Source organism: Ipomoea nil, unplaced genomic scaffold (assembly GCF_001879475.1).
Source record: "Ipomoea nil cultivar Tokyo-kokei standard unplaced genomic scaffold, Asagao_1.1 scaffold1622, whole genome shotgun sequence".
NCBI classification, from domain to species: domain Eukaryota; kingdom Viridiplantae; phylum Streptophyta; class Magnoliopsida; order Solanales; family Convolvulaceae; genus Ipomoea; species Ipomoea nil.
Genome location: NW_017618050.1, coordinates 328226 through 399267, shown reverse-complemented (window position 1 = coordinate 399267; position 71042 = coordinate 328226). Strand labels below are relative to the sequence as shown.

Here is a 71042-nt window from a genome sequence, read left to right as displayed (position 1 = left end):
CCCACCTCAGCCGTACGGGTATTGGCCTGGCCAACCGATGTATTATACTCCCCCGGTTGGCTACCCACCATACACGCCTGCGTACACGGCTCCAACCGCCGCCCCTCCAGTTTACCCGGCCGCACAAGTAGAGCCGCAGCATCAGCCCGCTTCCCGGGCTCGACGCTCGGCTCGTTCGCGGTTGGGGTCGGGGGGTGCTGATGCGATGGAGGCACCACGGCAGGCTCAGCAAGCAGCCGAGGTTCCCACCCAAGTGGAGGACCCCGAAGAAGTTGCCCGAGCGGTAGCTTTTGATCGTCTTCGACCGGAGATGCGGCAACGTTTGGGGCCCCTAGACCCGAACCGCCAACCGGAAGACGTACAGATGCAGGAGGCCAGCCAGGAGGCTTCATCCGGGCATAGCGGGTCGAGATCTCATCGACGACGACGCGCTCGGGACGCAGCCCAAGCTGCCCAAGCCGCCGAGCTCAACGAGACCCGAGGATTGCTCTACAACCTCCAGGCGGAATTTGCGCAATTCAAAAATGCGCACCCTGCAACACCCCCGGTCGACCAATCGACCTTACTCCGGACGCCTTTTACAGCGGCAGTGATGGCTCAGCCTTACCCGCTCGACTTAAAGGTCTCCGAAGAGAAATGTTACGATGGCCGTACGGACCCTGAGGTCCATGTCAATGACTTCTACGGCAATATGATGCTGAAGGGCGTATCAGACGCCGTAATGTGTAGGGCTTTTTATTCCACGCTTACCGGTCGAGCGGCAGAATGGTTCCGAACTTTGCAGCCGGGCTCGATCGACAATTTTGATGCCTTGGCGATCAAGTTTGTGAGAAAATTCATCACCTCCAAGGTGGTGAAAAAGTCCTATATGTACTTGGAGAAGGCCAAGCAGCTTGAAGGGGAAAGCTTGACCGACTTCCTTGTCAAATGGAAGGCGGCGGTCGGGGAGGTCGAGCCCATGGATGACGCAACCGCCACTCACATGCTACACATCTCCCTCCGGGCGGGCTATTTGTATCAAGATTTCATTCTCCACCCCCCGGCCACTTATGAGGAGGCCCTTCGAAGGGTCACAGATTATGCCAACGCCGGCGAGGCGAATGCCGTAAAGCGCTCGCAGGAGGTCGGGTCTTCGTCCCGTAAACCGGTCGGCCGGGCGGAACACCGATCGGGTGATGACCATCCCCGATCCCGCACCAGGCCTGGTGAGTTTACGGCCTTGAACCGATCCGCAGCGGAGGCCATGCAGTACGCTCAGTCCTGCAATCTCATCAAACTCCCCCATCCCGATCGAGACGGCCCTGACAAGAGTAAGCATTACGCTTACCATCGATGTGCCGGGCATGACATTGAGGAGTGTACCCACTTGCGCCAACTGTTGGAGGATTTGCTCAATCTTGGAAAATTGGACAAGTGTGTGGGGAAGAGAGAGGACACCAAGAGGAATACCGATCGGAGAGATTACCGGCGTTCCCATCACCGCTCCGATCGCTCTGATCGTGATGGATGCTCCGATCGGTCAGGTTAGGACCGAAGAGACGATCGAAGAGACAATCGTCGCGATGACCGACGGGACCCTGACCCTCCGTCTAGCAGCCGACCAGCAGGAAAGCCGACCATCCACGTCATTTTCGGTGGATTGGAAGACGCTTCCTGACCGAGGAGTAATTGCCCGGTCGCCATAGTGGATTCCCGGGAGACCGGGAAGAGGCAAAAGATGGAGCCCATAACCTTCACCCTCGAAGATCAACCCAACAGCGGTGACCATGGCATGGAGCCGCTCGTGGTCACGATTGATGTGAAAGGGACGGATGTCCAGAGGGTTATGGTGGACACTGGCAGCAGTGTGAACGTCCTTTATTTGGACGTGTTCGAAAAACTTGGACTTGACAGGAAGGAGCTGACTCCGGTCGGTGTACCACTGTCGGGTTTTACCGGGGCTCTTGTGTACCCCGAGGGAAAAATAACGCTCCCGGTTGAGATCGGCACATCCCCAAAGTCGATCAAGACGGAGCTTGAGTTCATTGTGGTCAACCTCCATTGCGTCCACAACATTATCTTAGGCCAACCCGCCATTATGAAGATCGGTGGGATAATTTCCATGCCCCACCTGTGCATGAAATTCCCCACCCCTAATGGGGTCGGCGTAGTCCGCGGCGACGTCCAATCCGCCCGGAAGTGTTACACCCGAGCGGTCAACAGACGCGACTCCGGTCAGTCTTCCCGGGTGAACACTATAGCCAAGGAAGAGGCTAAGGACCGGAAGGAGCAACCTGAGCCTTCCGAGGAAATCGAAGAAGTTCCCCTGTCCGAGGACCGACCGGACAGGAAGATCAAAATTGGCCGGGCCCTCACCCCCGAGCTACGAACAGAAATCTTGGCCATACTCCGGGAGTATGCCGATATCTTCGCGTGGGGGCCCGAAGACATGCCCGGGATCGATCGATCGGTAATTTGTCACAAGTTAGCCGTCGATCCCGCAGCAAAGCCGGTCGTACAGAAGACCCGGCACCTTTCTTCCGATCGCCACGAGTTTGTCAGGGAAGAAGTCAAGAAGATGGCGGCGATCAAGCACATCCGACCGGTGATCTATCCCGAGTGGGTGGCCAACATTGTTCTTGTTCCGAAGCCCCCAGCTTGGAGGATGTGCATAGACTTCACCGACCTCAACAAGGCTTGTCCGCTCGACCCGTATCCTCTACCGAGTATCCATCAGATGGTCGACGAGACGGCCGGGGCCGAGTTGATGAGCTTCATGGATGCATTCAAAGGATATCATCAGATAATGATGCACCATGAAGATGAGAGCAAGACAACCTTCATGACCCCGGACGGGCTGTATTGCTACCGAGTGATGCCGTTCGGCCTCCGTAACGCGGGAGCGACCTACCAAAGGATGGTCAATATGCTCTTCGCTGATCTACTGGGCCGAACGATGGAGACCTACATTGATGATATGCTGGTCAAGAGTCGGGACCGATCCGACCACACTCGGGATCTCAGGGAATGCTTCCAGATCATGAGGAAGTACCAGTTGCGGCTGAACCTGACCAAGTGTACCTTTGCGGTTCAGACCGGCAAGTTCCTCGGCTACATGATGACCAAGAGGGGAATCGAGCCCAACCCGGCCAAAGTAAAAGCGATTCTGGACATGCAACCGCCTTCTACCGTTCGGGAGGTCCAGCAATTGACCGGTCGGTTGGCAGCTCTCAGCCGGTTCCTCTCAAAGTTAGCCGAGCGCGCTTTACCTTTCTTCAAGGTATTGCGAAAAGTTAATGGATTCGTCTGGGACGAAGAATGCCGAGCGGCTTTTGATGAGCTGAAGGAGTATCTCATGTCACCAATCGTGCTCTCAAAGCCCGAGCTCGGAGAAGAGCTAGACGTGTACCTCGCCGTCTCCGATCGTGCAGTAAGCGCAGTATTATGCCGAACCGATCCGGAAGGTGTCCAGCGACCGGTGTACTATGTAAGCCACGCGCTACATGGTCCCGAGCTCCGGTACTCCCGGTTAGAGAAGGTCGTCTACGCCTTGTACATTGCCGCGAAGAAGTTGGCTCCCTATTTCCAGGGTCGAGCAATTCGCGTGTTGACCGATCAGCCGATCGGGCCAGTCCTCCGAACTGCTTCATCATCCGGTCGCCTAGTCAAGTGGGCGTTAATGCTGACCCAGTACGCGATCGAATACCGACGAGACCAGCCATCAAAGGTCAATCCCTTGCTGATTTCTTGGTCGAGTGCACCGCCCGGGATACCCGACCCCCGGAGGTTGCGGATCCCGAGGCTGAGTGGTGGTCGCTGGCTACTGATGGGTCGAGTAGCAAGAAAGGGGCAGGAGGAGGAGTGGTGGTCACGAGCCCAGAAGGATTCAAAGTTTATTTTGCTCTCATGTATCAGTTCCATCCGACTAACAATGAAGCCGAGTATGAAGCCTTCATCAATGGCTTACAGTGCGCTCGGGACCTGGGGGCTGAGTACATTCGAGCTCAAACAGATTCTGCGCTCGTGGTTGGGCAGGTTCTCGGAGATTATGAAGTCAATGGAGAGCGTCTACAACTATACCGAGACCTGGCCATGGAGAAGCTTGCTCAGTTCCGGGGGTACACCGTCCGGCATATACCCCGATTGGATAATGCCGATGCGGACATCTTGTCTAAGTTGGCTCAAGACGCCCCGGAACACATGTCAAAGATAGCCCGGATTCTGGTGATCCCGAAACATAACATCCATCGCCTGCCGGTCAATCCAATCCAACCGGTAGAGGACAATTGGATCACCGATCTGAAGGAGTTCCTCGAGCACGGTCGGCTTCCGGACGACCCTCAACGTGCTCGGAAGGCCAAGCTTAGAGCCCCGAGGTTCCAAGTCTTGGACGGTCGTCTTTACCGGCGATCATACGGAGGCCCTCTTATGCGTTGCTTGACCGCATTCGAGGCCGATTTGGTTATGAAGGAATTGCATTCAGAAATATGTTATTCACATCAAGGAGGTCGATCACTAGCCCGTCGTATCATGCTGATCGGGTACTATTGGACGTCCCTCCAGCTAGACTGTGAAAAGTTAGCTCGGGAATGTGAGACGTGCCAACTGTTTGCTCGGATGCCTGGACGACCGGCAACCTTCTATCAGCCGGTCACGACTGCAATTCCCTTTGCTAGGTGGGGGGTAGACATCTTGGGCCCCTTCCCTCAGCTCTCCGGTCGAAGAAAGTTCGTGATTGTCGCCATCGATTACTTCTCCAAGTGGATAGAAGCCGAGCCCTTAGCCACGATCACCTCTCAACAGTGTGCTCGGTTCCTTTGGCGTAATGTGATTTCCCGCTGTGGACTTATCGGACGACCCCGAGGGAAGCAACCTTGGAGACCCCTTTCGCCCTGGTTTATGGAGCAGAAGCCCGACTCCCGATCGAGGCTTGGATCCCGACCGATCGAGAGAGAACTTATAACGCGGAGGAGAACGAACATGCGATGGTCGTGGATCTCGATGGGGTCGAAGAGAAGAGAGAGCTAGCCGCTCGGCGTATGGCCGAGTATCAGAAGCGAGTCAAGAGTTCAAAGGACGTCCGGGTCAACCCTCGTTATTTTCAGGTGGGAGACTACGTTCTACGACGAAGGGAGGCCAGTCAACCTTTGGAAGGAGGGAAGCTAGCTCAAAATTGGGAAGGGCCATACATCATCAGCGCTATCATACGGCCGGGGACATATCGACTGGAGACAACAACCGGTCGGGTAATTGAGGGGACTTGGAATTCCGAGCACCTCGTTATGTTTAGGCACTAGCCTATTTTTTGTAACCTTTGGACGAATTGGGGGCTTAACCTGCGAGTTAGTCCCGGTCGTCATTTGTAATTAAGTTTATTTTTGTAAATATTTATTTAACCGCCTGCGAGCGGGAAGGTTTAATGTATATACGATCGGTGATTGCTCGACCGTTTGCATACGGCGGCCCGGTCGGTTATTTCTGTTACCTTCATTGCACGCAGGTTAATGCATCGTCAAATTACATCGACCGGACGAGTCTATCGACCGGTCAAATGCGCTCCTCTTCGGCGGACATCAGGGTCACGCCACCGATCGGGAAAGCCAGAGCTCTCAGCACAATTCCCCGATCCGTTCAACTTCTTTCCACTATTGCACCCACTCGTGCCTTGAGAGCACAATAGTGTGGGGGCTGGGATGAAGGAAGTGTCTAAAGGCTCGTCGCTCGGGAAAATCCCGACCGTGGAGGCTTACTTATTTTCAAAATTTTGACAAGGCCTGGAGATCGGGTAAACCCGATCGGGTTGGCCAGTTTGACGTCAAAATCTCAGATGCACGACCGGGCCATAAGGCCATAAGGTCGGGTGTCGAACAAGTCGAGTAGTGCAGGACCGGGCCAAAAGGCCATGAGGTCGAGCATTAAGGGTCGGCACACGCATGACTAAAAATAAAAGTGCGAAAAAGAGACGAATGACACAAGTTGGACAAAAAAACCAATTTCATTGATTAAAAGGATGGCGCCCGGTACAAATTCGGGACCGGGCTCCCGATTAAAGTCTTCTTCGCGGCTTCAGCCTCGCCCTTCTTCGACAGCCCCGCTCCGCTCGGGGTGGTTACCGCTCCGACCGCCTCTGAGGTCTGCTCTTTTGGATCAAACGGTGCAGGCCCCGGGTCGGGTATGTCGTCGGGAAGCGTAGTTAAGACCAGTTGAATATCATCCCCTTCGAGGGCTTGTTCCATGATCTTCCGCGTCTGGTCGCGCATCTTCCGTTAGCCGGCTTTGTACGCCCACCGGCCGAACGTCCATATAAGCTTCTCCCCGATCTCCGTACCCCGAACGGACCGAAGAAAACGGGTGCCTGACTCGTTGTCCCGGAAGAGATGTCGGGCGAGTTCGTCCGGGTTGTTTTGACGAGCCTTCAGCTCGGCCACTTCCCCGACCGCCTGTAGGGCGACCTGCTCCGAGATATCCCGCTCGACTTTTACCTTCTTGAGCTCGGCCTCGAGGTCTCGGATCTCCTGTAATCGCCGGTTGGCGACCTTCTTCAGGGCCTCGGCTTCATTGGCCTGTAAGGCCCGTTGTTGAAGGAACTGGGCCGCTCGGGAGATCTGCAATACATAGAACGATCGAGTTAGCCGAGTGGAGTTACTTTAAAGAAAACTTAGAAGAAGGAAACATGTTTACCTCAGCCAGGTCGTGACCGATCTTCCCGGGCACCACCTGGTAGTAGCCCAGGAATGCGGTGAGGAGGCTCGAGAAAGGGAAAGTGATCGGGGCCATGAGGGAGTCGTAGTGCATCCCGAGCCACTTTCCCCGGTGCCGCTCGATAATGTTCCCGAGCTGGCGGCTTGTATCAAACTCGACCCGACCGGCAAGGGTTGCAGCGATTCTGCTTGCTTCTCCTTTTGTCAGCAAGCTCATCTGGGTCGCGACGCTCTCGCTGTTGAGGAACTCGAACCCGTCCCCGCCTGGCGCTGCCGGCCCGGCCGGGTTTTCCTTGGCTGCCTCCCCGCCGTCTGCCCGGTTGCCCTCTTAGGGCTCGGCCTGAGGGTAATCCCCTATTACCCTCGTAGGCGTTCCCCTGGCATCTTCAGCCGGGGAGTTTCGTCAGCCGGGGAGTGTATTCAATCATGATTTTTAGAGTTTTAAAGACTTTTAAAATGATAGATTTTAATTATAAACTTTGATTGACTTTCATTCGTTCAAAATTTTTTAAGACTTTATAAGACTCAGTCTATATAACAAACATTCATAGACTTTTTCAACTTTTTATTTTAAAAAGTCTACAAAAGTCATTAAAATTCTAAATTGAATACATCCTTACAAACTTTCAATGATTTTGATTCTTATCATTTATAATTTTCTTACAAAACATTTATAATATATTATAAAATTCTTCTTATTATATAGTTCTTCACCCACATCAACATTCTCAACATTATTATTTTTATCCATAGTATGTTGTGACTTATATGCTAATTACTTATAAACATTTAAAAAAAAAAAACTATTTCATTAAAAATTCATAACAATATTGAACAATAAAATTTATAATAAAAGAATTGATCAAATAAAATATTTAAAAATACAATTACAAGTTGCATAAAATAAAAAATAAAAATATAATATTAATATATATATATATATATATATATATATATATATATATATATATATATATATATATATATATAATTATACTTGATATATTGCTAGGCATAACACAAAGAATTATTATTTGTAATAACAATTTGAGACTGCGAACAACAACAAGGTGCTACTGTTTGCAACCCCAAATTGTTGTTGCGAACAGTAGTTCACTATTCGTAGTAGCCGGTTGTTAAAAAAGAAAAAAGAAAAATATATATTACGAATACAAACATAAAAAAATTTAAAAAATATAAGTATTTATATGAATATTATGAAACATATACTAAAATTTGACGATAAAAATTTGTTTTGTTCATGTATTTAGCGAGAATTAGAGAAAGTTATGAATAAAATTCATAGAAAAAATAAAAATCAATATAAACAAGCAATAATGAAGTAAAAATAATATTATTTCGAATTTTTAGAGGAAGATTGTAAAGTTTAGGAGAGAGAAAAAAATTGTAGAGTTTAGGTATGAGGAAAATATAGGATAATGAAGGAAAAAATAATTTAATTAAATTTAGATAGGTTTATAAAGTTTAAATAGGAAGAAAAAAAAAGAGTTTAAATATGTTTAAAAAAAAAAGAGTTTAAATAGAGAGAGAAAACATTCAAAGTTGTTACAAAGAAAATTTTGAAATCATGGGGTTGATGGTTGAATTTCAACTATTTATATTTGAGAATGAAAAGTATACAAAAGTCCTAAAATTAAAAAGTCTACAAAAGTTCATAACATTTTGAATACCACATGACTTTTAAAGACTCCTTAAAAATCTTGATTGAATACCGCATGACAACGGAATGTTAGATTATTGGGAATATGTAAATAAGACAAGGGTAAATTTGGAAATTTTATATTCCAAAATAAATATAATTTTAGTTATCTTATATAATTTGAAGTAAAACTCCTTTAAAACTCCATTGAAGTGTTTGTCATTAGTGGATTGGATACGGATGTAACTTTCAATAAATTTGTGATATCTAATTCCCTTTGTTAATCCATTGCAAAAACGTTATATATATATATATATATATATATATATATATATATATATATATGTGTGTGTGTGTGTGTGTGTGTGTGTGTGTGTGTGTGTGTGTGTGTGTGTGTGTGTGTGTGTGTGTGTGTGTGTGTGTGTGTGTGTGTGTGTGTGCGTGCGCACACGATAATAATAATGGAAAAAATAATAAAATTATAACTGTAGAGATATTTTGGTTCAAAAAATTATATAGTATAACTCTTATAGCATAATGTATAAAAAAATTTAACAGAACAAACAGGCGTAAATCAATAATATAATTTAGATTGAGACTTATTATATTTTTAAACTAGTATTTTATATGTGTAAAAATATATGTTCAATATTAATATTCAAGATGAAAATCTTAATTATATTAATTTAAAAAAAATAGTACAACATTAACCGACAAAACATACATAAATTAGGGTTGAGACTTATGTTAACATTAGATTAGATTTAGATTAGTACACTTTACTATTCACAGTATCTATTCAACAAATCATAAGATACTTGGTATCATAATTAAATATTAAACAAATTATTTAAAGAGTGAATATTATAATGTGATTTTTAAATATTTTTGTTTTATTAAACGGGATTTGTTAGGAAATCTGTAGTATATATAAACATGAAATTACAAAATTGGATGGAGGTGTGTTTGGTAGTTTGGGGGTTCGTTCGCAGGACCTCTCAGCGTAGAATTTCTAAAGCTGATGTCAAAATAGTTGATGATTTGATGATGATTGGTCGGTCCCCTGTCGTGTAGTGTAGTCCACTGCCCACTAGGATGGTGTTTGGTAGGGATTGGATACTATAAAAACAAGTGTGGCTTAAGCTTCGGGTGCATAATTGAGTTGTTAGTGCTCGAACTGAACTGATTTGAAGTTGAGTGAGAAATGAAAGTGATCGACAAGATCAGTGCTGAGGAGGCCGCTGCAACGGCACTACTGCTCTTAATGGAAATGACAACGTGGTTTTCTCATTCGAGTTCTTCAACATTTTGGTTACTACAGGCTTCATACCACAGTAGATGCAAGGTGCGTTTTCTGGCCTGGGTTTTATGGTTATCTTCGGAATGAACGATGTTTTTTTTTTTTTTTGGGTTTGGCGCAGGATGTTTTATTTCTTCTTTGAATCGAGAAGCAACAAGAGTGACCCAGTTGTTATATGGTTGACTGGAGGGCCAGGGTGCTGCAGTTCATTGGCTTTGTATTATGAGAACGGACCTTTTTACATTGCTGATAACCAGTTAATAGATTTTGATATGCAAATTGTAAATCGTAGAACCCCCAATTTTATTTTGGTTAGACTAGTCGAGTCATAGACCAAGAAAGTAAAAATTATTAATACATTGAAAAGAGAAAAATAAGAGGAAGATGTATGCATATAATATGTATTTCGAGAATTTAATCCCTCAAGAAATCCGAGAAGAAATCCCTCAAGAAATCTAAGAAGAATTCCCAAAAATAATCTCAGAATAAATTTCAAAAAAGAAGGACGTGACTTGAAGTTTGCATGAAGTTATCTTGAAGATCAAGCATCTATGGAAAGAAAAGAGTACATTGAGTGAAACGAAATAATAACTAAATGATTGTACAGACGGAATGGTTGAAGTGTGAAATATTAAACTTAAGGTTATAGGTTTAAATCTCATATCCCACATATTTTACAAGAGAATTTTAAAGAAGCCAAATTAAATCCATCAAAGTACCTGCTAGGTCCTTGTGATGTGTAGCTTGCTAGGTCTTTATCCAATGGATTAATGTGTAGCTTGGCGGAAGAGTTTTCATCTTTTAGGCAAGAGGTTATGAGTTCAAATTCAAATCTTACTCTAATTTTGTCCAAAAATTATATTCTTTTATGCCACATTACAAAATCTGACATGGCAATGTCACATCACACAACCTGACATGACAATTCGAATCCCACGTGGACAAACTTAACGGTGTTAAGTATTGTCCTTAATTGTTCTAAATCTTAAAGTATATGGATTAAATTGAACAAAATAAAGGTACAGGGACTAAATTGAACAAAACGCTACAGTACAGAGACCTAACATGTACTTTGTCCGATAAAGTTTGGGCGATGGGAAGCAATCTCAAGTGAGAGAAGAGATTTCAATTGATTTGGGAAGCAGTTTCAAAATCAATTAAAATTGGGAAGAGATTTTGAAATTGAGCAAAAGTGTGAAGAAGGGAAGAAATTTCAAAATTGAAGAAGAGAAGAAGTTTCAGAATTGAAATTGTGATGCAATTTCAAAAGAAGGGAAGAAGTTTCACAATCAAAGATGGGAAGAGATTTCACAATTGGGAAGAAGTTTCTAAATTGAATTGGGAAGCAGTTTCACATGTGAATGGGAAGAAGTTCACGTGAATGGGAAATTCAAATTGGGCAGAGATTTCATCCTATGGCAGCAATATCAATTCATGGGAAGAGATTTGCATTGAGCTTAAATTCAGAAGTTATAAATAGCAAGGGATGGAGTTGCAAAATCTAAATAAAGCATGTGATGAGATTTCAAGTTGCCAAATCAAGAAGGGAAGAACCAGAAGATATTTCATCACAAATAAGGAAAGGATGAGAAACGTAAAATACAGATGAATTTTATGCAACAGTTGCAGAAGGAAAATTACTAGTCCAAACTAGTAAGAGATTAAAATTGGAGATTAAATTGGAGAATACATTTGAAGATAAATTACTAGTCTACTTATTACATCATAACGACTCATAGGCCAAAGTCTAACAAAAGAAGCAATACTATAAGGCATTGAGCTAAGCTCGGCTAACGCGCTCTCAACGAAGATCTACTCCATACCTGAAATACATTTTAAACAGTTAGTGAAAGAATGCTAAGCAAACCTCCAATCTAACACGTAAAACTATAGATATACATTTATATTTAAAATAGGTTTTGCAACTGCAATATATATTCAACAAACCAACTCAACAATGTTTTCCAAAAGGTACCCAAGCATTTAAGACTCAAAGATCAATTCAAGAAGGATTCCAAGAATAAATTCAAGACCAAGACTATTCGAGATACAAGGCAAGAGTCAATCAATAGTCAACGAGATAGACTCAACTCAAGTGGATTCAAGGAATCAATGCCGAATCAACAACAAGATAGATATCCAGCAAAATGGTATATACATATACATATAACAATAGTCAATATTCAATATCAATTTCCAGTCTTATAACAGTTCCAACCTTTACACCAAGAGACCACCATGTACACCAGTCCAACCTTATCCACCAAAATGAAGCCTAAGCTTCTTCCACTAATCCAAATGAAGCATAAGCTTCTTCCACCAATCCAATGAAGCATAAACTTCTTCCACCAATCCAAATGGAGCATAAGCTCACCAAATTCCACAAATCCAAATGGCAGAAGCCCAATAATACAATAATAATACAATATAGCCAATAAAAATGTATATATATATCATCAAGTTACTCAAGAATCAATTGATATCAATGAACAAGGGTTCACAAGAGAATCACAATTCAAATGGAGGCCAAAGAGTTCACAATACACCAAGAAAGACTAGCAATACACCAAAGGCCAAACAACAATGCACTGGAAACCAAAGTCAGGGATCAAACTCCCCGGACTTCACGGTCAGGCTTAACGGGAAAGAAGTTCCCGCCACGTTTTACCGCATAGAGGCGGCGACAAGTGCAACAGGAAGAGATTGTCGCCATGCACTCCCTCAACTCGCCTTGCGGGTCTCTCTTGCCACGAGACAACCCTGCACGACCAAAAGAATATCAGAACCAGTACGTGAACAGAAGCAATACATCAATGCAACAGAAATGTGCTATTTCATCGACACAAAGGCTAAAACTCAACAAGAAATTCATACTAACAGCTCTAGAATATATCAATAACTCAAAGGAAATCAAGAATAGACATTATAGCTCAAGGACAACATCCAAATATACTCAAGAACAAGAGATATATCAAGAAATACACCAAGAATATGCTCATATTTTCAGGTAGAACATTCATCACATATTGGATTGAAAATAGCTTTGTTGGATATGGAAACTTACCTCTTGAGCTAGCAATCCAAAAGCAAAGTCAAACCTAGTCTCAACTCAAAAAATAACATGTGAACCAAATCAAACCTTCACATATCAATTAAAACTACGTTGAGCCAGAAAATGACTCAAACCCTGAACCTTTCTAAAAGTCAAACACATCTTTGCCAACTAAGCTAAATCACCTTTTATTAACCTATAATCATTTATTAACACTAATAAATCCTTTTTATCATATTATTAGCCAATAAGCTACCATCTTAATCATATTATCATGCCACTTCATGCACCATCATAACCCATCAATAATGTATCTGATTGCCTCCCTTTCCAATATTCATCAATTAAGAACCATTATAAATTCATAAACATACTTGATGGATACCGAGTATCGGAACCCAGTTGAACTGCCTAGCCCCGAGTAGACCACTTAAACCCCTCCATAAACCCCCCAAAAAAATACCCCTTTAACCCCCAATAATTACCTTATTATTATTCCCCTTACCCACAAAATCCAAATTAACTAGCCGTTATTTTATTTATCACGCATTATTAAATCCTTTCATTACCTATTAATTTACCGATTCCTAACCTCCTACGTACTACCTATTTATTTCCTATTATCCATAACTCCCCACCTAATTACCCATAAACTCACATTTAAACCCAATTAAAGCATGGATGACCCACTAACGGTAAGAAGACTACTCCCTTGGTTGTTATAAAAGAGGACTCAAGAGCACAAAGGAGGTGGGCGCATTATTCATCTCCACACATGGAAGGACTCTTCTCACATCACTCTTACCATATCACTCTTCCACTCTATCACTCTTCTACTCTCATGCAAAGGAGACTCTTTCTCTCAATAAAGAAGACTCCAACACTCTAGATAGACAAGAGCTCCATCTCTACACAATACTACATGTACAAAATAATCATACCACATGTACAATACACAACAAAATAGTGAAGTCTTTACGCTTGGCACCGCCCAAAAAGGCCCGTGGTTTTCCTTTCGATTTTCTGGGGATGAGTTGCCAGAGACGAAGGAGACGGAGGTCTTGTCGTCTCCGGCAGCTTGGAAACGAAGAACTCCAAGCTGTCGGATACGAAGAGATCATCCGTTCTTTAAATATATATATATATATATATATATATATATATATATATATATATATATATATATATATATATATATATATATATATATTATTTTCTTTTATTTTATTTTAAATTTTAATTTAAAATTATTAATATAAAAATTATTTTTTAATCCGATAACTGTCACGTGCCCACGTCAGTCATTAACAGATAAACATGTCATCTTTTATTTAATTGTGTGATATTGCATTGTTCAGAGACTTCATTATAATTTATTTAAATTTGATGACCCAATTACAATTTTGTATGTAGTTCAATGACATATTTAACCCTTATTAAAAAAAAATCAATTCGAAGAAGTAAAGTAACACATGGAGTTTTTTTGCACTGTTGGTTCCACCACTATAGGGACACTATCAGGATTGATCCGCGACTTTCAAACATTGCAATTTCGGTCCACAATTATTGTTTTTGTTGCAAAAATGGTCTTTTCGGCCAATTTTCCGTCAATTTTTCACCGAAGAAAAATATCCTCATTTCAAGCAGGGATAAAATAGACATTTAAGTGCGAATATCCGAGAAGCTCTCGTCGGGGAAAGCTGAGGAAGTAACCGATTTTGACTCTCTTGTCTTCTCTGAAATTTCACTTATATCCCGGGAAATTCGCAATCGCATCTACTCCAGTGAAATTTTCTAGCGTACGACTCTATCACGACGGAGGACGACGTCGTTTTGTTTGTGAAGGGCGTCAACAACCTCAAGGTATCATCCGGAACCCAACGAAATTCTGTTGTGTTTTCTTCCCTGGAGATGAAACAATCAACGCCGTCAAAACGGACATCAACAGCTCAATACAAGAGGTCTTTCGCTGTAACCGTCCGGAATTTCCCGTCGGAAAACAACTTATCAAAATCTCCCTGTAAATCGTGGGACCCAATCCGATCATCGTCCCGACCGTGGCGTTTTACAACCCGCCGCTCCACCTAGCCGAACCGCGGAACCAGAAGTCCAAGATCTGTGCCCCCACCGTGGTGTCGCCAAAAACTTAAAAGAATGGGTTATGTACCATTCCAGAATCGAAGTCGAAAGATTCATACTTACGACCGCAAGAGCAATGTAAATATCTATTTTATCCCTGTTTGAAATTGATAATTTTTTTTCCGGTGAAAAATTGACAAAATTGGCTGAAAGAACAATTTTTGCAATAAAAATAATAATCGTAGACCGAAATTGCAAAATTTGAAAATCGTGGATCAATCCTAATAGTGTCACTATAGTCGTGGGACCAAAAATGAAAAAAATAACAACACCTGGACTAAACGCTTCAAGTGTTGTGTTCGCGGAGGATTCGACTCCGGGTCTGTAACACAAAGCAAACAGTCAGAGGAAGTCACGAAACAGAGCAAAAGGCTATCACCCACCTTCTCTCCCTTGCTCCGCACTCCATCCCCCCAAACTGCGGCCGAGGAGAAACCCTGAAACTGAAACTGAAAATCCACTTCCAAAACCGCGTAAGGAATTCTCATAACAATCGCTTGATTGGCAAAGTGAGAGCTTCAAGATTCCATAGGCAACAAGAACGAAACGATGGAGGATAGTGGAGTAGCAAGCAATGTGGCTGCCGCCATTGCCGCTGCTTTGGACTGGAGCTCTTCTCCTGACGCCCGTAAAGCCGCTTATGATTATATCGAATCCGTAAGTATATATATTTAAATTATTTTCTTAAATTTTTTTACTTCATTTTTTGAGTTAGTAATAATAATTTAAACATTTGATTTCTTTAGCGCAGATAGGTTGATGAAAGAATGAGAACCTGGGAAATTAATTATGTGAATTTTAGGGATTTTGTAAGGCGTTAGGCTCATAGTGTAGAAACACTGAAGCCATGCTTGTTTAGAATAATTTAAGATTCTAGTTACTTTTTTTCTGTGAGGTTTTAATGCTTCATCGGTACAAGCTCTCCTTGTAAAATCTAGGGTTTCTGGACTTCTAGGTGTATAAGGAAAAAGAGAAACCAGGAGTGCTCTTTCTAATTTGATTCCTTTGGTCAAATAGGAGTTGGAAATGGGAGTATTTAATTGAAGTTTTAGCCAAAGCTTGGAACTTTATGATATGGTAAGATCATGGCAAATTTGAAGGTATGCAATATTGCAATATGCTTTTGGTCAATCTAGAGTTCCATATGGGTTTAGGTCTTTTTGTGGGGTGGGGTGGGGGGGGGGGGTATATGGTTTTTGTTCTCTATGAACTTCATCATAAGTATGCAATTTAAGTACTATGGTATACTTTTTAGTCTCAGTGGAGTTTTAGGTTCATAGAGAACAAAGGTACATTTTAGCCCTAGTAAGTTGTCATGTGATAGTATATGCTTCAGTACGAGGCTTGGATAATGATTATCAGATATGATCCAGGGCATTCAAAATGTGAAGCATTGGTTGCGAAACAAGTATAAACTATTAATGTTATTCTGGATTTCTAATCTGCAATGTCTTAAGTGATTTTATTGTATAAATAAATATCAATAAAAAGTTGCTAAATGTATAAAATTACAAGCAAATGGGCCAGACATATGTCTTTTGTTATGCATTAACATTTCTAACCCAAACTGTACCATGTCAACAAATTTCAAGGTAAAAGCAGGGGATGTACGTGTTTTGGCAAGCACATTATTTATTTTAGTGAGGAAAGATTGGTCTTCTGCAATCCGACTACAAGCGTTTAAGATGCTCCAGGTCAGATTATGATAAATATTCATATAATGTTGTTCCTTATTCTTACTGGTTGTTTTAATCCCCCAAGAAAATAAGTTGATGTCATTACAACTCCTAATGTGATTTATTTGCAAGAGTTCCAATTGAGAATTTGGTTAAGAGGAGAGTAGAGAAACGCACGTCCTCCCCCCCAATTGGTGATAATTTATATTTGAAAGATAGAAAACAGAAAAGATGCAGCAAAGAAATATATGCAATATGCCCATGTTCGAACTGGGAATCTGAATTTGAAAACATGGTGGCAAAGTGGAAAAATGCTAGGGAGGTGAGCTGCCAAGTCTGGAAATGTGAGTAATTGGTCTTTTTGAGGGTGGCTAGTTGGCTCTTTAGGTTTTGGGCCCTTGGATGTTGCTTCACGAAGTTTTATTGGGTTTCAAATTTTGTAGTAGGTCTATTTTGTATGTGCAGTTCTATGTACTTGGGGCTGCACCCCTTGGTGCTTTTTAATTAACTATTATTTTCCTATAAATAAAATAGCTGGCCCTGTTTAAAATTGGTAAAATTGTTCTTAAATATAGATATTTCCATCTTTCTACAAGAATAAAGAATAAGTAATCTAACACCTGAATTTGCATAGCTCATATACACCTACATGGCTACATCTAAATTTCTCTGTCTTCCTATCAATCCTTGAGTCTTCTTCTTATTCACAGAATCTAGTGCGGTTGCGGTGGGATGAATTAAACTCCACTGAGCGAAGAAATTTTGCAAATGTGGCTGTTGATTTAATGTCAGATATTGCAAATCCTTGTGAAGAGTGGGCTGTGAAAAGCCAGACTGCTGCTCTAGTTGCTGAGGTTGTTTTCCCTTATCCCTTTTGACTTGTCTTTTAGGGTTTTTATTTGGTGCTTTTGCAGTTCTAGTATCTTTATGTTACTACACTACAGATATTAAGGAGGGAAGGCTTAGGTTTATGGAAGGAGCTCTTTCCATCACTACTATCTTTTTCAGACAAGGGCCCTATACATGTAAATTTCTTCCTTTCCTAGTTTGATGCTTTGTTTAGGACTTTAGGTTCCATATTTTCTTAAATTTGGATTCACTTAAAAGATGAATTTTCTTTCAATGCCAGGCAGAGTTGGTTTCAATGGTGCTAAGGTGGCTTCCCGAAGATATTACTATTCACAATGAAGATTTAGAAGGTGTTTTTATCTATTTTAATGCCACCTATGCTCGGTTAAGCATTGCAGTTTGCATCTACATGTATCTTGAAGTTTAATTGTACAGCATAAATCTTGATGTTTTTTAATTTCTTACCCAACTTCCATAAAGGTCAAGAGTGAGGCCTAGGAATCACTGGTACAAGGGTTGGTTGGTTGGTTTTGAGTTGTTTTTAGTGCTTGTTTGGTCTAGCTTTTGTTTCCTGAGAAGTAGTTTTTTATCTACTTTTTTTAAGGCCTCAAACTTGGAGCTTCTTGAAAAAGAGGCATTTTCCTCTTATTTACTTGTAATAAAAGTCTTTTTCAAATTCTAGTGTTTTGCCCAGATTCTAGAAAGAATAGATAAGCCCTAGAATAAGTTTGGCCAGATAAACACTTGTTGAAAGTTGAGGGTTGTAGTATAATAGAACAGTTTGTTGAAAGATGTCTTTTTATATAGTTATATGTTATGAAAATTGAAGAAGGAATGGTATATGCATTTCATGTATGGTGCTATATAGGAACGATTTGATTTCTAAAATTTTTATTTATTTAGTCTTTACATATAATTATTATTACTATTATTATTAATAATTAATTAATTAATTAATTAATTTTTTTTGGTTCAGGTGACAGGCGTAGGATGTTGCTACGTGGGCTTACAGAATCTTTACCTGAGATTTTTCCCTTACTGTACACTGTAAGTGGCTTGCTAGAACTAATAGTAAAGTTCAATTCTTATGTTTCATTATTAATTCTTTCTTTTCCCTCTTATCAGTTACTAGAAAGACACTTTGGAGCTGCACTGGCTGAAGCAGCAAGACAACAATTGGACATGGCTAAACTACATGCAACAACAATAACAGCTACCTTAAATGCTGTAAATGCATATGCTGAGTGGGCTCCCTTGCCTGATTTGGCAAAACATGGAATAATTCATGGGTATGCCCTCCGAGTCATTTTCTTGTCCTGATGATTTGTGAAGTGTATAGCATTGGATTTATTTCTGACCACTTTCTCAAACAGCTGCGGTTTCTTACTATCTTCTCCTGACTTTCGTCTCCATGCATGTGAGTTTTTCAAGCTTGTCTCCTCAAGGTATGCTGCAGTTTGGATGTTGTATTAATATATTATGCGGGAAGATTCAAGTTTTTGGAAACAATATTATGAGCTGTTTCATAGTGAATTCTCATTTGCAGGAGAAGACCTAGTGATGCTACTTCTGAGTTTGACTCTGCAATATGCAATATTTTTCAAATTTTAATGAACATCTCCAGAGAGTTGCTGCAGAAATCTAGTGCTGGTGCCAATTTTAATGAGAATGAATCTGAGTTTGCTGAATGCGTATGTGAAAGTTTGGTGTTGTTGGGTTCTTCGAACTTACAATGTATTAGTGATGACACAACTATTCTCTCATTTTACCTTCAACAGGTGATTAATTGTTAGCCCTTTTGTTTAAGATCTATATGCCGCTAAATCTTAGTGTGTATGTTGGTGTTTTTGTTGCGTGCACTTTTGTGTGTGTGTGTGTATGCGTATCAGCGTATGTGTGTGTGTATTGTTAATTTTTAATTTTTTTAATATCATAAACCTTAGTAGGTTGAGAGTTTATATTATCTACTGAGCTGAATATTCATTGATACATATGTGAAAGCTCTTTTTCCCATTTGGCTTTTACATATTTTACGGTTTTTGTTAGCACCTACATTCTTTCTCACTCTTAAAAAGTGCCCTTCCTGCCCCATCACCATATTCTCCTTTGTTTTTGACAAATACATATGTGAGTGCACTTTATATTCTTTCATCCCCACCTTTATTATGTGTTTCTTAAGTTGTGCAAACATTATAAAGGCTGTTGCATCATTTAAAAAACAAAGCAACCAAATAATTGTTTTACAAGAGCATTAGCAGGCTTGCCCTTTGAGTTGTTTAAAAAGTTAATTCTACTTTTAATCCTGTGACATTGCAACTTTCAGTCATCGACTATCAATTTGACCAATTTTAGTCCCTTGAATTTTTGAACTAACCAAATTAGTCCAAAATGTCCAAAGTAATCTCTACTTTTTAGCCATTACCAAACTTCACCCTTCTACAAGTGATGGCATTTTGGACATTTGGACTAAATTTGGTTGATTTAAAAATTCAAAGGACTAAAATTTTCCAAATTAATAGTCAGAGGACTGAAAGTGAAAGGGCCTCTATAATCGAGGGACCAAAACTGATATTAACTCTTGCTTAATTTTTTTTCTTGTTGTAAATAGGAATTTGACCAACCTTTTTAATGGAATATTATTTCTTTAATAATGATTCAGATGCTCGGATTTTTCCAACACTATAAGTTTGGACTTCATTATCAATCTCTTTTATTTTGGCTGGTATGTATCTAAAACACTCTATTTTGACTATTTGTTGATTACTTCTATGTTTCTTCTGACCTTCTTGTCATGTTTCCTTTCTATAATAGGCACTAATGAGAGATTTGCTTTCCAAGCCAAAGATTGCATCTGGGGAAAGTTCTGTTAACAACACAGGTGCAGTATCAGAAGGTGTTGACATGGAAAAGAAAAAAAAATTGACTTTTGTAAATGATGAAATTTGTAGCTCTATATTGGATATATCATTCCAACGGTTGCTCAGGAAGGAAAAGATTCATCCTCAAACTTCATTCTCTCTTGCGGCATTAGAGTTGTGGAGTGATGATTTTGAGGGAAAAGGAGAATTTGGCCAGTACCGTTCTAGGCTGGTATGTTTATATCCATATCCAACAAGCCAACACCCCCACCCCCACCCCCACCCCCATTCTAGGCCAGTACCTTTCATGATATCTTATATTTCACTTGGTTGATCTCCAATCCTTGATGCAGTTGGAATTGATTCGTTTTGTTGCATCTGACAAGCCCGTTATAGCTGCCACTAGGGTTTCTGAGAGAATAATGGCAATTCTTAAAAGCATGCTACTTATCTCAGTGCCCGCACAGGTTGGTTTCAAATGATAATTGTTAGCCTTGGACTAGGACTATTAATATTATTGGTTTACTTTATGTGTGTGTGCATGTTATTTATATCTACTTATTTGTATTTAATCCAGGAATTGGCTATTCTTGAAAGCATGCAGTTGGCTCTAGAAAATGTTGTAAATGCAGTTTTTGATGATTTTGAGAGGAGAAGTTCTGATGTCCAAATTTCATTGTGCAGAATATTTGAAGGTTTTGTGTCAACTTCTTTTAGACTTCTGAAACTTTTAATGAATGTCTTTGTGCTGATAACTGGCTTACTTTTCAATTGAAGGTCTACTTCAGCAACTTCTTTCTTTGAAATGGACTGAACCGACACTTGTAGAAGCCATTGGGCACTATTTAGAAGCATTGGGGCCCTTTTTGAAGTATTATCCAGATGCAGTTGGCAGTGTCATAAATAAACTGTTTGAGCTTTTGACCGCTCTGCCTTTCGTTGTTAAGGTTGACATGTGTGCCTAGCTTTAAATATATACTTTAAAATGTTAGTTGCAATCTGAAAATAGAACTACTGTTCTGATGACCAATTATTTGACAGGATCCTGCTACAAGTACTGCACGACACGCTAGATTGCATATTTGTACCTCTTTTATCCGAATAGCCAAAGCAGCAGATCACAGCATTCTTCCTCACATGAAAGTAATGTTTATTTTCCCTTTTATAATTAGCTGTAAAATAGCAATTTATAAGATCAATTGGTACTAACTTTAATTAAGTTCATCCTGATATGAGCTTACAATGGGGTTAAGAAAAACAATACTATGGTAGTTTTATTCTTGAGATCACTAAATTGATAAATTTCCCATTTGCCAAGAGTTTAGGCAATCAATTTGGATTTCCAACCCTGAAAATGTTTGCAACATTCTGTTGGTATTTCTTGCCTCAATTCAGTGTTGCAGAACTCGGCCTAGGCAGCCGCCTAGGTGCTAGGCGCCTTTAGGCTGAAACAAAATAGGCGATAATCACTATTTTAGTCGGCTGCCCGACTAGGCCGACAAGATGGCCAAGTTTGTGTACTTGGGCGATTTTCTTTCTTTATTTTTTTTAAAGGGTTGTTTCTTTCAAAACGACGTCGTTTCGAGCGAAACAACCCTAAAATCGCTTGACAAGGCCGCACAACAACAAATCAAAAATCAGAAACCAAATCTCAATATCAAACCTACTTGCCTTCGCCCCTTTCACCCTCCGCCATTTCCAAATCTCACAAATAAATGTCCCATTTCCCGTTTGGTTCACTAACGCCTCTGTGTCATCATTACCTACAAACCAAAATCAAGCAATTAATGATGCAATCTAGGCCAAAAATCATCAACATACAATCAATTAAAGCACAAAATAGGAGATAAAATCAAGTCAAATGTCAACTTATCAGTTGCCAATCAATTTTATGTTAGCTTATTGCATGTGTCTTAGTTATTTTAAAATCATTTACTTTATATTTACCATTGCGTTATTTATTTATTTATTTTAATTTTGAAGTTTCTGAAATACATGAAAATAGGTTAAGGCTATAAAGCAAAATAAGCATTATAACATAAAAAGATAACCCTCAACCAAACATATTTATATTACATTGCTCAATTTTAACCAAATAACATTCTCAGGAATCTAACATTCTGTGAACCAAACAACCCTTAAAAGTGTAAATCCTAAGGCCTAAAAAATTTCAATTGGTCCTATTTGGCAATTGGGCTTGCTTTTAATTAGTTTGTTTGTTTGTTTTTATATTTAATTTTTTAATTTTTTAAATTAATACTTAGGCGCTAGGTGCCCATCAATTTCCCGATGGGTGCGTAGCGCCTTTCATGACAGTGCCTCAATTTCATAGAATTTCAAATTTCAGTGGCATCTATACAATTATATTGAACTTGACCTTGCTTATTGAAGATTGTTTTTAAGTTGCATTCTTTATTCTTGTACTTTGCCTTTAGTTAGAATGACCGCATTGAATTGAATTGCAATTATGCCTCAGTGAGTTTATTGCTAGGTTGTGTATTATAGATGGACAGATGAGAGGAGAGAATCTCGCAAATAGAAATGATGTGTTAAAGTGTTATTATCTTTCTTTATTTACTTGCAAGGTGGTTGTGGAAGATCATCCCTGCATGATACAGGATATTTGCGCACTATCAGATTTGAACTAAGCATCTTGTGCTTGACTTAGTTTTTTTTTTTTTTTTTTTTTTTTTTTTTTAAATGATCACAGATGTCTTTGATAATTCAATACCTATATTAGCCAGCTGAATATGCTCTACTTGACAGATTTGTTTATTTATTTATTTTTTTCATCTTTGCTTGCAAGTTCTAGTTCTTGGTATTGCAAGGGAGGAATTTATTTTTAATTTAATTATGTAAATTGCTTGGTTTATGGTGATAGGTTATCTTCAGTTTTTTGAATATTTTGGTTGAAGATGTGTCCTTGGAATGTGGGAGCTTAATGCAATTCTCTTTTTGAAGTTATGTGTTCTTCTAGGAGCAACCATGTATTAAGCTATAGTTGATGATAATTGAACCTTTAGTTTTATCTGTATGTGCAGTGGCGCTGATAAAAAATTCAAAATTTTCTATTCTGTTGTACATTTTAAATTATAGGAACTCTGCTGAATTAATGCTTATCATACTGATGAAGCCTAAAAATCATTTCCGCATTCCATCACAGGGAATTGCAGATACAATGGCATATTTGCAGAAAGAAGGCCGTTTACTTCGTGGGGAACATAATCTTCTCGGAGAAGCATTTCTTGTTATGGGGTCTTCTGCTGGGTAACTTGCTTTCTTAAATTTATTGTGTATCTACACAGCGTCATATATAGATTGCTTAGCTTTGCTGCACGTTCTCTAATTTTATGCAGGGTGGAACAGCAGCGAGAAGTTTTGGCCTGGTTGCTTGAACCATTAAGCAAGCAGTGGACACAAACTGAATGGCAAGATGCATATCTCTCTGACCCAGCAGGCTTCATTCGATTGTGTGCAGACACACCAACTATGTGGTCTGTTTTCCACACAGTTACATTTTTTGAAAAGGCTCTAAAAAGGAGTGGTACTCGCAAAGGGAATACAAATTCACAAAGCTTGCAAATATCAGATTCTCTGCACCCAATTGCTCCTCATCTCTCATGGATGCTGCCTCCTCTTCTTAAGGTAAGCATGTAGTTCTTTAGAGTCTTTTATTTACTCATGCACTTTATAATAAGAGTCTGCTATTACTGAAACAAATTATTTGAATTACATTAATGTTGTTTATGTCATTTCTTTGATTTTCAGCTGCTTCGAGCTATGCATTCTCTTTGGTCACCACCTGTGATGCAAGCATTACCTGGAGAAATAAAAGCTGCAATGATTATGAGTGATGTTGATAGAGGCAGCCTTCTTGGGGGAATGAACCTCAAACTGCCAAAAGGGCCTTTAAGTTTTACCGATGGATCTTCTTTTGAAAACAGGGAAGGTTATTCGGAGCCAAATGAAACTGATATACGCAATTGGCTGAAAGGCATAAGGGACAGTGGGTATGCATCTTCTATTTTGAAACATCGTTGGGTGTTTAATCTGATACCCTGAAATGAAAGGATTGGAGTATTTTATTTATTTACAGGGGAGTATATATATATTTTGGGTGCCATGCTGATGTTATCATACAATGTCAAGTGGTAGGGATTTTGGAGAGTGAAAGGAAAAGGAAATAGGAATAAAGTTCTCTAGGAAGTAGTGAAAAATGGGATAGTAGAGAAAGGGATACACTATACAGTGATGGCATCTGAAAGCACATAAAACATATCTTCATGTTCTGAATGCTTAGCCTTTTATGTTGAAATCTTTTTTACTGCAGTCATTTTAGTTTGGGAAGATGCCTTTCTTTCCTTCTGGCTATCTATTTATATCTGTATCTGTCCATTTTTCTTAAATTAGCATAGTATGATTAGACTGGGGTGACCAAATTGATGTAAGGAGACTGCCATGAATTCCTATATCAATCGATTTACAAGTATTCATAAAAGGGAGAGCTTTGAAATGCTATGCTTAATGTTTTAAACAAAAGTGTGAAACCCTTCAAAATATCTTCTATTCCTTAAATAGACAACTATAAGTTCTTCCTAAAATCTATTTGTGGAAATATAATGCTGTTAGATATCCATTTTCTATGAATTATTTGCATATATATTTAATATGGTTCAGGTTCTTATACAGTTTGTGCTAATGCAAATATATATATAATTTTTTTTTTTTTTCACTAGGTATAATGTGGTGGGCTTGTCAGCAACCCTTGGGGACTCATTTTTCCGAGGCCTAGACTCTGAGTTTGTTGCTTTAGCACTGATGGAAAATATACAGTCTATGGAGTTCAGGCATATAAGACTTATCGTTCATTCGATACTGATTCCCTTGGTTAAAAATTGTCCTCCAGATCTTTGGGAGGCATGGCTTGTAAAGCTACTGCAGCCATTACTTCAGCATTCTCAACAGGCTCTTAGTTGTTCATGGTCTAGCCTATTACAGGAAGGGCGAGCGAAAGTTCCTGATCTACATGGGATAATTGCTGGATCAGACTTAAAAGTGGAAGTAATGGAAGAAAAACTTCTTCGAGATTTAACACGAGAAATTTGTTCGCTGCTCTCTGCTGTTGCTTCGCCAAGTTTGAATCCTGGACTCCCTTCATTAGACCAATTTGTCCATGCAAATCGGGTGGATGAATCAACTGTCAAAGACTTGGATGTATTTGCACCGAGCTCTATGGTTGGGTATGTATGATTTGTGTCTTCATGTCCTGGAAGATAGTCGGATGACTATTTAATACTTAAAGTGAACCTCGTTTTTTATTGATACTGTGATTCATTTGCAGATTTCTGTTGAAACACAAAATTGTTGCGGTCCCAGGTTTGCAGATCAGTTTAGAGGCTTTTAGATGGAGTGATGGTGAATCTGTAGCTAAAGTTTCTGCCTTCTGTGGGGCCATAATTGTGTTGGCCATCTTAACAAATTATAATAATGTGGAATTGAGAGATTTTGTTTGTAAGGATCTGTTTTCTGCACTCATTGAAGGTTTAACTCTCGAGTCCAATGCTTTTATAAGTGCCGATTTAGTTGGGCATTGTCGTGAAATCTTCATTTATCTCGCTGATAAACATCCGGCACCAAGACAGGTTAGTGAAATCCCTCACTCAAGTGTGCTTTTATTTTGAATTTTGAGAGATATCGCATGGCAGTATCAGAATAATTTATTGTGAATTTTAATTTGAATCTTGTGCAAATAAGCAAGCTAAAAGTATATTTTGATTTTATCGTTGCAGATTATACTGTCTCTTCCTCAGATTACGCCCCAAGACCTCCATGCTTTTGAAGAAGCTTTGACGAAAACCAGTAGTCCCAAGGAACAGAAACAGCATATGAAAAGCTTGCTGTTATTAGCAACAGGAAACAAGCTAAAAGCACTCGCCGCTCAGAAAGCTGTGAATGTCATCACCAATGTGTCAAGTTAGTGCTCGCTCTCAACCATAATACTGTTATTCAACTCAACTCTCTGCCTTGAACTATTATTGTGTTAGAATCTCTTTCTTTCTCAAGGAAAACGAAGATTTAAAGTGTTGTGAAGGTAGAATTGCGATATCTATCTATCTGACCTTTTTTTATTGGTAATACAAATATATTTCAGTGAGGCCTCGCAATACGACTGCTACTCAAGAACCGAAAGCTGATGGAGGAGAAGCCATTGGTTTGGCTGCAATTATGTAAGAGGACGGAACTAAAATTGGCAGATCTTTGTACAGATAGGAGTCGAGTCGAGTCGTATTAGAATAGTCATACCTCACTTATCAGCCTCAACAGTCGGTGGTGATATTTTTGGTCTGATGTATCTGAATCTCATTATTTTGGTTGTGGTTGTTGTTGTACATTCTTTGGATGTACATTCCTTGGACTGCTGGGTTGGTTTGGTGTTGTGTGGGTTATGAGATGCACATTCTCTATGCATTATTATGTATTTCAGTACTTGGAGTGGTACTCTGCAGTATGATGTATGCTTTTGCTTCATAATTTTCTTCATATCCTCCAACTACTACTTCAAAGTGTCAGGTTGGACTAAGGATATAGGATTGAGTTATGTCTTGTGGGGTATACTAATGGGCTGCCAAGTTATCGTGATTTATCCTTTTAACATTTTATGTACTTATAAGTACATCATATGTTATAATTTAGACAATGTATATCATACGTATGATGAATTTAATTTGCAATAGACAAATTATTATGTGGATCTGAGTCTTATAAGGATCCAGATCAAAAAAATATATAATTTACTTACTGAATGTTCATAATTTTATATAATGTTCACAATTTATGTATACAATTTATATAATAAATGTTTATAATTCAAATTGTGAATATTTAGCATGTAAATTGTAAATATTCAGTATGTAAATTGTGTAAAGTTAATTTTCAAAATGGTCATCAAACTATGATCTTTTTTTTCAAATTGGTCCATTGACTTTTAATTTTTCCAAATGATCTTATGACTTTTGAATTTTAAGTCAAAATGGTCATCCGTTAGTTTTGACGTTAAAATAAAGGGTAAAATTAAAAATTTAGGCTTTACACTCCAATTTAAAACAATATGTGATTCCTTTTAGCAATCTGTGCACATATTTCTTTTTTACTCTCCTAAATTGCAATCAAAATGTGAGATAATCAACTAGAAGGTGAGAAATTTTTGCCTTGAGAAGTTTGTAGATAAAGTTGAAAATGAACTTTTTTGGCCTTCTAGTTGATTATCCACATTTTGATTGTAGATTTATGAAAATAAAAACTCAATTTAAAGAAATATTTGCGCAGACTGCTGAAAGGAATTACAGATTGCTTTAAATTGGAATGCAAAATTTAAATTTCCAGTTTTATCCTTCATTTTAACACTAACTTAGGAGAGAAGCAGGGAGGTCAACCTCTTTCAAATATACAACATGGAATCACTTTGGAGAAATTAAAAATTAAAGAACTAATTTAAGAAAAGGCCAGAACCATTTTAGAAATTAATTTAAGGAAAATATATATATAGGATTATTTTCAAATAGAAACTCCCTTTAAATACAAACTGTGTGCATGTAAGTATGTTAATGTGTGCACGACCTAATCCCAGATATTGTTGGTAGTATGGCCAGTGTGCATGTAAGTATGTTATTGTGTGCACGAGCTTTGATGGTATATATGTACTCCAAGGGAGTAAAACTCCCGTCACGTGTCTTCATTTTATTGGAGGAGGATGAAAATAAAGCAATAAAAAATGTGGCCCACATTGTATTGACTGAATAAAAAAGTGACATGTAAGCATGGAGTAGAAAATGGAATAGAATGTGGGAGTACATGTAATATTACTCTTAATTTAATTGTGTATTATGAATTCGAGTTCATCTTGTAAAGTAAACCTGAGTCTATGGTATAATTGCTGTCTTACAAGTTACAAATCTACAATATAACAATTGCCATTGGGTTGAGTTGAGCTGAGAGATTTCGCTTCTGTGAACTGATAATTTTAATCCAAACATTATTATGTAATAAGAATAGGTTATAGGTAGGTATTTTAATGAAATAGTTATGCTGTGCAACCGAATGCACCATGCGCATGGTGCATACGATGCAAAACGACGTCGTTTTGACTAAAAACGCGCGTCCCATTTAAAAAAAAATTTAGGTCCAATTCTCGACAATAGTATTATTGTGGATATATAGTTATGAATTTCTGGATATATAGTTATGAATTTGTGGATATATAGTTATGAATTTATGGATATTTAGTTCATTCATTGAAAATATTTACTTCATTCATTCACTATGGATATATAGTTATAAATTTATGGATATTTAGTTCATTCATTGTGGATATTTAGTTCATTCATTGTAGATATTTACTTCATTCATTCACTATGGATATATAGTTATGAATTTATGGATATTTAGTTCATTCATTGTGGATATTTAATTCATTCATTGTAGATATTTACTTCATTCATTCACTGTGGATTTTTACTTCATACATTCACTGTGGATATATAATTATGAATTTATGGATATATAGTTATGCTATTGCCGAGAATCGAACCTGATTTCTTCTTTAAATGAGACGCGCCTTTTTTAACCAAAAGCGGTTGCACAGCATAATTTGCGATTTTAATGTCCTCTTATGTAATAAGAATAGGTAGGTATTTTGAAACGCTAATCGTAGTTCATATTATGGGCGTCTAAGCAAAACAAGAATCATTCATTCATATCAGATTTTCAGAAGTTAGAACTTTTCCACAAGAAACAAATGATCTTTGTCGGCGGCAAGAAAAAGCTCTTCCTCCTCCTCCTCCTCCCACTCCCACTGTCTTCTTCCGGTCGCCACTTCCTCTCCACCGCCGACGTCGCTGCTGCCTCCTCTTCTTCCAAACTGCGCACCAAATACTCCTTCGTGCCTCCATCCTCCCTTAAACCCCCCACGGGGGACCCACCGCCCCAAAAGAAGCCCAACCCCAAGCCCCGCTACCGCCCACCCTCCTCTCTCCACAGGGACGCCCACCAACCGCCGGCGTCTACCTTGCCGTTCGACTTCCGCTTCAGTTACACCGAAACCAGTCCTACCGTGCGCCCTATTGGTCTTCGCGAGCCTAAATACTCCCCTTTCGGGCCGGGCCGGTTGGAGAGGGTATGGACCGGCGTATGTGCCCCCGCGGTTGATCCCAAACACGGATCGCCCCAAGATGAGACAAAGCTGGAGGAAGAGAGGAGGGCGATGAGACACAAAATTCAAGGAGAGCCATTGTCCAATGCAGAGAGGAAAGCTCTGGTTGAGAGGTGTCAGAGGCACAGAACTAAGAGACAAATCAATTTAGGTATTCCTTCTTTTTCAATTAATTATGATCAATATTAATTAAGTTGAGAATGCAGAAATGATACAATATTAATCATTAATGTGTTGTTACATGAATATAGTGAACTGCAACTAAATTCCATGAATGATTGAATGGTTTGGGGAAGGACTACAATTAGGGCACCAAAACTTCTATATTTGAATGAGTTGCCGAATTGAGTTTATATCGGCCTCTGTTTGTAGGTAGAGATGGATTAACACACAACATGTTGAACGATATTCATAATCACTGGAAACACTCCGAGGCTGTCAGAATAAAGTGTATGGGAGTGCCCACTGTTAATATGAAGAATGTGTGCTCTCAATTGGAGGTATCGTCTTTCTTTCTCATCCTCCCGAGCCTCATCTAAACTTAGCTTCTTCGCCATTCGCAGTATTCATCAGTAAGATACTTGAAAATGGCAGCCTTTATTTATTTGTTTTTCATGGTCAACTGCAAAATGCTTGTAAGAAGGTTTTGTCGTGTTCTTTTGGTGTTTACTATTAGTGAAGGCGCTTTATTTTGCATCCTCCAGGATAAGACGTTTGGTAAGATCATCCAGAGACATGGTGGTTCGATTGTGCTATACAGAGGGAGGAATTATGATGGGAAGAAGAGGCCGGTGATTCCATTAATGTTATGGAAACCTCATGAACCCGTTTATCCAAGGCTTATAAAAACTACTATTGATGGCTTGAGCATCGAGGAAACCAAGGAAATGAGAAAAAGAGGATTAGCTGTTCCCGCTTTAACAAAACTCGGTAAGTTTTATCTTTTCATTCTCGAGAGAGGCTATTGAGTTTGTATCTAACATGTAGGGCGTAATGCAGCTAAGAATGGCTATTATGCTAGTCTTGTACCCATGGTTCGGGATGCTTTTCTGACAGAGGAGTTGGTTAGGATAGATTGTAAAGGACTTCCAAGGAGCGATTACAAGAAAATCGGCTGCAAACTGAGGGTAAGACTCTAGATTAATTTGTCGGTCTATATTGGATGTAATTTCTTGTTACTATGAATATATTTATTTAGGATTGACGTGAATTGGGTGGCTAACATATTAACATTGACGATAATGCATATTTACACTTGTAAATAAAATGGAAATTCATGTTTCTAAAATTCGATAGAATTGTGTGATTGAATGCAGGAACTGGTTCCTTGTATCCTGGTAACATTTGAGAAGGAGCAGATTGTGATATGGAGGGGAAAACACTATAAACCTAAAGATGATGGATTTTTGCTCCCGGATAGGGAAATATTTGACGATCCAAACGATACTTTGGGTAATTTTCCAGAAGAAAATGAGACTCGGGGCGAGATTGAGTTTTGTTGAGGGGAGGAGTAATTGTTTGTAAATGGTGCTGTGTCTGCGGATTAACAATTTTTGAGATTGTCAAAATTGTTAAGGTTGTGGGACTCCTTTGGCCAATTTTTGAGTGGTGGATGGTTGTCATTGCCAATGTTGTTGGAGGTTGGTTGGTCGGGAACAAAATTGTGATTTGGCTGGGCCTACGATGCATGGAGTAATACATTGACGAAATCAGACAACTTGGTCACTTGAAAGGAAAGGGGATATTGGCTTTGTTTGGTAGCTAAATGACGGTTAGCTGATAGCTGTTAGAGGGTATGATTAGTTGATAACATTAGTTGATTGTAGAAAATGATATTAATTGAAAAAATTGTTTTGGATAGCTGATGTAGTAAATACGGAGCGTATCGTATACAGACTATAATCCCAAGTCAGTTCCGGGTTCGGTTCTTGAACCTGATTTGCTTGTTGGTTTAAGGGATATAGTACAGTTTACGTGACAGTGGGTCAGAGGTCTCCGAGTTAAAAACTATAGAGTAGAAATAGTGTCCATTCTGACAGTAATTAATGCGTATTTATAGCGGTCGTTAGTGTTACGAAAGTGAAGAAAGAGAGTTTCTAATGTGTTGTCATATAGTATATCAAACTCTCATAGGAATAGAAAATACAAAGCCCTATAAATAGGTACTAGAAAACTACGAATAGGAAACAAGTTTCCATATGTCCTACCTACCTAAAATCCTAAACTGCCTAATATATAGAGATTCTATATATCAAATATATATTTCTTAACACTCCCCCTCAAGTTGGAGCATATATTTTAATAATGCCCAACTTGTTACACAAATGAGTGATAACCCAAAATAACTAAATAACTAATGACTCAAGTCCATTTAGGACACTCCTTTGACCGAAGACCGAACAAGCTTGAGATTGGATACTCATACTCCCCCTCCAACGAAAGCTTCGAACGCCACGAATCCCACGAACAATGGGTGAACACAAAGTGACCGAACAAGCTTGAAATTGGATACTCCCCCTGAAACGAAAGCTGTGAACGCCACCAATACCTACGGACAGTTGGGTGAACTCAACGTGGTGGACCGAACAAGCTTAGGATTGAACCCTCCCCTGAACCAGAAGCTTGGACTCCACCAATACCGCAACTCCGGGTGAACCAAAAGTGGACCGAACAAGCTTGGACACACAAAGTAAAGAAGACAAACTCCAAACTGGAGGACACAAATTCTTTACTAGCAAAAGGGAAGTATCTTAGACTAACAAAAGGGAAGCATGCTCCAATCAACGAGCATCAAAAAGGAGAGACAACATCAAAACGAAAGAGAGATAACACCAAATCGAGGCAGCAACAAAACAAGATAGGACCAAAACAAGACAACACCAATACACAAAACGAGACAGCACCGAGACAAACTGACCGTAGAACAAAAGGCAATGGTCCAAACTAAGTCCAAAATCAAGACAAACAGACTTAGGCGACCCAGGACAAGTTGACCAAAACATTTTTTAATCGTTGGAGGAGCCTCACGCGCTAGTCAAAACGTGACGACAACGGAGCGGAAAAAAAAATTATCGTAAAGGCTCTGATACCATGTTACGAAAGTGAAAAGAGAGAGAGTTTCTAATGTGCTGTCATATATTATATCAAACTCTCATAGGAATAGAAAATACAAAGCCCTATAAATAGGTACTAGAAAACTACGAATAGGAAACAAGTTTCCATATGTCTTACCTACCTAAAACCCTAAACTGCCTAATATATAGAGATTCTATATATCAAATATATATTCCTTAACAGTTAGGAAACAAATTCTGGGTTGATGACATGCTGAGCAAATGGACTCCATGCACGGGCCCAGGTTGCGGCCCATGGGGCCTTGGCTGTGTGTCAAGATTCTTTTGAGCACTTCGCTTTGCTACAAGGTGCTTGATGGTCGGCTCGACCTAGATAGGTTGGATTTGGCCGAGGTCTCGGAGTCCTTCCCAAATCCCTTTGGTGAAGCTTGGTGGGCAGTGGGGTTGAGAAGGCCTACTGAATAGACCCTCGATGATCAGTTCAGACCCACCTCGTTCTGGAAATCCATGATCGACCTACGTATGGGTGTAAAGCCCAAATAATTAACCCTATTAGTAGCTTTTTGAATTTTAACATTTTTGAATTACAAAAAGTTAATTAATTAAACATTTATATTGATTTTTTAAATAAGTCAAAGAGCTAATAGTGGTCAAATAGGTCAAAATTGACTGATAAATTAAATATTTTATCAAATAGGATCATAGTCTGATAAAGTCAGAAAACAGGACACCGATAAATTAAATATTTTATCAAATAGGGTCATAGTCTGATAAAATCAAAAAACAGGACACTGATAAATTAAATATTTTATCAAATAGGGTCCAAGTCAGAAAACAGGACACCTCGTGGTTTAACAAAAAAAAAAAAAAAGAATGCCCTATATAAAATATAGTCTTTTTTTTTTTATTTTTTTTATTTTTTATTTATTTTTATTGTATGACAAAATGTCGGATTTCCAACAGAGCATCGGAACATTATTAGCATGGTACACTTATGCATGCTATCATGTACCTAATAATAATTTTCCCTAAGCAATACAGTGTGCTAAGGTTTAGTAGAGTATTTACACATTAATATTAGTATCAATATTAATATACAGTCACTCCATGTAAAAATATTTATTTATAACTTCTCTGCTGCTGCTACTCCAGCTACATATGGGAACTACTTCTACTGGCGGTGAAACATGTATCCAAGTGCAAGACTTATGAGAGCAACCATAACCACATACAGCAATGGAAATCCAACTTGCACTTTCCTCACGCCTTTCCTACTTCTCAATCGCGCCTGCAAATCCCAGAAAATGGTCAAAACCGTGCACAAGGAAACATGTTGCAAGAACGAGGATTTGATTAGTCGGGTGGGTCCAGACGGTAAGACGGACGGAGAAAGACAAAAAAAAGAAAAAGTTGAGGACTATAAAGCATCAGAGATTGGATTTTATAGGATTACCAGTTCTCTTTGTAAGCTTTCTTTCTCTTGAGCAGACCCCCTCGTCTCCTGTGTCAGCCTTGAAATGGTTGCTTCAGCCTACATTTTAAAACTAGAATCCCTTAATACATAACAAGAGTGAGTAACATGTTAAAGTGGGTAAGCGACAAATGCACCCACTTTTCAAAAATATAATCATATCAGGAGGTGTAAGACCTACTGTACAGGAAGAACTTGCCGATTCAAAGAAATTCTATAAGATCCCACGCAATACAACACATAGAAAGGAATTAACATTAACAAGGCAAGAAGAATTCTAACCTCGCTTAGTTTAAGCTCTAGTGCATTCAACTTTGACTTCATTGTATTGATCTCATCAACAAATTCCACCTTTTCTACATCCTTTGCAGTTTCAATCTCTACATCTTTTGTTTTCACTGGATCCTCTTTATTTTCCTGTTTAAACTCCTCCTCAGCTGGCTGAAAAAAAAATGGAAGGTTTCAAGCAGCACGACTGAGAAAACAGATAGATAATTAGGCTCTCAAGTCACAGATTTAACAATGGATTCCATCATAGATATCTGATTCCAATACATTCTAGCTATAGAAAAGTTACTTACCTTTTGTTGTGGAATTTGGGTTTCTTCACCACCAGAAAGATCTTCTAAACATTTTGGTGGATGACTCTGTGCTCCATTTATTGGTGATAGGTCAGGTGAGTCGGGTGGATCTACAAGAATTACCCTTAGCTTGTTCTCTTGGACATATTCGCCATCGTCTTTAGAAAACTAAATATGTAAATATTGAGAAACATGAATAAAAAAAAACCAATAATTGCTCATAAAATTCAGAGCAAAACTATGTATTTAACTAAGAACGCCGACAAATATAAGAGATATAATAACTATGGTATACATACTGTCTCTGAGGTAATATCTTTATCAGATGTCTCCTCTGGAACAACTTTACTCTGAACTAAGAACTTGTCCTTGCATACCATATCGGGAGGAGGTTCCCGCTGTGCTTGCATAGTTACTAGATAAACAGTATTTCTGAAATTCATTAGTGCAGGACTAAGTACGAAAATAACTTACTCATAACAATCAGAGTGGCCAATTATTTCTTACTAGAAATAGCAATTTTCACAACAATGGTTGTGCTCACCATTTTAAATTGTAAACATTAGTGTGCACACATAATGTTTAGAAGAAGCAGATCTAATCAAATGGTAGAGGTAATCCATTTCATGTAAGCAGTAAACTAGTTTGCAGATCATCAATTACAGAAGATAAAGGAAAAATTGATTATTACAAGTCTACTACTCCAGTAACAAAAGCCATGCATGTTTAATGGTGCTTCCTGAAGTAGTAGTTTTATTGCTATCATAAATAGCGTTGTATGTGACATCTAAAGGAGAAGTGAACTTTATGTTAAGGCTCAAGTTGCTCAAATAAAAAACTTGAGTTGGTTAGCTCTTCGTTAAAAATCAATACATTTACCAAGATTAAGGATGTGCATCTTCAAATTTATACAAAGCCCAAATTAAAACAAAAACTAAACATTATAACATTTTTTCTTAACTACTTTTCATTGCCAATGTATCTAATCCTGGATCGGTTTTGCTCTACTATATTCTGCTACTGAAAGTAAAACTACAAAACCCCACTACAATGTAAGCACATTACCAGAAGGCCTAAATCTATTATAGCTCCATTATCAAAATTCAAAAATGAACAACTAAAGAATAATACAATCGGAAGAAGTTAAATCTACATGCTCTAGTTACTGCATACTCACTAAGCAGTACATGCTGGCGGATGATCAGTATTCTGACCAGCTAAGTCACTTTGCATGCTTTTGTAAAAATAATTTAATGAGACTGTGCCTAAAAGAAAAACACACACAAATACAAGGGCCCCTAAGACCTGTAAGGATCACAACTAACAAGATATAATATGAACCGAATTTGCAATTCTTTGTTTACCAGACATAAAGTGTCACAACCAACAAGGTAGTAAGTTGAAGGTGCAAAGAAGTTACTCTTAAATTCGCATAATGACTTTGAACTAATAACTCCTGTGTTTGGTCGGACACAATATTTCTTTGGATTAGTGGTCTTGACCTGGCAAATAATCAGTGATGATGTTATGAAAAAACAAGAACAGAAAATTGTAAGCTAATGCTTGTTGATTAGCAATAATCTATTTACCTTAAAGGCAACATGTTTATCGGTCTTATTGAATAAATGGATGGTACATGAGCTTTGCTTCCTCGGTTCAACTGTAGAAAGCCAATTAAACAGCTATAAGTTCATGATTCCACATATGTTGTAAAATCAAGAGTAATAAAGGCACATAAGCAAGTGCAGAAGCTACTAAGAATGTTCATAAAATATAAAAACGTTGTCATGTGTCTTTTCCCCCCTCTTTTGGTACTTGTAACTTGTAAGGGAATGGGATGAGATGGGATTCTAAACGGGTCAAATATCTGAGCTTATCATTAGGCTAAACACTGAACCACCTCATTTGCATCGGCTCATACACCAACTAAATACTTTGGTGCTATTTCTTTAACAAAAATATGTGTGCCTGTAAATTTAGGAAAAATATGCATACACACCATGGAAAAAACCAAGTAACCATTAACCTAAGCAGGTTTAAGAAAGCTCAAATAGACTATGCACTTATTATTGATGATGTTGGTGTTGTTATACAACAGAAATTCAGTTGAAGAAATTACCAAACATTATTACATGGACCATGGTCCATACAAATGTGTGGACCATAAATAAAAAAATACATTTTTAATATACTAAAAATACATTATTAAGTATTGAAAATACATTATTTTATATACTATTAAATAATGTACATTCACTACAAAAATAATATAATTTTAATATATTAAAAATGCACTTTGTATTCATGGTCCACACAATAATTTGCAAGAATACCAGGACTATGTGGTCTAATGGTACCTGAGTTGGACTTTCATTTGGAAGGTTGTGAGTTCGAGCCTCAGTGGAGACGTTATTGGTACAATGTAATAGAGCCAGTAACATTAAAAAAAAAAGTACTATAACAAAGAATATAACAAAGAATAAGCAAGAAAACCCAAATAAAAAAAAAATCCTAGCTTTTGGGCCTTTAATGAGTAATTGACTAATAAATGAGTTTAAATCTCAATTTCATGTCCAGCTAATTTTTTAAATAAAATAATTAGACAACAAAAAGCTTTAAAAAGGGGGTGCCATAGAATATGTCTGGCTTCTTTGAGAAGTGCCCATGCTTCTAAACTTTTGCAACATGTCCAGTGTTCTTTTGTACCTAAAAAATCAAAAGCGAATCATAATTTATCCATAGCAAAGGTCATAACCAATTACCATAGAGCACCATGCACCAGGGCACACAGTAGCGTTACATATCTTTATCAAACACCACCACAATCATAAATTCATAATTCATATCATAATCACTCTACCAAAAATGTCATATTTCATCTAGTAGCAGCATTCCACAAAATTCTCAAAAAAAAAAAAAAAATTGATCTAAAAAATGGAAGCTTACATGTGAATGTGATTTCCCGAGGCTGTATATCCACCAGCTCAAAATGCATTTCTACTTCTCTCTCTTCTCCCCCAATTCAACTGCAATAGTAGATCACTGTAACTGCAAAACTGACAGACCAAATACCTATACGAACTGAAATCAGTACAACCATTGAAAAAGATCAGGAGCTTCCATTCATTCTTGTGAGAATATAAGAACAAAAAATTTAAGGAAAAACTGAGAATCAAGGCAGCAAAAAGAAAAACATATATGTGATTAAACTTGCTTAATTACTACTCCAGAAACTTCAGTTGGAAATTTTTGAGAAAAGAAGCATGAAAAATCGTATGAGAGCAGCGGTAATACGCTAAAACGACAGCGTATCGAAGAGAGAGTGAGAGAAAGAGAGCTTACAGGAGCTGAAATCAACGGCGATTCTTGCTTGATTGGGGACGAAACCGAGAGAGACAGAGGGGCGTATTTAGTGTACTTCCTTTTCAAACAGGGCGGTGGAAAACTGCAAATAATAATGCCCTTTAAACGTCCATTTTCCAACCGAATCGTATACTATAATGGCATGTTTGGTTCATGGAATAGGTCAGGAATGGAATAACATTCCTTGGAATAGACCTATTCCATCGTTTGGTTGGATCAATTTGTCATGGGAATAGCATACCTAGGAATGGGCTATTACCTTCGCAAGGGGAATAGTCATTCCTAGGGGGCCTTGGTATTAGCTATTCCCATGCCCTTGGGAATAGCTTTTATATCACAAATACCAAAAATACCCTTTACACATTATATAATATTTATATTTATTTAATAAATATAATGTATTATATAAATGTATATATTTAATTAATTATAATTTTTATCCATCAATTTATCAATAAATATATATATATATATATTTAAATAAATTATTTGTGTGTGTGTGTGTGTATATATATATATATATATATATATATATATATATATATATATATATATATATATATATATATATAAATTAACTGTATAAGACTCCTTAATTATGGAGCCTTAGCTCCTAAATTAAGTAGTCTGCTCATCTGCATGCTTAGCGGATGGGCATTGCAAGCTTGCCTAGCGGATGAGCATTGCAATTGAAATTATGGAGCCTTGAGGTTCCTTTTATAGGAGCCTCAAGGCTCCATTTCTTACTTCTCCAACCGATATGGGATAAGTGAGAAAATAAATATAAAAATAAATATGTATTTGTATAATAATAATAATAATAATAATAATAATAATAATTATTATTATTATTGTTATTGTTATTCTCTCTCACACACATGCATATATATATATATATATATATATATATATATATATATATATATATATATATATATATAACATTCAGTATAACATAATCATATTTATTATTATTATTATTATTATTATTATTATTATTATTATTATTATTTTGTATAAGGGTATTTATGTCTTTAAAACCTATTCCATTTTTATTCCTTTAACCAACCAAACACTGGAATACAATTACTAAAATCTATTCCTTCAGCCAACCAAACAACAGAATACAATTCCTATTCTATTCCTTACCTATTCCATTCCATGTGGAATAGCATTCCTATTTCCTCCAAATTCATTCCGTGAACCAAACGCGCTGTAAATATAGCGTCGATTTGCCGTAACGTTACAACATCGCTAATTACTAAATAATTCTAAATCCGTATTCTTTTTTATACTTTCAAAAAAAATTTAAACACAATACCAAAATAAGGTTATCTCAAATTAAGGGTGTGTTTTGGAAACTTGGAAATCATTTTTTAGGTTTCCGATGTTTTGATGTGCCTGGAAAAATAAGTTAACAGAAATCATTTTCCGTTGACTTTGAAAAATATGTTTGTTTTGGAAGAAAATAACTTTTCATTTTTTTTTAAAAAGTTATTTTTCAACTTTTACACCACCACCACTATCACTATCACTACCACCACCACCATCACTACCATACCACCACCGCCACCTCACTACCACCATCGCCATTGCCACCACCGCTCAAAATGGGCCACCGGGACGAGTCCGCCAAAGCGCGCCTCGCCTATCAGCCCACCCCGTCTAGTCTGTGGGTTAGGTGGGGCCGGGCTAAAAAGCTCACTAGAGTACGTCTTGCCCTTTTGGCGGGTGATGGACTAGCCCGAGTTAAGCCTATTTTGATAGTTCTATTTAATTTTTTTTGAGTAACAAGAGAAATTAATGCACCGTAAACCACACAAAGAGAGATAAATATTATTACTTATTAGAAAGGTAAGAATCAAACTCATGACTTTTTAATATAAATATTATACTTCATCTACTTGAGTAATTGGTATGAGGGTGGCAATGCACTTTTGAAACACTTGACTAATTAACTGTTGCAATTTTGTTCTATGAATAATTGTGCAGACGTGTATGTTGGACGGATTCCAATTCCTATTATCTTTGGAAGTATTGATTTGTACGTAATTATAAAGGTTCAAATTTTTTTTTTTTAATAGGATCGTCTATTAATTTTTTAAGTTTAATTTGAACTGGTTAGCTATATGAACAATTTAGGTTATCTTTGTGTAACCCTTTATCGGTTAAAGTTACAAAATAAAATTTATTCAGTATAAACTATCAAATAGTAATTGTGAGTTTTTCTTATCACAAATTTAATATTAAAAAAATGGCGATGCCTTATGAGTTAGGTGTTGCTTAACCAGCAGGGTGCAGTCTGACAAGAAACATGAGCCACAAACTCAACCAACACATTGAAAGGAACATTCTATCTGCTCAGATCAACTAAAACTACTACTACAAGAATGCCATGCAACATATGCATTCAAAATCAATTATTTTATAGCCTATTGGGTGTCACAATATCAAATAATCAAGTGCATATATGTGTGTCCGCATATTTTAACAAGTTTTTTTTTTTTTTTCTTCCAAAATTTGTGAATTACGCCATTTTATAAATTTCACACATGAAAATAAAAAAATATATTATATTATATTACAAAAAGTCTAGTTAGGTAATCTAAATAATGAACATGCAAAAGTATAGTTGAATTATGAAATTACATATTCAACTAGTTACTATTAATATGATTTGAGGAAGTAGACAACTTTAAAAGTAAAAGAGCGTGACATGGATAAACGTAATCTAAAAATTAATTAAAATTAGAGTTAATTTCACTTTTGGTCCTACATTTATTGGGCATTGGACATATTTTGACCGGTTTAATTAATTTATCTACATTGAACCCAGACTTTTTTAAAGGTAGACAATTTAGGTCCATCGTTACATTAGTTGTTAGATAGCCGTGAAGTCGAAGGGCATTTACGTCCTTTCAAGTGTTAGTCTTCCACAGCCTTCATTTGTTGACTTTTATTTCTTCTTCATGTTCTCTGGCCAGTCCACCACTCCTTGCGGCGGTCCACGAAGACCCTCCCAAGAAACCAAAACGGAACAAATATGCCTTAGCCTGCTCCATGTTGGCCTCCATGACTTCCGTTTTACTTGGCTATGACATAGGAGTGATGAGTGGAGCATCAATTTATATAAAGAAGGATCTGGACGTCTCCGACGTGCAGGTGGAGCTCCTCATCGGAACTATCAACATCTACTCGCTCGTCGGATCCGCCTTGGCGGGGCGGACCTCCGACTGGATTGGCCGCCGCTACACCATCGTCTTGGCGGGTGGCATTTTCTTCGTCGGCGCACTCTTGATGGGCTTCGCCACCGGCTTCTCTTTCCTTATGGTGGGTCGCTTTGTCGCCGGAATTGGCGTCGGATACGCCCTGATGATCGCTCCGGTGTACACCGCCGAGGTGGCGCCCGCCTCCATCCGCGGCTTCCTCACTTCCTTCCCTGAAGTATTCATCAATTTTGGTGTTTTACTTGGATTCGTTGCAAATTACTCTTTTGCAAGGCTTCCATTACACTTGGGATGGCGATTGATGTTGGGAGTAGGTTTAGTTCCGGCAGCCATATTAGCGGTCGGCGTTCTCTCCATGCCGGAGTCGCCGCGGTGGCTGGTGATGCAGGGCCGCCTCCGAGACGCCAAGAAAGTTTTGGACAAAACTTCTGATTCCTGGGAAGAATCCCAACAGAGATTAGCGGATATTAAAGAAGCGGCGGGCATTCCGACGGACTGCAAAGACGACGTGGTGGAAATCAAGAAGGAGATGAGCGGCGGCAAGGGGGTTTGGAAGGAGCTTTTCGTCCATCCGACCCCGAAAATCCTGCACATTCTGTTGGCCGGCATCCTGCACATTTGTTAATTCTTGAAATAAAAGTCAACAAATGAAGGCTGTGGAAGACTAACACTTGAAAGGACGTAAATGCCCTTCGACTTCACGGCTATCTAACAGCTAATGTAATGATGGACCTAAATTGTCCACCTTTAGAAAAGTCTAGGTTCAATGTGGGTAAATTAATTAAACCGGTTAAAATATGTCCAATGCCCAATAAATGTAGGACCAAAAGTGGAATTAACTCTTAAAATTAAAATCCCATATGGGGACAACATGTCTTTGCTTGGTATTTTAATTTTAATATTAGTTGTTCATTCAAAGTTGTTTAATTTATCAAAAAAGTCATTGCCACATTTTAAACAAGTATATAGCCCAAACAACATCACATCAATAGTAACTTATTGCATATATAGTATTAGGACCTAATTGCACTATATTGTTGAGTTAGGGAACCTAAATGAAGCGCTACTTTTAGAGAATGAAGTTAACAATTTTTCCTATTATATTTGTAATTTTACAAAATATGATGGATATAGTAAATTAGACTAAGGATATGAGTTTGAAATCATACTACAAAGTAAGAGATTAGAAGGTGATAATGTATTGATTGTATTAGTGAAAGAGGATCGACAACCTAGTCATATTGAGAAGGTCCAAGATGTATGATTAGTTAGTAATACAAATGCTAGTGCATGAAGTGATACATAGTAGAGGATGCCTTCCACGTGATGGAGGAGTCTTATCTATAAATTAAATTAACCTTTTTTTTTTTGCATATATAATTGGATTAATTGAAAATATAAAAATTTAAACATATTTTGTAATATTTATCAAAAACTTATATTAAAATACAAAAGTTTAACACAAAATATACAATACAATCTAACATTTTATTTTATTTTTATTTTTGGATCAAAGAGGATGGGGGACCCCGGGGTAAACTAACTACTTTCTCTGTGCAACCAGGACACACGCAAGCTATCATTCACGATGAGCTCTTCCATTCCAGAAGGACAGTTGGGAATGTCTCTCCATGTCCTGTCCATAAACACGCCCCAAGAAGATAAGGCATCCACACTTGCATTTTGTTCTCGGATGATGCTGCGTAGAGATCAGACACCCTCTAGTTTCTTTGAAGCCATCGTTCGATCTCATCAATGTGCTCACAAATGGGTCCCCTCAGCTCCATACCGCCGGATATCCAGTTGATGACTCTCTCAACGTCGGATTGAATCTTAACGTCTATAAAGCCCGCCTTCCAAGCCCATGCAAGGCCCCTCGCAATGGCTTCGGCTTCGACAATGGCAACGTCTTCGTGTCTAGATTTGCCACAGAAATTGCCCACCCACTCACTGTTTTTCCTTCTTAGCACTCCTTCGTAGCTAGATTGCTGGGTTGTATGTTTTACACTTGCATCCACGTTGAGAGTCCATTCGTGGTCAGCAGAGGGTTTCCAGAAAAGATTCTCAAGCTTCCTCGTGTCTGTTTCAGAGTTCATCGCGTGCTGTCTTCGAAAGGCTCGATTAATCTCCTTCTCAGCTTCAAGGATCCACGCACCTTTCCTGTTGGGGTCCATCTCCTCCTTTCTGAAAATGATGTTGTTGCGCCATCTCCTGATCCACCAAATCCCTATTGTAAACAGACTCGATTTATCAATTCCATCGTTTCCTTTGCTACTGGGGCGGATGCTTCGAGTGATCCAACCTTTAAGGTTGCGTTGATGGGAGTTGCTATTGCCCATCGCCATCTGGAGCTCGTCCCAAACTTCTCTAGCTTTTCTATAATCTCTAAAAATGTGGTGCATGGTTTCTTCATTGCTAGGGCAGAAATCACAATCACTTGTTATAGTGAAGCCTCTCCTCTTCATTTCCCATTACTTTGTCATGAAGAATGGTCCATATAAGGGTCTTCATTTTTGTAGGCACCTTGAGTTTCCACAAGTAGCTCCATGTTGGGTCCTGCATATTCGATACCACTCCATGAATCATGTTATAAGCTGAACGGATAGAGAACATACCTGAGGGTTCCTTCGTCGTTTTCGTCCCGTAGTTGCATAAGCGCCAACCGGCCCTTGACGTCTTGTGGGAGGTTAGTCAATATATCCATCTCCACCCTCTTGATTCGTCCCAAAGATTTGAAACCCGAGCCCTCTCGTCAACCTCGGCGTCCAGAGCGGTCTGCTCGTGGAGAGGTCTGTCAATAATCCAAATGTCAGTCCAGAATCTCACGTCTTCTCCATTTTTCACCGCATGGCGGATCCCTTGTTGTACGAGAAGCATAGCAGCATTGATGTCCCTCCAAACATTGGATGCCCCTGTGACAATCCAAAATTTAATTTTATAAATTCGGTTTTAAGAAATTCCAAAACAGCCATTTTTCACTCTATAAAAATTTTTGCGATAAAGTCGGTGTTTGAATAAATTATTTTGAGCCACTTTTAAATAAATTCAACGCCGAGACTTATTTTAAATCTAAAATCCTAAATTTTTGGGTACATCGCGTACCAAGTTTTTGATCCAAAAGTCAATCTGAGTGAAACCGGGAGAAATCTGAGGAACCTAAACTAAGTGGTTGTCTAGAAAGTATTTTTGGAAAAATGCATTTTGATCCCAAAATTATTTTAAACTATGATTCTAGACCTTGGTCCATGAAGCTTGGTGAACCACTAGACTCCACTCTCTCATGCCTGATATTTTTGAAGCCAAGCCAAATTACCACTTTGCCCTCCACCAATCATTGTGGATTCTCCTAGGGTTTAGAGCCCTATAAAATGAAATGTTTTCAACCATTGCCTCTTGATTCCCAACCTTGTCTTCCCCATCTCAAAGCTCTGCAAGAGAAACCAAAGAAATCACAGTAAGTTTAAACATCTCCACCATCCATCCATTCATCTTCTAGCTTCTTTGATTCTTAGCTTCCATCTCTGAGAACTTAGCCCTTAAGGCTTGTTGTATGGTTTGTTTGAGGAATATAGGTGGTGAAGGGGGTTGTAGCTGATTTGGGAATAAGGAGGAATCCCAACATGAAGAGGAAACAACAAAGGTATAACCCATGGACTCCCACCTCTTTTTATAAACTCTGCGAAGTCAAGTTAAATGTTGAAATGTGTAGAAATGCTAGATTATTGATGTGTTTGAGCTATTAAGTGATCTATTATTGATCTATGATGTGTTGTTGAGAATTTGGGAGTGTTGGATTGCTAGAAATTGCATTTCAGATGAAGAAGAACCCCACTAGTGCATAGACAGTGTGCACCAGATGGAGTCACGGAGCTAGCCAACGGCCCTAGGTAGGGACTGTTGGCATGCCCCTTGGAGGAGCGGCCCTAGGGCACGGCTCTCAGCTAGAGCCATGGCCCTAGGCCACCGCTTGGCGGATCCAGGCTGCGGCGCTCCTCAATCCCCGCCACAAGCCCCGCCAGGCCAAAGCAGTGCAGTGACCAGGCCCTTGTGGCTCAACTACGTGTTGTTCGGACCGGGACTCGCGGGCCCTTGAGGCTCGGACACTCGGGACTGTTACGACAGACTAGTAGAATTTGATTTCATTGAATTTGGAGTAGGAATGAGTGATTTACAGTAGATGTTTGTGTTGTGAAATAGCTTGAAGTATACTGTAATTGTTTTATAGTGAAGATTGATTTTGAAATGTTGAGTTTAGCCATTTGAATGAGAAGCATGATAATTATTTGATTGTTGGATTAAAAAATATGATCATTATTTGCCAAAGTTTGCTTAATTAGCATGCCTGAGTATCCACTGTGAATTGTTGAGGAGTTTTGCCAAGAAAATGAGATTATAGAATGTATAGAGCTTGATTTCTATTTACTGTGAATAAGTTCATGAATTACAGTTTGAGTTTAAAGATCATGATCAATATTTGCTAAGTGTTTGCTAAGAAGTATTGTTAAGTATTAAAGTTATAAGCATGAAGTAGCTTATTGTATGCTTGACTTATAGTCAAGGAGAATTTGAGATATTCTTTATAGTAAAAGAGCATGTTTAGCCTATCATGAACTAGAGTGAATAAGTGGCTTAAAGTAAGCCTAAGTAATCTTTCAAAAACCTATATCTATTTTGGAAAATTATTATCTAGTTGCATGATACTTGATTTCCAATTTGTGAGAAAAGAGAAGTTGTTGAGAAGCTACGTGCATAAGCTTGCATAAGTGAAGTTGTTGCATGAGATTGAAATGAATGAGTTATATCTATATGTATCTAGTGTGAGTAATCCGAGGTTTTGGAGGCCCGTTAGGACTATGTCCTTTCGGAAGAAAAGAGAAAGTAAAGAAATAAACGGACATTGCGATCCGATGTGAAGTAACGAGGTCGATATTCCCGAGTTACTAGGTAGGATACTACCCGCCAGGCTTGGAATCCTGGTCAGGGGGTGTGCACACTAACAAGTACGATACCTGATTCCACAGAGTTTGAGAAAAGGACCAAAAGAGTGGTTTTGTGAGCGAGATGAGTATTATTCCGGCTAGATGCCGAGCCCAGATAGGTCCGTTCACATTATGGTGAAGTTCCTACCTCGCCCACGAGTAAAAGTAAAGAGAGAAAGCGAGTCAATGTGACTCTAAAGAAAGAAAGAAAGCGAGTCAATGAGACTCTAAAGAAAGAAGAGAAAAGCGAGTCATTGTGACTCTAAGAAACCTCCATTGGACAAGTGTTCCTTGTCACCAAAGAAAGAGTGTATATGTATATCTATATATACTTATACTAAAGCATCATGTCCATCTTATTGCATGATTAAATGATTCACACGTGTTGCATGGTAGTAGGATAAGAAGCATGACATTATATTGTCTTCTATTGAGTTATATTATAGCATGAGATTGCTTATTGAGTATATGATAACATGAGATTGCTTATTGAGTTATATGATAGCATGGGATTGCTTATTGAGTTATATGATAGCATGAGATTGCTTATTGAGTATATGTTAGCATGAGATTGCTTATTGAGTTATATGATAGCATGAGATTGCTTATTGAGTTATATGAGCATGAGATTGCTTATTGAGTTATATGATAGCATGAGATTTCTTATTGAGTATATGATAGCATGAGATTGCTTATTGAGTTATGTGATAGCATGAGATTGCTTATTGAGATATATGATGATATGAAATTGTTGTTAAGATATATGTTAGCATGAGATTGCTTGTTAAAGCTTAAGTATTTTATTAACTATCAGTTTGAGTATGATTAGTGTATATCGCCATGATAAGACATGTAAGTGCAAGCATGAGTTTATTGGTAAGCTAAATAATTGAGAAAGTATGCCTATTGATAATTAGGTTGCAAGCATATAGAAATCCTATTGAGCATGTTTAGATGTTGCTTAAGTGATTGAGAATACTCGATCTAACTAAGTGAAACAAATGTTTTCCAAAATATATACTATAGTATTTTACAGGGTTGAGTGACGTTATACTTAGCTTCGTGCTAACGGGTTGCTTTCTACTTGTTTGTTTGTTAACCCCTTTCAGGTGGACCCAATGATTGAGAACGACCAAGTTAGACTAGATTAGCTTAGTGTGCTAGTTGTAGTCTAAACTCTAAACTCTTATTCAGATATGTTTATTTTGAGACTTGGTTGTAGACTTATCTAGATTTTTTATGGTGCTGGACACCGGGGTTTCATTCCCCAAGTTTGTTTTAAGTAGTAAGGTTGTGGATGTTTAGATATTTTATTTGCCTGTGCAATCACCGTGTATGGTGGTTGTGGCGATGACACCTGTTATTGATGGTTAGTAGATTTACTATGCTTGTTAGTATCCTTCTTTTTTTAGTTAAGTATTTGATTATAAGGTTTTAGAAAAGTGGGGTGTTACACCCCCTGCTTTGGGTTGAACATATCAAATACTGTCGCACTCGTTGAGCATCCTCCAACCTATTTTTGCCATAAAAGCTAGGTTGACGTCTTTAGATGCCCTGAGGCCAAGAACTTCCGCTTCCTTTGGTTTAATAACGTTTTCCCAGCGAACGAGATGGAATTTATGTTTGTCCGGAGTGCCTCCCCAGATAAACCTCCTTATTCTTTTATCAATCTCATCCCAAATTCCTGTAGGCAGATAGGTGGATTGCATGCTATAGAAATGAACGGCTTGGAGAACTGATTGCGCTAGCACCTGTCTCCCCGCAAGCGTAAGGTTTTTAGCTTTCCAACCATCAAGTCTGGCATCTATTTTGTCCAAGATATGAGGATACCCCAAGATATTTTCCTAGGTTTGGCGTCATAGGAATCCCAGCGATCTCGGTAATTCTTTGAATCTCTTGTCCATCCACATTTTTGGAAAAGAAGATCTAGGACTTGTTAAGGCTTACCTTTTGTCCCGAGACTTTGCTGAAACGTTCAAGGCATTCTTTGATGATACTAATTTGATCCTGCGAAGCTTCAGTAAAAAGAACCAGGTCATCAGCAAAGAATAAGTGGGGGAGGGTAGGACCATACCTGTTAGTTTTTATCCCTTGCCATCTATTGCCTCTTACTTGCTCCTTAATGATATGACTGAGCCGCTCCATGCACAAAACAAAAAGATATGGGGAGATGCATCTCACTGTCTGATTCCCCTACTCGGAGTGATCCAGTCGAGCTGGTTCCCATTCCATAAAATGCCGAGCCTTGTAGTTTCAACATAATGCATGATGTTCCTGACCCAGATCTCATTCATTACAACCTTTTGGACGGTGACCCGAATGAAATCCCAGTCAAGTCTTTCGTAAGCCTTCTCAAGATCAAATTTCAAGATCATATAGCCTTTAGAACCTTGCTTCGTGCTCATTGAGTGGAGCACTTCCTGATAGACAATAATGTTGTCCACAATTTGTCTTCCCGGGACAAAACTACTTTGTTCCACCCCCACAGCCTCTTTAAGGATTGGTTTCAGACGGTTTGTCACCGGGTAGTCATTTTTGGGGACAAGGGTGATAAGAGTGTCATTCATCCCTTCTTCAAGAACACCATTTTCATAGAAATTTTTTGCCTGTTTAAAAACTAACTTACCACCAACTTCCCATGTTTTTTGGTAAAAAAATGCGTGGAACCCATCGGGCCTTGGCGCTTTTAGCGGGCTCATCTAAAAGAGGGTAGCTTTCATATCATCAATCCTGAACTCTGCATTAAGGATATTCAGCGCATTTTCCTAGATGGTAGGGAAAACAACACCAGGGAGCGCCGAGGAATCGGGCATAATGTCTTTTGAAACAAATTGTTGAAAAAATTCCTGATCAATGAAACCTCCTCAGCGGTATTATTTATGGGAATTCCATCATCATTGTGGAGACTATAGTTTTTTTTTTTAAAATTTTTTTATTATTTTTTTTATCATAACAGCAGTGTGATAGAATTTACTGTTTTTATCGCCCTAGGTAATCCAATCCTCCCTAGCTTGTTGAAACCAAAAAATCTCTTCCTGGTGTAAGACTTCCTCAAACTCATGTCTTAATTTCCGTTCCAGATTAATAAGGCCTTAGTGATAGGATTCATCAAGTTTTCTCTGGATGCCTTCAATTCTTCTTTCAAGCCTTTTCGTACATGTGTGGATATTCTCAAATACGCTGGTATTCCACTCCGTAAGCTTCGTAGCCATAAGATCCTTGTTAGTCTAGACATCATTTGCCTCAAACCGGAAGGATGTGTGGCTGGTTCTGGTCACATATTCAAAACTAATCTTGATCGGGCAGTGATCGGAATTGATAGCAGCAAGGTGAGTGACGGTCGTGTTGTTGAAACTTTCAAGCCAATCTGTGGAGCACAATGCTCTATCGAGCCTAGCTCCTTTAAATTTCGAACTCCCTTTCCCCCTTTTCCACGTAAACATTTGGCCAGTGTTGCCAAGATCTACAAGACCTTTGTCAAAGAACCAGTTCCTGAAGTCGTCATTTCTGTGGCTGCCTTCTTCTACCGTATTCGATACTTCATCCATACTCAAAACCGCATTAAAATTGCCAGTTGCAATCCAGGGGCCGTTGACTGCCACCTTCGTCTGGCTTAAGTTGTTCCAAAGACGTTTTCTTAACAGCCATATGAATGAACTGGGGATGGAACTGAGGATCTCAATCTTCATCGTGTCATGCCACAAAACCTAAATCCCCCCGCTATAGCAAATAACCTCCACCCAAGCCCAATTTTCAAAACCAAGCTTGGTACAAACATCATTTGGATTGATTCCCGAAGTTTTAGTTTCAAGAAGACAAATCATATCCGGTCTGTAACTTTTGATCAACCATTTGGCGGCTCTAACGAATTGCTTAGAAGCTTCTCCTTGACAATTCCAAGTGATAACTATCATGGAAAACAAAAACTGAAAGAAAACAAGAGGCACAAAAACAAGAAGCGAACACAACCCATGGGGCAAAAATAACAAAACAAACAGAAAAGGAAGAACCTGGGGGTGGAGCAGCTTAGAGCTCCACCCCCATCTCCCCCCGTCAAACAGTGCAAGACTGTACTCCACAATGAAGTCCTCTAAGACATTGCCACCTCCACCATGTTGCAAGGTATCCGGAGGGTCTGCTGAGTGTTCGGGCACTTCTGCTTCAGCAACATGCAGGTCAAGGTTCTCTTCCTCCATGGCCATGCAAACAATCTCCGTTGTCTTGCCACCTCTATTATCTCATCTCACGAGTGCGTGTTCCCTTGCAGCGGTAGCTTGGTTAATGGTTTTTCCATTTCTCTGTTGGTTGGTCCTTTTGCTCGACGATGTACTGGCCTTTTGCATTTGTTTTTGTGTGTGTCCCTTTCTCATTGTTTCCCTGTATTTGTTTCTCAGAGACTTGGACTGACGGCCTCTTTCCCTTGTCCAGCCACCCTAGTTGGGTCTTGGCTCCATTTCTTTGTTTGGCCCAAAATTCTCCGCTTCAGAATCGCTAGGATATCTACACTCTCATCCTCTTGATCTTTGCTCAAAGTCTCATATCTAGAGCCGCTGTTTACTCCCCGCTTATCACCCCTAGAATTCTTCTCATTTTGACTGTTTTTTCTATTTTTGTTCCCCATTGTATCTCTTTTATTTTGGGGGATATTATGTTTCCTTTTTGGTTTCTGGACAATCATCCAGCTACCATAATCATTCATGATTGCTGGGCGGATTGTAGGAGTTGCCTTAGTTGTCATCTCCTTACCATTTTGGTTTGCATTCGGACCGTTACCAGTGCCGGCAGCCGGCACCGGTTGATCACCTTCAGACTTGTTTGGTTGTTCATTCTCCGTTTCCGATGATGGTGCATTTTTCTGACATTTGTCCGCACTATGGTAATACTGTAACACCCCCTTTTTCTAAAATCTAAAACCCGATATAATCAAACTTAATTAAGATAAAACAAGGATAATTTAGATAAATAAATAACCATCCATTCAATAAGCTAAGGGAAAGTCACCGCCACAGTCACCACTCACGGAAACTACACAGGCTACAAGAAACAACTACGGAATCTAGAGTCAAAGCTTAACAAAACGGTAAAACAGGGGATACAACCCCGGTGTCTACGCACCATAAAAAAGGTAGTTTACTACAACCAGTTAAAATACTACTAAAGGAAGGGAAACTGATCTAGTAACTACCACAACTAAAGCTACGCACTAAACTATCATCGTGCGCTCTCAAGTACTGGGCCCATCTGAAAGGGTTATACTACAAGTAGGAAAATAAACCCGTTAGCAATTAATGCTAAGTATAAAGCCACTAAACCCTGTAAAGTACTATAGATATAGGTTGGAAAACATTTTGCATTCACACACATTCTCAAGTATGAATATAAGCAATCAAGACACTTAGTCAGCGAATCTCAATAGATATACATAAACACTTCTATATGCTCGCACCCTATAAAACATATACACATGCTTTAACTCATTACTCGTACTTAATCACATTCACATGCTGATAGATAAAGGAATAATTGCATCTTAACAAGTAAAATCATGCTTTCATGTTAACACTTAAACAACGATAAAACTGTACTTCTCAAATACCCAAGATGAGACATATGCTAAGTCAGGTATGATACTTTACTTTTCATGTATTCAAATAAGACGTATGATATGTCATGATGCAATTCTATAAGTAAGGATATGATGCTGGATATATATATATATATATATATATATATATATATATATACTCTCACTCTTATTAAAAAGAAATACTTTTTCTGTGGAGGATCTCTGTTGAGTCACTTGATTCGCTTTTCTCTTCTTTCTCAATCTTTCTCTGTATGCGAGGCAGGTACTCCGTCGTAGCGAAGCCCTAGGGAACGATGCATATCTTGCAACCGCCACATCCGTATCAACGGAACCTCAAACTCGTGGGGATGTAGGAACTTCACGAATCGTGAATGGACCTATCCGGGCCCGCAAACATGGGCGGCCTAATACTCATCTCGCCCATAGAATCGGTACTCGTGGTTCTTATAAATTGTGTGGAATCAGGTATCGTACTTTCAGTGTGCACACCCCCTAACTAGGATTCTAAGCCCAGCGGGTAGTATCCAACCTAGCAACTCAGGATTGTTCTACCAAGTTACTTCTAGAATAAACTATCGATCCTCTGTGACCGTTTCTTTCTTTTCTTGAAACTTCTTTCTTTCTCTTTTCTTCTGAAAGGACATAGTACTAATGGGGGCCACCAGAACATATATATTTTCCTCACTTTATAGATAGTATATATATCATATGCAACTACTTTTTCTCATGCTAGTAATCTAGATATCATGCAAGCTTCTCAATGCACATATATACATCTCATATACTTCTCTTTCTCATTTTGGAAATCAAATTATCATGCAAGCTTCTCTATGTGTATAGATATAGATTTTCCAAAATAGATATAGGGTTTTGAAATATAACTTAGGCTTTACTTTGCCTCAACTTTAAAAATCATGAAATTGATAAATATGCTCTTTTACCGTAAACTTGGAATGCACTGCCTTAAACAATTAATCTCAAATAACTCAACAATTCATCAACTCAAGAATTAAACACATTAAATAGCATAGCTACTACCCAAACTTGAGAACATAAGCAAAATATATACTCCACTGTCATGCATTTCAAATGCCTCAAATACACAAAGTTCATCTTTCATGCTTATGCTAAACATGCTTCTACTTGATATTAAATGCAACAACTCATACTAGCACGTCGTTATGAGCCTGAGTGTCCGAGCCTCAAGGGCCCACAAATCCCGGTCCGAAACAACACATGGTTGAGCCTCAAAGAGCTCGGCGGCCTTTTCAAAACTTGGCTTGGCCACTTGGCTCCGCCAAGCAACGGCCTAGAGTGACGGATCTTGCCTAGATCCGTCACTCAGGTCTGTTGAGCAATGGTTCTAGCCAACGGATCTCCCCTGGATCCGTTGGCTAGGGCCGCAAGTCCAACCTGGTCCATAGACAGTGTGTACCTCTTATACTCCAGATGTCTTCTTCTCCAAAAATCTCAACTTAGAGCTCAAGCAAACACTTCCAAACAACCATGAATCAATCATATAACAACATCAACACACAATAAACTCATCAACAAACATTTTCAAACATTTCTATACATCTAATCTCAAGAAATCTAACATTATATCATGCCAAAATAATAGCTTTGGGAATCCATGGTTTATACCTTTGAGCTCTAGCCTCACAGACATTAACTTCTCTTGTATGACCTCAAGCTTAGTCTCCTTCTTCACCATCTAGGGCTCCAAGGCCACCAAAACAACAACAACATACACAGACACATTCACTGTGATTAGAAGCTAGGAAAAGGGGAATAGAGGAGAAGAAGAAAGGAGAAAATAAAGAGGAAACTTACTCCCAAAGCTAGTTAGATATTCTCAGTTGAAGGAATGAAGAAGATGATTATAGAGGAGAAGATATATGATAGAGACAGAGGATGTTGGCTGCTGAAATGAAGAGAAATGAATAGTGATGCTTTTATATGGTTCGAAACCCTAGGTTGAGGTATCGGCTGATAAGGGCATTTTGGTACATTGGTTTGTAAAATCATCAGGCTTCTCCTTTTTAAAACAAGCTAAGGCATTAAAGTAATTTTATACATCTTGGGGGTTAAAAATAGATTTTCTATAAAAATGTTTCTAAATAAAACATTTGGTTCGGGTTTCTCAGGTTTCACTCATATTGGTTTTTTGGATCAAAACTTGGTACATAGATATACCTGAAACTTAGAATTTTTCGAAATAGGCTTCTTCTTGGTGTTGAATCGATTTAAAATCACAATTTAAAACATTTAATTCATACACCGATTTAGAAAATTATTCGAATTAGTAAAAATAATTATTTTAGAAATTTATAAATTAGAATTTAGGAAAATAATTTTTTTTTGGGTTGTCACAAATACATTCCACATTGAAAACACACCAAGTGCAGCCCTTCGTACATAATTTGTAACACCCAGGGGCGGGGGGACATATGACTTGCAGGGGGCCTTGGCCCCCCCTAAACAATTTTTTTTTATTTATTTTTATTTATTTTTTTTTATAATTAGTATTAGGCAGCACGGGGCCTTGGCAGCTTGGCCCCCCCAAATTTTTTTTTTATTAATAATGAGAAAGTCAATTGTGGCACCCTCACTAGTCACCAAAACATTTTCCCTCCTCAAACAAAGCTTCTTGTGTAAGTTTTCACTCAAATCAATCCAATTCCAAACCAGATACCGCATACGCAAATCACATCAATACACACAAGGCCTTTCTCTTCCATTTTCAAGTAGCAAGTGTATAGGTAATCTTACATTTCTTTTTTATTATTTAAATCTTTGATTTTTTTTTTATGAATTATTCTTTATTGGAGATAAATTCATCAATTTTCACTATAATAAAAAGTCTAGATATTGTAGTTAAATGGTAGCTAAATGCCTAAATCCTCTCTTTCGTTTCCTCAATTGACGACGGCAACCGCATTGAACTCGGGCTACTGGCTACGAGCAGTGTCGGCTGGATCCTGTTGGAACAATTTGTTGGGTAATATGGTTGAAAATTCCCAAAAATAATAATCCTACGAAAATATTAATATTATATGGGAAAACAGAAAGAATTGGGAAGGAAAAGGTTGAGTGTTTGGGTAAAGGTTTAGCACGAGTTCGAACACAAAGTTCTTTTCCTTAAAACCTTATTTGCTACCTCCCACAAGTGCTAGGAGCGTTGTAGCCTAGGTTTCACAGGATAAAACGTGCTACGATTCCTTGTTTAAGCACCTAAACAAGGAACCCGGCAAACAAAGCAAAGCTTAGAACACAGGTTGGCTAAAAGAAGAGAGTAGAAGCAGAGTTTTGAGATGAAAAACTACTGGAATTCCTTTGTTTTTCACTGTGTAAAATGCTACTGCTTCTACCTCTCTTTATATAGGGATGTTGGAGTGATAGCATTCAACATGGCCATTAAATTGGTGTTAAAACCAATTGTGTAACACCTGTAACGGTCACCACTAAGTAGGATTAAACTCATAATTTAAAAATTGGAATTAAAACAGTATTAATTCCGTAACAGATGAGTTTAATCTTCTGCACTTTCGGGTTTCAGACCGTTGGGGTGCACGAGAGTTCACACTCTCGTGCTGTGGTACACCACGAGAGTACACCTCTCGTGCTATGGTGCAATACGAGAGTACACCTCTCGTGTTCACCGTTGCACGAGAGTTTTGCTCTCGGTGCACCACAACCTCTCGTGCTCTCTGTAGCACGAGAGTGGTGTTTTCGGTTTTGGCCGAGCCATGCACCACAACCTCTCGTGCTCTCTGTAGCACGAGAGTGGTGTTCTCGGTTTTGGCCGAGCCAAGTGACTATAACAGATGGAAAATGATTAACTTAGCCCGCAAGGCCAGCCCATTTCCGAACGACATTCGTGCCCGCAGGTGCCGGCGCACGCGAGCTCGGGCTTGAATGATTTCAAGCCTTTTTGATGTCCTCTAGTTGGATTTTGATTTGCACTCACCCCCCCCCCCCCCCCCCCCCCCCCCGCGCGCGCGAGAGAGCCTCTATGCTATACAATTCTACAAGCTTGAAAAGAGCTCATGTATATAAGGGGGGCAAATCTTGTTTCCAAACCAATGTGGGATAAAGTCCTACATTTTCCCTTCATTTCCCAACTTAAATGGGTCTACTTTGAGAATCAATATCTCATTCACCCATTATCCGTTTTGAGCGTACAATATATCAATCTCTTCGTCTCACTACGAAGAACTCGAATCCACTTTGACCCGACCCAAATCGGTAGTGGACCCTACTGATAATTGTACCACAAAATAGCCACTTAATATGCCATTTTAAGCTAATTTTTCCAACAATCCCCCACATGAATGAAAATTGATTTTCGGGGTAGTTTTAAAACGGAAACAACTGTGTTCAACGGTCGATCCCTGCATAGGATAGGTAGGGTCACACCCTTTGAACCTTCCCTCGTGAAGATACATTTACTCTACTGACTGTACGGTAGAACGCGATGTCTTTGAACCGACTGCCGTTTGTGTAGACGATGACATATCTCACACAGGAACCTCCCAACCATGCTTTGTTCTCATGATTGTGCCCATTTTGGTCGTGGGTCACCATTCCTGGTTCTGCAGGACTTTGTGAAGAATTATGCCCGTTAATTCTCCTTTGAAGCGACCCTCACTTCTCTCTCACATAGGTGATTCTTTCCCGAGTATCCCGCATACTCACATATGTCAACCGACATTCGAATCACTAAAGCATTTAACATGCTAACCTTGTGCGGGATCCACTGTTTCTAACGAGGAGTGGTAGGGAATCCGAGACCCCCACAGTGACACGCTCCGTTCCATAATTTAGTTGTCCCATTGAACCTAGGTGCCAGCTAGGTTGGGTGTCCACTATAGAACTTTATACCAAGGGCTTTAGACCCATTCCTCGTCTCAACTTCTCCACAGCTACTCTACATAACCCTTTGGTTAGCGGATCCGCTATATTGTCTTCTGACTTTACGTAGTCAATCGAGACAACACCAGTTGTGAGAAGTTGTCTAATGGTATTATGTCTACGACGCACATGTCTAGACTTACCATTATACATATGATTCTGTACTCGTCCAATTGCAGCTTGACTATCGCAATGCACACACATTGGAGGTACAGGTCTTTCCCAATTTGGAATATCCTCTAAAAAATGGCGTAGCCATTCAGCCTCTTCACAACATTTGTCCAAGGCTATCAGCTCAGATTCCATCGTGGATCTAGCTATCACGGTCTGGTTAGAGGATTTCCATGCAACGGCTGCACCGGCTAGTGTAAACACGTAGCCACTCGTGGATTTGGAGTCCTTAATATCGGATATCCAGCTACCGTCGCTATATCCTTCAAGTACAGCAGGATATCTCCCATAGTGCAGTCCAAGGTCTCGAGTATACCTTAAGTATCTCAGAACCTTCACTATTGCCGTCCAGTGCATGGCACCGGGGTTACTCGTATATCTACTGAGTTTACTAATCGCAAAGGCAATATCCGGCCTAGTGCAGCTCATTAGATACATCAAACTACCAATAACCCGAGCATATTCTACTTGAGAAATACACTCCCCGTGGTTCTTGGTTAGATGAACACTTCGATCTAATGGCGTCCTAGTCCCTTGATGATTATCCTTGTTAAATTTTTCAAGGATTTTATCAATATAATGTGATTGGCTTAACACCAGACCATCAGGTCTTCTAATGATTCTAATCCCGAGGATTAAATCAGCCAAACCCATATCCTTCATGTCAAATCTCGCATTTAACATGTTTTTGGTAGACTTGATCATTCGATCGTTACTACCAACGATGAGCATGTCATCTACGTATAAACAAAGAATGACATAACCGTCTATCGTTTCCTTAACGTAGACACATTTGTCACTTTCGTTTATTTTAAACCCATTAGTTAACATCGCATGGTCAAACTTCTCGTGCCATTGCTTAGGCGCTTGTTTTAAACCATATAGCGATTTAACCAACTTACACACTTTCCTTTCTTGGCCCGGAACCACGAACCCTTCGGGTTGTTCCATATAGATTTCCTCATCTAGTTCGCCATTTAGGAAAGCGGTTTTAACGTCCATTTGATGAACTTCCAAATTCCGCAGCGCGGCTATAGCAAGTATCATTCTAATGGAATTTATTCTCGTCACGGGAGAATACGTGTCGAAGTAATCAAGGCCCTCGCGTTGCCTGTAACCCTTGATTACAAGCCTAGCCTTATACTTCTCGATGGAACCATCGGGTTTCATCTTCCTTTTAAAGACCCACTTGGATCCTAAGGGTTTACTACCCAGAGGAAGATCAACAAGTTCCCAAGTGTGATTCTGTAAAATAGAATCCACTTCACTTTTAATAGCCTCTTTCCACATTGGTCATTCTGTAGAAGTCACGGCTTCTCCGTACGTTCGAGGCTCGTTTTCTATCAAACAAGATAGAAAATCGGGTTCATTTTCTAATAAACAAGTTAGAGTACTCGAATCGTACTCCAACAGGTAAGTTAGAAAATCAGGACCAAATGATTTTCCAACTCTCGCCCGCTTACTGCGTCTCAGCTCGAGTTCGGGTTCTCTCTCGGATTCCCCACTATCATTATCCATAGCTTCGTCAAATGTTCGTTTTGACGAACTTGGTCCCTCATTGGACCTACAAGGAAATACATTTTCAAAGAAAGATGCATTCCTTGATTCTATTATCGTGTTCTCGTGTACGTCTGGATTATGGGACTCGTGTACTAAGAACCGATAAGCACTACTATTATGTGCATAGCCAATAAAGATACAGTCCGCTGTCTTAGGACCTATCTTTACTTTCTTAGGTGTTGGCACCAAAACTTTGGCAAGACACCCCCACACTTTCAGGTACTGGTAGGAAGGTTTCCTACCGTTCCACAGCTCATAAGGAGTCTTATCGAGCTTCTTGTGGGGTACCTTATTTAAAAGGTAATTACTTGTAAAAATAGCCTCACCCCACGCGTCTTGAGGTAGGCCCGAACTTATAAGCATCGCATTCATCATATCTTTCAATGTACGATTCTTTCGTTCGGCAACACCGTTCGATTGAGGTGAGTAAGGTGCAGTACGCTCGTGTATTATACCTACACTCGCACAGAAGTCACCAATAGGTGCTTCGTACTCACCACCTCGATCGCTTTTAACTTTCTTAATCTTACAATTAAGTTGGTTTTCAACTTCATTCTTATAAAGAATGAATTTTTCCAAGGCTTCGTCTTTGCTTTTAAGCAAATACACATAGCAATAACGTGTGCTATCGTCGATAAACGTGATAAAATATTTATTACCACCTCTCGTTTGTATCGATCTAAAATCGCACAAGTCACTATGGATTAATTCTAGTGGTTCAGTTTCCCTTTCAACCGGTTTGAAAGGTACTTTCGTTAATTTTGCCTCAACACAAATTTCACATTTGTTATTTGTGTTAATTTGAAAATTAGGAATATGGTTCATGTTAATTAATCTACGTATAGAATTATAATTAACGTGACCTAGTCTACCATGCCACAAATTGGAAGACTCAAGCAAGTAAACGGAATTAACTTTGCTCTTATTCATGATAATAGGCATTACATTGAGCTTAAAAAGCCCATCAGTTACATAAACTTTGCCTACAAACATTCCTAACTTAGACAAAACAACCTTGTCTGACTCGAACACCATGCGAAAGCCATGCTTGTTCAACAGTGAGCCAGACACCAGATTCTTCCTCAGCTCTGGAACATACAGCACGTTGTTCAACGTCAGTTCCTTCCCGGAAGTCATCTTCAGAACCACCTTGCCCACGCCTTCCACAGCAGACTGAGCAGAGTTTCCCATCCAAACCTTCTCGCCCTCGACGGTCTCAAAGGTGTTGAACATTTCTCGGTTGCAACACAAATGCCTTGTTGCACCAGTATCAATGAACCACTCTCGTGGGTTCGAGTCCACGAGGTTCACCTCGGTCACCATAGCCGAAAGGCTAATCTCGACCTCCTTCTGATTGCTTTCCTCAACCATGTTGGCTTCAGAACTCTTGTTCTTCTTCTTTGGAACTTTGCTCTCAAAGGACTTGTGGCCAGTCTTGCCACAATTGAAGCATTTTCCATGAAATTTCTTCTTGGTAATGCCTCCTTTCGGACCTAGCTTTTGCTTGTCCTTCTTGTTCTTCTTGGAGTTTTTAGCATGCTCCACAACATTGGCTTTAGCGCCAACAGTGACAGAATTTCTGCCATCATTCGTCCTGTTCCCCTCCTCAATTCGGAGTCGCTGGATCAGGTCCTCCAGGTTCATTTCCTTTCGCTTATGCTTAAGGTAATTCTTGAAGTCCTTCCACCCTGGAGGCAGCAAGTGGATAACAGATCCCACTAGGAAGGCTTCACTCAACGTCATGCCTTCGTCACGGATTTCATCAAAGATTAGTTGTAAATCTTCAACCTGACTTAGCACGATTTTGAAATCAACCATTTTGAAGTCAAGGAATCGGCCAACCACAAATTTCTTTGCGCCGGCATCCTCACTTCGGTATTTATGATCCAAAGCTTCCCACAACGCTTTCGCTGTGCCAATCTTGCGATATACATCGTATAACGCATCACATAATCCGTTTAGGATGTAGTTTCGGCATAGGAAGTCCGAATCCTTCCAATAGCCAACTGCCATCACGGATTGGGCATCCTGTTCCCTTAATTCGGGAACCTTCTCTGTCAAAAATCTCGCCAAGCCGAGATTTGCTAGGTAGAACAACATCTTTTGTTGCCACCTTTTGAAATTCGATCCAATACCGGTGAATTTCTCCGGTCTTTCGGCCGAACCACTCGGTACCGTAGGTACCCGAGTCATGGGAATATATCCCTCGGTGCTCCCACCATCTTGTGAACCAACGTTCACTGGTGTAGCCTGGGAATTAGCAACATTATTGCCATTCCCACCACTGTTGTTCTCAACAACATTCTCCTCCCCGAGAGCTGGCAAAACTGGATTCTCCATTTCTTCTAGGAAATTAGAGATAAACAACCAACGGGAAACAGATATAAGGTTTTAAGATTGTTGGGTAATATGGTTGAAAATTCCCAAAAATAATAATCCTACGAAAAGATTAATATTATATGGGAAAACAGAAAGAATTGGGAAGGAAAAGGTTGAGTGTTTGGGTAAAGGTTTAGCACGAGTTCGAACACAAAGTTCTTTTCCTTAAAACCTTATTTGCTACATCCCATAAGTGCTAGGAGCGTTGTAGCCTAGGTTTCCCAGGATAAAACGTGCTACGATTCCTTGTTTAAGCACCTAAACAAGGAACCCGGCAAACAAAGCAAAGCTTAGAACACAGGTTGGCTAAAAGAAGAGAGTAGAAGCAGAGTTTTGAGATGAAAAGCTACTGGAATTCCTTTGTTTTTCACTGTGTAAAATGCTACTGCTTCTACCTCTCTTTATATAGGGATGTTGGAGTGATAGCATTCAACATGGCCATTAAATTGGTGTTAAAACCAATTGTGTAACACCTGTAACGGTCACCACTAAGTAGGATTAAACTCAGAATTTAAAAATTGGAATTAAAACAGTATTAATTCCGTAACAGATGAGTTTAATCTTCTGCACTTTCGGGTTTCAGACCGTTGGGGTGCACGAGAGTTCACACTCTCGTGCTGTGGTACACCACGAGAGTACACCTCTCGTGCTATGGTGTAATACGAGAGTACACCTCTCGTGTTCACCGTTGCACGAGAGTTTTGCTCTCGGTGCACCACAACCTCTCGTGTTAGGCATAACTTAGCCCGCAAGGCCAGCCCATTTCCGGACGACATTCGTGCCGGCGCACGCGAGCTCGGGCTTGATTTCAAGCCTTTTTGATGTCCTCTAGTTGGATTTTGATTTGCACCCCCCCCCCCCGCACGAGAGAGCCTCTATGCTATACATTCTACAAGCTTGAAAAGAGCTCATGTATATAAGGGGGGAAAATCTTGTTTCCAAACCAATGTGGGACAAAGTCCTACATTTTCCCTTCATTTCCCAACTTAAATGGGTCTACTTTGAGAATCAATATCTCATTCACCCATTATCCGTTTTGAGCGTACAATATATCAATCTCTTCGTCTCACTACGAAGAACCCGAATCCACTTTGACCCGACCCAAATCGGTAGTGGACCCTACTGATAATTGTACCACAAAATAGCCACTTAATATGCCATTTTAATCTAATTTTTCCAACACAATTTAGTATAGATTCAATTATAGATGATTTTAATTCGTGACATGCAAGAGAGACGGTCTAAATTTGAATAGATTTGTAATATAATGATGCATTTTGGAACATGTTAAATGAATATTATTATATTGCATTATTCTCTCTTAAATCGTGATTGGCCACCCGGGTTGGTTAATCCTGGCTCCGCCCCTAGTAACACCCCATGTTACAATCTTCAAACCCAGATTGATTATGTAATTAATCCCATCAAGAACAATTAAAAAGGATTTAAATTAATTAGAATTCCCTTAATTATTTAATGTTGCCCGCGATGGACCATGGACCCTTGTTTATGATAAGAACTTTAAGTCCGTTAGGAATAAAGAGAGTGAGCCTTTACTATTCAGATTCTAATTAGGAGTCCTAAACCTATATATAGGAGACTAGAAAGCAATTAAAACCCTTCCCACTCATATCACTCGAAAATCCCCCAAGAGACCTAGCCAAGGAATTTCCCTGTCACCAAGCCTAGGGAAAGATCAAGTGGAGGAGAATCTTGGAGAAGGACCTTAGGAGCTAAGAAAGATTTAATTAAAGCTAAGAGGTAACCCATGTCTTACAAAACTTATTTCCTTGCTATCTTTTATTGATTGGCTCCTTTGAATGATCGTATGCGTGGATTTGTGGTTATGCCTTGATATGCTTATCTTTAGGATTTATGGTATGGATTCTTGTCATTCTTGATGTTCTTGATGGTCTTGTGTGATTGTTTGCATGATCTTGTATTTAATTATGTTTAGAGCTTGTCCTTAGGATTTATATTGTGAATTTTGTTATTCGTGACGTTTTTGGCACTCTTGGGTGGGTTTATGCATGTTCGGTGTTATTCAACGTCTAGGGCTTGTTTTTAGGGCTTCGTATGTTGGTTTCTTGATGTTCTTGAATTTCTATGTTTCATTCTTAGGTCTTGGCATGATTAGAAGTTGTGTTTAGGATTTAATTGTGATGTTTCTTGGCTTAATTCTTGTTGTTAGATTCCATATTGTTGTTGATACGTGTTGGGATGTGTTTGGACTTGATTTTGGATCAAAGTGATGAATTCCCGGGTAGGGAAAAAACCAAAAAATATGTTTACCAGTGGGTAGTCGGTGGGGGGAAGAACCCCCACCTGACCACTCGCCGGTACGGTCACCCGTACCAGCGGGTGGACGACCACCCGCCGGTGTAGTACCTGCTGGTACGAGGCCGTCCGCCACCTGGCAGACGGCGGGTGGTCCCCGCCGTTCCGCCTACTGGTACGGCGGCGTGGCGTGTCGTTCTCCCCCATTTGTTGTTTCCCCGTGCCCCATTTGATATTTGGGAGTCTAGTTTGATGTTTTGGGTACCGTTTTTGGAGTTGAGTCTCGATTATTGCATGTGGTTTAAGTTGGTATCCCGTTGGCCTAGGATGAGATTTGTATGTTCCCTTGAGAGCCTTGTGCCCTTCCCTTGTTGTGACATTATGGATATATTGAGTATTGGTATTGAGTATTGATCAATGTTGATTGTTGCTGTTGAATGTTGATTATTATGTTGTTGTCCATGATGAGAAAAGAGATGTGATTGCTGGAAAGATATGTTGGCGGTTTGGCACTACGAATGCTCGGTTATTGTGCTATAGGCACAGACAATTTGATTATTGTGCTATAGGCACAGATCATGTTATGTAATGGCACCGTGGTGCTATCAGATTGGTGGTGTTGTTTGCGGTATGCCGGAGGGGAGCATGAGTGCTCCAGAGGGATAAGGGAGACGATATAAGGGTGGCCTGGAGGTACAGGTTGGAACTGAAATAAGGTTGGAGAGGCGTGCAGGTTAAAACTTGGTATAAGGTTGGATCGTGGACGTGTGTATTGTTATTGCTTGTTATTGTCAAGTCTTATTATTGCATTGTCTTGTGGCTTTAGGTTGCATGCTAGTACACTTATGTTGTCTTACACTGTTAAGTCTGTTGATATGCCTTGAGTCTCGATCTTGATTTTAAAGCTAGAGTTGTTCAGGATTATATATGTATTCCTCAGTCTCAAAATGGTTTTCTTATATCTACCTATATTGTACTCAACGCGTGGGAGTGGGTTACTCAGCATTATTCGCTAACGGTTGTTACACCATATGTTTTTCAGGTACTGATCAGTAGCTTCAGAGCGGCTAGTTGGACTTGTGGATTTAGCTTAGATAGCTCTAGTATTAGTTAGATGGTCTGTGTGCCTTGAATTGTATTTGAATGTTGATTTGCGGATTATACTTGTTTAGTTAGTTTAGCCTATGCATCTAGGTTCTCGAACCTAGATATGGCATAACACCCTGACTCTTATGCTTAGCTTTGGCTCTGTTTGGGTAACAATGATAGATTCGCCTTTATTTCATAAGCTTTAAATGTTTTTAAAAATTAGGGGTGTTACATAATTGGCCGGACTCATCTTCTCACCGTAAACTTACATAGTAGGGGTTAAGTGATGTCAACCTCGACACAAACTCTAGCAAACATGGCTATAGAAACCTGACTCGTAGCTATGTCTATCATGATAGGTTGGCCGATTTTCCTGCCCACTTTCATGAGAAAGTTATAATCATAGTATTGCGCCGGGAGACAAAGGATACGAACCCATACAAGAACAGACTCGGTGGTATCCGTTAGAGGATTGAAGTTAGGTATCCATTCTTTCACGATCAGATAGTGGTCCATGACCATCCATGGTCCGCTAAACTTTGCAAAGCTATAGTCCTCTTCCGAACCAAACTTCACCAGATAATACCCATTGTCGATGGTAACCAATTCCATCCTCGCTTTCGGTTTCCACATTGCCGTTAATCTCTTAAGAAGATAAGTGTAGCTGTGTAGCCCACATTGTGACCAATGACTTTGATAATGAGGGTGAGTTTCCACTTGATTCTCATGTAAAACTTCTCCTCCTTCGTGAGCGTGATTCTGAGGCATATTGGATCTTCCTCACTTTCGTCGCCCTCCACTTCATCATCTTAGATCAGTTCCAGATCTTTCTCAGTCGGACCATGCCCCAACTTCTCATTCGTCGCAGCCTCTTTATATGATAATCCTGGAGTCGTTTTCTCTCCCCCGTACTTGGATTCGGAGTTGCTGGTTCTCCGCCATCAATAATGACGTCTACATATGTAGATCCAACACCCATTGTTGAGTCCCCCATTTTTGACTTCTTAGTGCTTCGTTCCAGAAGATATTGGTCCTCCGGTGATCTCGTCGTCGATGACTTGGACCCCGTTCCCGGGAGCATTTCGAGAGTAAATAGCATGATAAGTTGAATAAAAATTTTTGTGAAACGATTTATTATCTAACATTTTACTGATATTCTAAATTTAGATTTTAATTGGCCATTTAGTAATAATCATAAATTCATAATTAAATGGACAATTAATGTTCTATGAAACAAGATATAAGAGCACACACACAACTTTGAGATTGTGCAACCACTCAACTTCCAAATGCTAAAGGTCAATCCTAATTGTGGCAACACAAACATTGGACTTCAAAAACCAGCAACGAATGCCACAAATTTAATTTTCGATGACTTGTAAATGTAAATAGAAAAACGTTAAAAATCAGTTATATCAAACATAATAGTTATCATCAAATTAATAGAATAGTATGTTTTTTTTTGTTATAAAATTATACAATACCATATCTTCTACTATAATAAAGCAGAGCCAAAAATTTCCACCAAAGTAGATTATTATTATTACTGATTTGGGAATCCGCACAGCCACATTGTATTAATAAATGTGGCCGACCTTTGAGAATCATTCAATTTGTTTAGGTTTTTAAATTCAATCACTGAGAGTCTCTTTGTTATCTAAAACGATAACATTAAATAACAACTATAAACACTACTTTTATTCTATCTAAAAATACAGATTGAAGCATAAATCTCAGATAACAATTACAGATTTTAGAGATTGATTAAAATACAAATACATTTTTGAGACATACACAGGTAAAAAATCATGCCACCAATATACATTCTGGCCAGAGAAGTGACCCCTTTGAAAACCACCAGTGCTATGAAAGCTGCGTTGTGTATATGAGATAAGAGATCGACGAGCGAGTGATGTAATCAAATGCAATGAGTGCGTATTTCGTTATCTTGAGGTATGCCTGAAAATTCTTTTTCAATCATAATTCCAGAACATGTTTTTAATGTTTAAGATATTTATATAGATATATAGATATATATTTGTAAAAATTTTTTTAGGGAAATTTATATTTCAGAAATTAGTATAGATTATAAACATATTAATAGATAATAACAAAAAAAAGGGATCAATAAAAAAAAATTCAACATTCTCAAAAAAAAAAAAATCGAGGAAGAGAGGAATAATATATATCATCGAAATCTGCTGTCTCTTCAGTTTTATATTTTTAGAACACTAAATTCGTAGTATGTCAATTCGAGATATAATATATCAGTTAGAAATTTCGAAAATAATTTTTTTAGAACTCTAAATTCGAAATATAATATATCAGATTCATGTATTTAAAAAATAATAATTATTAGAACAAATTGAAATATAGATACTTACGGTGTATTCTTTAGCCGAATCTCTTAACCCAGATTTGAAATTTTCTTCATTTTAACATCATGTAATTCACTATTTTTCTTCAACTTTTGCTATTGAACCTCTTTTTTTGTTGCGATTACTGTCTAAAACCAATTAGATATAAGATCTATCGACATGCAGCTGAAATTTTATATTCATCAAACAAAATCGAAAAAAAAAAAAATTTTGATCTCTACCATATGCGTATCTACTCTTCTACATATGAATTTTGTTGAATTCCTGACTGAAGATGCTCAGACGACCAGAGCGTATACACTAGGGTTTTTACAGAATTGGGATAGAAAAAACCACATATGTCACTTTGCATGTTTGTTGATTGAGCAGATTCATACTAAAATTCATGAATATTGAATGATCTATGAACTTTAGATGTGAAAAAACTCGAAAATCTACAACCTTGAGCTTTCCAGAGAAATAGATGAACTCTAGATGTGGAAAAATATTAGAATAAACCTCAAGAAGGTACCATCGTCTACGATTCAACCTGTATTAGCCTCTGTAAGATCTCGCCGGAACTTAACCGCTGGCGAACTAGAAACCTGAGGAAGGAACAATGTTAGTTGAAAAACAATAAAGATCGTAGAATACTTGCTCGATTATGGACAAAATCAAGCATTTAGGTACAGATCGCTACACTTCTACGCAAGAAGTAGAGATTAAAGGCGGGGATTGAGCAAGATTCTAGATAGAAGTAGGTGCTTTACGGTGGCCGGAATGTTGTAGAGAAAGGCAGACAGTGAGGAATGGGGCGGTTTATGTCGGAACATTCTAGAATAGCCAAGCTTTTTTTTTTTTCTTTTACTTTGGCGTGAGTATATATGGCGTGAGAAGTAGGTTCAAAATGTATAATATTGCAATTGTTTTCCATTGCACTAATCTGTATAGTTTAATTTACTAATTTTTAAAATTTGTTATAAAAATGAGTGTGTATGTATATAATTATTTAAATGTAAAATTTTAAAATCTCATGTGGTATCTAATAACACAATGCTTTATAATATATGCTAATGGTATGCTGTGATGTTTTAATATAACTAATTTAATAAAGATGCTTAAATTTTATATTGTGCATCGCACGAGACAAATACTAGTATTTTAAATTAGAATATCATTTGTTTCTTTATTGTAATATATGAATAAATTGATAGAAATGTAAGAATGGATGGCTTTGTCATAAAAGAAAGTGATTGGTTTGTTGGAACCACGTCCACCATAAATCGGTTATAGAGGTATAGAACAGGGGTAGGAAAATAGTAACTTTACTATTTGGGGCGCTAGGCCCAAAATAGTACGTACAAAGGCTGAGATATTGGCCCAAAACAGCGACCCAATAAATAAATAAATATTATTGCTCTAGGGAGTGGAATAGGGCCCAAAATGGTGGCCCAATGAATAAATAAACAAGATATGGAACTAATAAATAAAATAGAACTAAATATGTTACCAACAGAACTCGAACCCTAGTGTGTCAGCAGAAAGAAGGAGACTCAAACCAATGGACCAAAAGGGGTTTGGTGAGCTAAGGGATGCCTTTTAAAGGGAGGGAATGATGCCTATTTATATTGTTGAAGGACTCACGGATGGCTGACAAATGGACGACATCGGGCAGCCTTCATTCTTGGCCACACACATGTCTCTCACTAATTTGCTTCCAGTGCACTCCCATGAATAAGTGAAGCTTCCTACCCTTTAATACATAAGATCTTGAGTGGCTTGGTGGTTTGGGACTTATGTTGTTATTATGCTTGAAGTTGTGGGTTTGATTCCCCTTCTTATACTCTGGTAGGGAATACCCTGACTGATATGCCTTCGTCTTTTCATTCTTGTTTATGCAGGTTACAGGTCGGACTTTCTTAGAAGAACTCGGTCGGCTGCCGATCGGGCATCACCCGACCGATGTCCTCGAGTCCCGATCGATAGCCCTTAGGTGAGAGAGCCGAGAAGAAACACGTGGCAACGCTACGTGCTGACAGGCAGGGCTCCCGGGAGCAGGACACGTGGTTGCTACTTGGGTGACATGCCAAACGGCCGGACTTGTGTCTCCGGCCCAACGGCTATATATACCCGCAGTTGCAACAGTGTGGTGGACTTTTGGACGATCGATAGGCTATTGTTAGAGCATCCCGACCGCAGTCAGTCGGCCCTCAGAATAGCCAGTGTAGATTGTATTTAGGTCCTTCACCCGATCAATAAAAGATTTACTTGCTTTGATTGGACTTGTGTTATTTATTTACCGCTTACGTGGGAATTAACACTATCATTTTGGCACCGTCTGTGGGGACCCGTGCAAGTAAGCTAACGTTTGACGAGCACCCGTCCTTTCTCTCATCATGTATCCATTCGCATACAACCTCTTCGGCGATGATCAAGCGGATGCGGCGAGCTCATCCGATCATCAGCCGACCCAATATCAAGGTTAGACCGTTGACCTCAACCTCAACCTCTCACCGCCCCATCCGGCAGCTCAGTACCCGGCCGCCCAACAACCGGTCAATTATATCCAACCAGGATATCCACCACCCGGTCAGCAGCTCCAATACCCCGGGCAATATCCTTACCCGGTCCCGCCTCCACAATACGGATATTGGCTCGGTCAACCAATGTTTTATACACCACCGGCCGGTTATCCACCCTATACGCCTGTGTACACGGTTCCAGCCGCCGCCCCTCCGATTTACCCGACTGCTCAGTTAGAGCCGGAGCATCAGCCCACTTCCCGGGCTCGACGCTCGGCTCGTTCGCGGTTGGGGTCGCAGGGTGCCGAGGCCATGGAGGTACCACGGCAGGCTCAACAGGTACAATCGGAGGTTCAAGCCCAAGCGGAGGACCCCGAAGAAGCTAACCGGGCAGTAGCATTTGAGCGCTTCCGACCAGCAATGCGGCAACAATTGGGACCGCAGGACCCGAGCCGGCGCTCAGTAGATGTACCGATGCAAGAGGCCAGCCAGGAGGCTTCATCCGGGCATAGTGGTTCGAGATCGCATCGTCGACACGCGCCCGGGAAACGACCCAGGCCTAGACGACCGAGCTTAACGAGACCCGAGGACTGCTCCATGACCTCCAGGTAGAATTCGCTCGGTTTCGAAACGAGCAAGCAGTGAGGCCTCCGGTCGATCAATCAGCCTCGCTATTGAGGACACCCTTCACGGCGGAGATTATGGCCCAGCCATACCCGCTCGATCTACAAGTCCTGGGGAACAAGGGTTATGATGGCCGTACGGACCCTGAGGTCCATGTCAACACCTATTACATTAACATGATGATGATGGGCGTGTTAGACGCCGTGATGTGTAGGGCTTTTTACTTTACGCTGGCCGGTCGGGCGGCCGAGTGGTTTCGTACGTTGCCGCTAGGTTCCATCTCTGATTTTGCTACCCTGGCGATGAAGTTTATGCGGAAGTTTATCACTTCCAAGATAGTAAGGAAGCCCTACATGTATTTGGAAAAGGCCAAGCAGCTGGAAGGGGAGAGTTTGTCCGATTTCCTGGTCAAGTGGAAGGCCGCGGTCGGGGAGGTCGAACCGATGGATGACGCAACCGCCACCCATATGCTTCATATCTCACTCCGGGCGGGTTACCTTTATCAAGATTTCATCCTCCATCCCCCGACCACTTATGAAGAGGCCCTTCGAAGGGTGACGGATTACGCTAACGCTGGTGAAGCGAATGCCGTCAAAAGATCGCAGGAGGTCGGGACTTCATCCCGTAAGCCAACCGATCGGGCGGAACATCGATCGGGTGATTATCATCCCCGACCCCGCACCCGGCCTGGCGAGTTTACGGCCTTGAACCGATCCGCAGCGGAAGCCATGCAGTACGCCCAGTCCTGCAATCTCATCTGACTCCCTCATCCCGGACAAGACGGACCAGACAAATCTAAGCATTGCGCTTACCACTGGTGTGCCAGGCATGACACAGAAGAGTGCACGCACTTACGCCAACTATTAGAGGATTTGCTTAGTATTGGAAAGCTGGACAAGTGTGTGCGGAAGAGAGAAGAAACAAAGAAGGTTACCGATCGGAGAGATCACAGGCGTTCTCATCACCGCTCTGATCGTTCCGATCGGTCGGGTCATGACCACAGAGATGACCGTTGGGACCCCGATCCTCCATCCAGCAGCCGACCGGCAGGAAAGCCGACCATCCACGTGATATTCGGTGGATTTGATGATGTTTCCCGACCGAGAGAAAACTGCCTGGTCGCGATCGTAGACTCCCGTGATACCGGGAAAAGGCAAAAGATGGAGCCCATAACCTTCACCTTGGAGGATCAACATAATAGTGGTGACCACGGGTTGGAAGCCCTCGTGGTCACGATCGATGTGAATGGGACCGATGTCCATAGAGTTATGGTGGATACGGGGAGTAGTGTGAACGTCCTTTATTTGGACGTGTTTGGACAAAAGCGAGCTGATTCCGGTCGGTGTACCATTGTCTGGATTCACCGGGGCCCTCATTTGCCCCGAAGGAAAAATTATACTCCCGGTCAAGATTGGCACTCCGCCCAAATCTGTCAAGACCGAGTT

At 39.5% G+C, this 71042-nt stretch overlaps 5 protein-coding genes across 9 annotated transcripts; 3 read left to right on the top strand and 2 right to left on the bottom strand.

The window, feature by feature from the left end:
* The first annotated feature begins 15137 nt into the window (after positions 1–15137).
* LOC109191446 (protein HASTY 1) lies at positions 15138–26853 on the top strand. Its single transcript, XM_019342124.1, has 22 exons — positions 15138–15488; positions 16424–16525; positions 17218–17361; positions 17452–17532; positions 17637–17706; positions 18333–18403; positions 18482–18645; positions 18730–18801; positions 18903–19134; positions 20016–20078; positions 20168–20446; positions 20568–20681; positions 20792–20909; positions 20992–21161; positions 21256–21357; positions 23378–23481; positions 23571–23859; positions 23983–24224; positions 24951–25454; positions 25556–25856; positions 26004–26187; positions 26366–26853. The coding sequence occupies exons 1-22, from the start codon at positions 15381–15383 to the stop codon at positions 26443–26445; spliced, it is 3594 nt and encodes a 1197-aa protein (XP_019197669.1). The 5' UTR covers positions 15138–15380; the 3' UTR covers positions 26446–26853.
* Positions 26854–28199: 1346 nt separating this feature from the next.
* LOC109191377 (CRS2-associated factor 1, mitochondrial-like) lies at positions 28200–31245 on the top strand. Its single transcript, XM_019342021.1, has 6 exons — positions 28200–28273; positions 28898–29573; positions 29795–29922; positions 30127–30352; positions 30422–30549; positions 30739–31245. Exons 2-6 carry the CDS (start codon positions 29009–29011, stop codon positions 30922–30924), a joined length of 1233 nt encoding a protein of 410 aa, XP_019197566.1. The 5' UTR covers positions 28200–28273; positions 28898–29008; the 3' UTR covers positions 30925–31245.
* A 2250-nt stretch (positions 31246–33495) lies between these two features.
* LOC109191376 (vesicle-associated protein 2-2-like) lies at positions 33496–37973 on the bottom strand. 5 transcript variants are annotated; one of them, XM_019342016.1, is made up of 9 exons: positions 37891–37973; positions 37495–37629; positions 36138–36208; positions 35969–36050; positions 34848–34963; positions 34549–34716; positions 34250–34408; positions 33950–34027; positions 33496–33784 (listed from the first exon to the last, which is right to left on the bottom strand). In XM_019342016.1, exons 2-9 carry the CDS (start codon positions 37541–37543, stop codon positions 33668–33670), a joined length of 840 nt encoding a protein of 279 aa, XP_019197561.1. In that variant the 5' UTR covers positions 37544–37629; positions 37891–37973; the 3' UTR covers positions 33496–33667. The 5 variants fall into 5 exon arrangements, with proteins under 5 accessions (XP_019197561.1, XP_019197562.1, XP_019197563.1 ...); XM_019342017.1 differs by having other exon boundaries at positions 37495–37620; positions 37891–37969; XM_019342018.1 differs by having other exon boundaries at positions 37495–37604; positions 37891–37967.
* A 2192-nt stretch (positions 37974–40165) lies between these two features.
* On the top strand, positions 40166–41763 carry LOC109191382 (polyol transporter 5-like). Its single transcript, XM_019342027.1, has 2 exons — positions 40166–40182; positions 40851–41763. The coding sequence occupies exons 1-2, from the start codon at positions 40166–40168 to the stop codon at positions 41761–41763; spliced, it is 930 nt and encodes a 309-aa protein (XP_019197572.1).
* A 1096-nt stretch (positions 41764–42859) lies between these two features.
* Positions 42860–43483, bottom strand: LOC109191381. The gene has a single exon (XM_019342026.1). The coding sequence runs from the start codon at positions 43481–43483 to the stop codon at positions 42860–42862; it is 624 nt and encodes a 207-aa protein (XP_019197571.1).
* Positions 43484–71042: the final 27559 nt, after the last annotated feature.

Coding starts and splice junctions, on each gene's coding strand:
- LOC109191446 (XM_019342124.1), top strand. CDS start 15,381: ATGGAGGATAGTGGAGTAGCAAGCAATGTGGCTGCCGCCATTGCCGCT. Junction 16,526..17,217: donor AAGCGTTTAAGATGCTCCAG/GTCAGATTATGA, acceptor TCTTATTCACAG/AATCTAGTGCGGTTGCGGTG. Junction 21,162..21,255: donor CTCTGCCTTTCGTTGTTAAG/GTTGACATGTGT, acceptor ATTATTTGACAG/GATCCTGCTACAAGTACTGC.
- LOC109191377 (XM_019342021.1), top strand. CDS start 29,009: ATGATCTTTGTCGGCGGCAAGAAAAAGCTCTTCCTCCTCCTCCTCCTC. Junction 29,574..29,794: donor TAAGAGACAAATCAATTTAG/GTATTCCTTCTT, acceptor CTCTGTTTGTAG/GTAGAGATGGATTAACACAC. Junction 29,923..30,126: donor ATGTGTGCTCTCAATTGGAG/GTATCGTCTTTC, acceptor TGCATCCTCCAG/GATAAGACGTTTGGTAAGAT.
- LOC109191376 (XM_019342016.1), bottom strand. CDS start 37,543: ATGCATTTTGAGCTGGTGGATATACAGCCTCGGGAAATCACATTCACA. Junction 34,028..34,249: donor TAGAGCTTAAACTAAGCGAG/GTTAGAATTCTT, acceptor TTTAAAATGTAG/GCTGAAGCAACCATTTCAAG. Junction 33,785..33,949: donor AAAGCTTACAAAGAGAACTG/GTAATCCTATAA, acceptor TGGGATTTGCAG/GCGCGATTGAGAAGTAGGAA.
- LOC109191381 (XM_019342026.1), bottom strand. CDS start 43,483: ATGGCGATGGGCAATAGCAACTCCCATCAACGCAACCTTAAAGGTTGG.